The 72,089-nt window shown below is 38.7% G+C and overlaps 1 protein-coding gene across 7 annotated transcripts; it reads left to right on the forward strand.

Moving 5' to 3' along the window:
- The first annotated feature begins 23,524 nt into the window (after nt 1-23,524).
- On the forward strand, nt 23,525-58,531 carry CD36 (CD36 molecule). Of its 7 annotated transcripts, none has more exons than XM_058804575.1 (14): nt 23,525-23,666; nt 35,349-35,585; nt 43,095-43,255; nt 45,421-45,565; nt 46,703-46,885; nt 47,026-47,117; nt 47,548-47,594; nt 49,921-49,990; nt 51,803-51,990; nt 52,817-52,935; nt 54,208-54,281; nt 54,989-55,043; nt 55,245-55,409; nt 56,140-58,531. In XM_058804575.1, exons 2-13 carry the CDS (start codon nt 35,466-35,468, stop codon nt 55,407-55,409), a joined length of 1,419 nt encoding a protein of 472 aa, XP_058660558.1. In that variant the 5' UTR covers nt 23,525-23,666; nt 35,349-35,465; the 3' UTR covers nt 56,140-58,531. The 7 variants fall into 7 exon arrangements, with proteins under 7 accessions (XP_058660558.1, XP_058660562.1, XP_058660561.1 ...); XM_058804579.1 differs by having other exon boundaries at nt 23,646-23,666; nt 35,352-35,585; XM_058804578.1 differs by lacking the exon at nt 23,525-23,666 and adding an exon at nt 24,768-24,784.
- Nucleotides 58,532-72,089: the final 13,558 nt, after the last annotated feature.

Genomic DNA, 72,089 nt, shown 5'->3' on the forward strand with positions numbered 1-72,089 from the left:
CTTGCAACTAATACTGAATTTTGCTCCTTCAAGAAATGGACCAGGGAGAAGAGGTTGGCTGGGGCTGAGCAGCTTGCCCTGCAAGGAGGGAACAGGAAGGTGGTGGGAAAATGCGTCAAGCTGGGCTTGGTGCTGCTGCTGCTCAATCCCAGAAAACAGGGAAATAAAGGATGGTGTCTGATGCCTGGTGCTGGGGGGAGCTGCTCTTCCCCCTCTCCCCAGCACCACACACCAGCCCACTCACCAGAGAGAGACAAAGCACCTTTGTAAAGCTGCAGTTATTAGAAACCATGGCAGGGGAGAAGTACAGATGTTTGGGGTTTTTGTTTCTCTGTCTGCTTTTCTAAGCAGATGCCCACATTTCCCATGGGCAAATCAATCATCAAGAGGAGCAAGTTAATATCCTGTACAGCTGAAGTGTGATTTCTGACTCTGCCTGTTAGAAGAACAAGACAATCTGGTTTTTCAGAACAACATTGGCAGAAATGGCTGTGGGCAGCCTCTCAAGCTATCATTGATTTATCTCAAATACAATATATGTCTGGCAAGACAAGTCTCCATTTGAGCTGATTTAGCCTTTTTTACGTTGAGGTTTACTGGTATTAGTCCTATCTGTTGAGAGTTTCCTTTTGGGAAACTCATCAGGTATTTCTATAAAAACAGCAAATCATTGTGTTGTTCCATTTGGAACATTCTGTGCTGTGAATTTGTTCTACTGCCTAGAACTTGTTCCTGCTGCACCTCTTTTTAGCAACTGGCCCCCTAAATGTCAAGACACCTTCTCCTTTCTTGGCTGTGCAAATTATATTGTTTTCATTTTTTTCTCCATTTTTCTCCATTTTTTTTTTTTTTACTTTTTACTCTTTTTATCTTATTGGGCCTTAAGGTCCAGTACCTGAGTACCTGAGTACCTGAGATTTGTTTATGTTAGAAGAAAGGGGTGTAAGGATTAACAGAGATAAGATAAAAAGTTTATTGGTGTTTGCCCTTGAGCACAGGCACATGCTTCTGACTGCAGAAGCTGGTACCCAGGAATGGTCAGAAGGGCCCTATTCTATAGACTAATTTATGCCTGTGCTGATGGTTCATTCTGTCACTGAAATAAAACACCACTGCATATTTTTTCAGTCAGGATACACATCCACCCCACTCTTTTAAAACTTAATTGGATTTTAGCAAATCTGAGTAATGTAGTCATGGCCAGTGTCACGGACGTGGCTGGTGCCCATAGCCATTCTTTCAAGGCTGGCATCCACCCATGCTTTCAGAAATACTTAAAAGTCTTTATAATTACTGAAATCACTTTACATACTGACCTTGATTCTTGGAGGTTGTAAACAAAGTCAAGGACTTCCATTTCCCACAGATGATTATCTGCTGCCGCGGTGGCGATTCTCTTTATCAGCGAATGTTTCTTATAAAACTTTTTTGCTGGTAATGCTCAACTGTTGGAGATTTCTCTCTAAAGAGGAATGTATTGGAGGAATTTATTTTAATAGACTAACCAGCATCTCTGGCTATTCCTTTTTATTAGTATTTTCTAGTTAACATAGTGAATATTATTATGTACTTCCTGAGATACTTTGTGAAAGTCATAATTTGAAATGCTAATTGTCTTAATTTTTCATACTACTGCTTCACCTAAGCAGGTCTTTAAGTATTTTTGAGAGAGGCCACACAGCTTTTAGAAAAACACAGTTGCCCTGATGTTTTTATTTTGAGGAACTGCTGCATTATGTTACTAAAAACACCATAAAAGTGACAAAATAAATTAATGAACTCTGTTTAAATGATGTATATGTATCATTTCTAGCAAACTTTAATGTTCTAATTGTATAGAAACTGGATTTAAACTAATACAGGCTAATACATAGTATCAGCTTGCTTCTGATTTATTTGCATAGATTTGTACCATGAAAACCAGTGAAGTAATGTGAAGGTCCTGGAAAACATAGATACTTTCTGTGAGAATTTAATTTCTTATCAATATGCTTTTTTGAATGAAAAATGTATATTTGTGCCTGTCCTCCAAATAATTCTGTGACTTGGATGACATTGTAACTATTGACAGTCTTGTTCAACTGTCTCCTGTACATTTTACCTTTCATGTTTCAGGCAACAATTCCTGTATTTAGTCTTTTAATTCTCACTGGACCGAAGTTTTGAAATCTTCTTTAGGAGTAACAGATATTGGAGAGTGTAAGGTTATACTTTTTTACCCCCTTAAGTTTCTAATTTACCTTGAATGACTTTTCATTACTGTGCCTGGGAATTTTTCTTCTGCTGCATTGCATCACCAATGTAGATGCTATGATTTGGTGAGAAAAGAAAGAAAGCCCCCAAAAATCCACTTCAAAACACCAAACCCCCAAACACATTTCCAGCTGTAAAGGGACTTCCCAGTTTTGGTTTGCTGGTACTGTATGGGATGTCGACCTTCCAGTTTACAGAATGCTGCTTAGTGGAGCTGCTGCCCTCTGTAAATGTGGCAAGATGCGTGTGGTCGTGCCTCCTTCCACTCCCTCTGACTCAGCCTTTTGCTCCTCTGTCCAGCACAACCAGCAGCTTCTCTCGTCTCACTGATTTTTTGTCACTTGAACAATTTCCCTAATAAAGACCCAAACCAAATGGGTCAAAAAGACATCGAAAGATTTGGTTTTCTCCTTAGAAGGGGGGAATGTGGAACTTTTCCAGGGGAGCACAAAGCCTGGGGAAGGGGATATATTATTGTTATGGGTTTTTTGGATGCTTCCTCAGGACTGAGACAGAGGCTACTGTTGTTCTTAGGCTTTGCCATTTCATTGTAACCTCTGAAAGCAGTCCTATTAAAGAAAAAAAAAATTGAAAAATTTGAAAAGAAGAATTCCTGTGACGAAAACAAAAAAATCCAAGCTGGGAAAGCAAAGTCAGAAAAGATACAAAAGGAAAACATATTCTAAAAAAAAAAAAAAAAAAAAAGGGGGAGCCTGCTACACTTTATTATTCTACTCACTCCAGGGAATTTCTTCCAAATCTGCTCTGTATCAGTGTGGAATATCCTTCTGTGTCTGTAATTGTTAAGGAACAAGAATATCAGTGGGGATGCTTCCATGATGGAGCAGCAGGAGTAGCAGAAGGAATTTAATTATCCTTGACATGCTCATGTATATGTAATGAACACAGGCACGAAACACTCGGCTGTTTCCATTTTCTCCCTCATTCTCTGCAAATAAATGCAACAAGGAATTTGAGAAATTCATTTCACTGTAGGTGGATATAGGGGGGTTTAAGTTCTTTGTAGTTAATTCTTGCTATCACAGGTAGTGCTTCAGAGGAGCAGTTACCCTGGTGTTCCTTCATTTCCCACAGCTATGGCTCAGCAAACCTCGGGGACATTACTAGAGCACAGGTCCTTCCCCTGATTGCTCAGTGATTAGAAGCCACTTCCTGCTTACTTAACTCAAAAATGTGATTACTCTTCAAGATGCAGGAAGGCTCAAATTTAGACACAGTTGGAAAATGCACATTTTTTTTTCCCCCTCAGTAAAACAACAAGGACAAACTGTTTATACAAATATTGACACGCTGTTCTCAGCAGCGCTGCACAAAATGCAGCTGGTCACTGGCAGTTCTGTGCCACTCCCAGAGGCACAGCTAGAGATTTAGTAAAACCTGTTTCCACTAAGCCCTTCACAGACAGCCTGCTGCTTTAAAGGCCACAGCAGTCACCTCTCATGTTTGCTTGAAAATAATAACCACAGCTCCATTTTGTTGAGGATTTCAGTCAGCGTTCCTTTAAAAAATACTAATTTTAGAATAAGGGCTACTTGTGCAATTGCTGTGTTACACATTTCAAAATGTCTGACTCAGCAGTAAACCCATGTTACATCCCCACAGTTCTCTGCAAACAGTGCTCAGTGCAGTGACCCACCACAGCCACTGAAAAATCCATGGGCACATATCTGGATCTGTGAAAAGCCTTCATCAATGGCAGAAGGAAATTCACCATGCTTGGGGAACTGAAAATTGAGTTCTTTACCCTCACATATCTGATATTAAATAATTCACTTCAACTTTGGTTTAGAGTATTTCAGTGTATGTAGCAGAATATAATCTCTCTGCCCTCCTAAAAGCAAAGGGATCTTTCTGGCCATGTTCCAATCTGGCAAACAAGATATCTAAAATCAAACCTTTGCATACTCTAACTGTGTCACTCTGCAAAGAAAACAGCACGCTGGATTAATAATTTAAAGGACCTGTTAGAGCAGCTGATAATTTTCTGCTGTAGCAGAGAACTGGGAAAATGCTGATGCTAAAAAATGAAATGCTCTCCAGTGTGTTATCATGTAGGTGAACAGCTCCAGGCTGCTCATCTTGTTGTTGTCCTGCTCTCAGCCTGACATTTTCTGGCAGCACTTTGTGCTCATTTTTGCCATATGAAAATTTTCAGAATTTTACCATATAGATAGTTGAATTATATATATAAAATTGAATTCTATATATATTTAATCATTCACTTCAATAATGAAAAATGTATTATAAGTAGTTCTAAATACATGATTTTGACCAAAAGTTGTGTGCACATATTTTTTTATAGTAGCCTGTCAAAAAAATCTCAGACTTCCCTGCAACATGTGCAGTTATTGACCAAGAATAATAAACAATTATTTCTTTTTGGTTCTTGATTAACATAAACCAGAATTCACATTCCCTACATGGCAAATACGCAACCAATGAGATTTTCAGAAAATATTCAATAGTACAATGTAAATAGCTTTTTTCTTTATAAATGGTCTCACTTGTATATTCCAATTAGTTTTTTATTATTTTACTTAGATTTTTATTATTTTACTTAGATTGTATCTTATATTTATGTAATAAAAATATGTTTTACATTTATATACAGCTTTAGTGTGTTTATTTTTATTTTATATAATCAAAATATATTTTAAATTTACATATATCTTTAGATTTTCCATTTATCTTTGCCATTTATATGATAAAGTAATAAGGATTATGTAATAAAAACAGGCAATATTAGATGTGCACCTTATATCTTACCAGATCCACAATTCTTGATCGGCTTAGTTAAATATTAATAAATATTTATTTTAGATTCTCCTGGCTAGGTTCGTTTCTTCTGACCTGAGATAAAAGAAAGGCATAGACAGCATGTTCTCTGAGCCTCTGTAAAATTTAACAGTACTCACTTTTTCCTCATGTCACAATATATTTAGTGTTATCCTACTTGAAAAGGTGACTGCTGGTCAGACAGCAAAAAGGGAGGGAATTTGGAGATTTGCTGTCAGTTCTGGTACCAGAAGTTTGGGCTCTGGAGTAGGAAATCCTGGTTGGAGCTGTGAACACCCCAATGAGGCTGAGTTGTGAGTAACCAAACCACCCCTACCCACAGCACACTGCAAGATGCAGAATTCAATGTGACTATGTGACTGTTCTCAGGGACAGAACAATATTTTGGGCTTCACTAAAACATATCTGGTTTTCATTAAAATGTGTCTTCAAATGGGGGCTGCTGGATTAGCAGAGAAAGGAAAATCCAGTGGCATTTGGAGGTGACATGGTCTTGGCTGGATGACAGTTTTGAAGCAATCCAGTGCAAGGGCACTGGTGAGGGATAATCACTTTTTGCAGAGTCGCTCTAAGATAGGACAAATTCACAGCAGAGGGCTGAGGTGATACATGAAACAGAAAGGAATGAGGGGTGATGAGATTGTGACAACACATGGAGACAAATTTAGCCAGCAGCTATGTGCCACTCACGTGAACTGAAATAAAAGTGCAGCCACAGTTCACTGCCCATAAAGTGGCAAACATGCTGTAAGACATGGGAACTTCTCTCAAAACCCTGTGAGAAAGGGAGAGAATTAGGAACAGGAGATCTGGTTCTACAAAGCTCTGAATGGTTTTCATGTCTCTGTTGTAGCACAGTTGCACAGTCCGCGATGCTGGGCGCTCCCTAGCAAGAGCTTCTGTTGACGCAACACCAAACTGAAAGTTTTTAGTCTGTCTGTATGATCTATGCCCTTTCTAACACAATTCTGACCAAATTAGATGCTCCTAAGGTGAGATCCCCATAAACTTCAAGTCTGAAGTGAAATGTGGGCAAACAGAATCAAGATTAGTGCAGAAATCCTATCCTATCTATGATGTTGATCACAACCTCATGCTCATGCGTAGGAGGTTTTTAGTAGGAGGGGAAGTTAGTTTGTACACACAATCTAAGAAATCTCTAGATTCTGTTGGCCAAAATGTTCCAGTGCACTGTTTTCTTTGGAAAAAAAAAAAAAAAAGCTAGAGAATCCAAACAAGTCTATATAAAGAAAATCTCATTCCTTAAATGTTGAATCACTTAGTCTTTATACTATAAAATTGCATGAATTTCCTTGATAGTATGAAGTTGTATTAGATTTGATTTTCTGACCACAAAAATAAAACTGCTGGTAAATGTATTTTTAGAGACTAAGGGGAAATGTAACTGCAGTCTAAAATTACTTGAGAGGAAATTGTAAAGTGAAAACCAAAATCTTCTCAATAGTGTTGGATCTTTGAGAAGAGAGCCAGAGGCTTAACAGTTTTGAACAATAGAAAAAGCTTCTTTATTTACTGGGTGCAGGATAACGTAGCATTGGAAGACTATGGAGAATCTGTCCTTTGATAGTTTAAAAACATAGCTAATGAGAGCTGCAGCTAGTGAAACTCTTGGTTTAAGCAGGAAGTTGATCTGAGAGCTCTGGACATACCATTTTCTGTGCATAGTTTCTCTAGTGAATATTCATTCAGATCAAATTCAAATGAATGTCTATTTACTTGGTTCATCTAAAGATGGTACACTAAAGAAAAGGAGTAGGAATTCACTTCAGGTGTCATGAGATTGTCCTATGACATATCTGGCTTCAGCTTGCCACTGTTTTATGCACTTTGCAATGTGACCCAATAACACACTTGCACTTGTACATGCAAATGTAAGGCTCCAACAGCAGTGAGAAGGTACTACAAATTCACAGTGGCAACTCCTCCCTGCTCAAACCTAAGAAAGTTTCACATGCCTAAAGCTTGTGTGGAAGAAATCAAGTGAGTCATTATGAATTGCTTTTTTATATATTCTTACCAATTTCGCTTTAGGTTTGGGGTTTTTTTCTTTTTTTTTTTCCCATAAATGCTCTGATTTTCAGATAAGAGTTTTATGACTCTTGGGGACTCTCATTTTTACTAAATCAAACTTTGCCTCCATTATGCAGCTGTACTTCACCTAATTATTGCAGAGTCAGTTGAATCCTGAACTCCAGCATACTTGGACTGAGAAATTTGAGCTGGGAGATTAACCATGGCACCACGGGCAGGAGTCTGGCCTTGTGAAAATGATCCTTCAAACAGCCATCTATAACATATACAGGTATGGGTTTTTTGTTTGTTTGTTTGCTTGCTTGTTTTGTTTGGGTTTTTTGGTCCCTGAGTGGGATACTTTGGAATCAAATCTCTTTCTAGATCTCATACTAGCACAGCAATAAAATGCTGCCAGTTTTACGAGCTGTGATAAAAACTACATTTTAATCAACAGTGAGTCATGAAGCCATTAAACATGCATTTTTCGAGCATGGATTTCCTTCCAGGAGATTTCTAGGAACTCCTTATCAATTCTGTTTGACACTAAAGAAGCCCCACTAATGTTTGGATTATGTTGCAAACTGAACTATGAGGAGAGGGTTATGCCCTCCAGCTGCCATGTGCCGTGTTTAGATATTTGGCATAAATATGCATTTAAAATAATTGGGCAACTCCTATGCTTTCACCATTCTATTTAATCCATCTGTGTGTACTGCTTCAGGCCTGCTGTATTAGGGAACATATCCAGCTGGAAACTAATCAAGGAATAAAAAGGGGCTTGGTTGTAATGATTAAGGAGCAGATCAAGGGCTGAGATCAACAACCTGGTGTTTGATGAGGAATGCTTAAAATAACACAGCAAAAGAAGAAAGGAATGTTTAAGTCCTTTGTAGTGCTGAACTGCTTTTCTAGGAGATCTTCTGTTACAAAAGAGACAGCTCAAGGTTCTCCTTCCTGTGCAGAAACCCTTTCCTTCTCAGGTGCTCATTTTTCAGTTCTGACTTGCAGTGGTCAATAAGCTGTACATCTGCTGAAGGGACACTCTCATCAGGCAGGAATGGTGTCCAAGCTGACCATCTGACGTAAATTGTCTCACCACTTAATTGAAAAATGTGTGGCCATCACCATCTAAGTGCTTGTAACACACAATTATGTAATGTGTATTATCACTTGCTGATTAGACCAATCCTTTGTGCTGTGGCCTCTTTACATCTATCAGCCCTCAGACTTTATAATTAGAAGTTAACATTCTTATTTTATTCCCTTCAAAGAAACTGGTTGTTTTGAAAAGCACAAATTCTCCATTGAGCCTTCAGGACATTATGCTGACTGCAATGTGATCTACAAATGTGAATTTAGAGGTTTAGAAATGTTTGACCTTCTCTGCTGTCAGGACTGTATTGCAGAAAAAGATTTCTGTTTCTGCTTACACTTAAAGTACTCCTGAAGTGAGAAGACTTTTCTTTGGTTTAATCAGCTGTCATGCACAAGTACCAAGGTTTGTTCTTTGGTTCTAGAAATGTGATATACAACTATTAACCACCACTGTGGCCATTTGGGTACTTTCTGCCACGGCCCATCTGACTGGAAGCCATCATAGGTATACACCTTGATCCCTAAAAGCAATTTTTGCTTGGTTTAAGTTTATATGCTTTCAGTAGTTAAACCAAGAGATCTAATTTATCATCTCTGGGTGAAGGATTTCCTTGACTGGGTATGTAAGTAGATTTTTCATGTGACTCTACACTTGTGGCTTTCCTGTCATGACTCCTACTCATAACGAACAAGCTATTTTTGTATCTTTTCTGGTACTTCCTCTTGCAAATAGTTCTTTGTTCATTTACACTAGAGACTGTTTAACTGAACCAGTTTTCCTTATATGTGCTTCTAAAGATCAACCTCAAATCTGTCTCCTGAGGATCCCCATGATGTGTTTGGTATACCTTTTGTCCTGTGCTTCAAGTCTTTGTGATACTATAAATCAAATTTGGAAAGTCACAGGCTGTTGTGGTGACTTAGGAGAAAGTCCATGTGTCCTGAACACAGGATTTGAATGTAGCTTAAGCCATGCTGTATGCTTGCTGTACTCTCAATACTGGAATTATTATTTTTTAGCTTTGGAACTTAGGTCTCGTATTTGCTTATAGCACAGGTGAAACAGTCATGCTAGCAGTGCACAGGATTTAAATGTTTTATCTGTTTAACCTAGCAGAAACTCTGGGATGATCCATAAGCACTCAAAGTATATTTTAAAACAGGAAGAGCAAAATAATTTATATTGGTTATGACTTGAAGTTTTTTTGGGGATCAAAAATACTATAGTTTATGTATATGGGTAATAACAGATAACTAATTTTGAAACAGAATAATTTACCTAGTGTCTATGTCAAGCCAGTGAACTTTTCTGATTCTCCTAAAAATATGATGGCTTTGTTTATAAATATCAGTCAATTTTATGCAAAAATACTTTTGACTCTCAAAAGTCAAGACAAATTAGAATCATTGGCACTGTTTCTGGACATAGAAGATTTTCAGCCTCAGTGGTTAAATATTGGTCCTTGATTTATGCAACTTTCTGTTTTAAAACTGTGTCTGAATGACAAAATTCAAGAAACTTTATAGGAAAGTCCTTCTATATAAGAGGTCTTAGGGATGCCACCTCTTTGGAAACCATGACCCAGGTGATTACTGTGTTCTTCCAAGACTTCCAAGGCTTAAGCATTGCCTTAAAAAGTACCATCTTGCAGGCTGCCTTTTGTGTCTTTAGCTATAGGCATTGGCGTGGTTTATAAAACATGCAAAGGAAAAATCTCAGAAATTAAAAAAAAAAAAAAAACTCAACAAAGCAGTGGGGATTTTCACCACAGTCCTCCAAAGAGCTGAATCAGGATTGCAGATTCTGCACCATTTGCCAAGACAATGCTTTGAAGGTGGTGAAGGTGCAGAACATGCAGCCTGGGCAGTGTGGAATATTTGGTCCACACCTGGCAATTCTGGATTAGGGATCATTGTGCTAATTAAAGAATATTTTGTGCAAACATGATGCAACCAACATTTGTGCAAACTAGGAAGACTTAAGGGTTTTTTCTTAAGGAATAATTATAGTAAGTACTTATTTTTAATTAGTGGGATTACACTGCTTTTTCTTTTCTTTTAACTATTATTATTATATGTTGTAAGAACTGTTTAGGTCATGCACGCTTTAAGAGAAAAAAGAGGATCTTGTGTTCCAGCTCTGTGAAGGGAAAAAGATGGTTTCAGCATTGAAGTAAATGAAATGGAAGACTCTAAAAAGGAATATTATGATGAGGCTTTTCCCCTTGGTGAAGGCACAGAGCAAGAGCCCTGGCCTCACAACCAGCAGTTACAATATCTCATCCTTGCCTACACACACTGCACTCACTCTTTGCTCTGGCCCCAGTCACTCTGCATGTTATACCCACACATCCATTTATCCTCAGTGCTAGCTAGAAAATTACACCCAAGAGGATTTGGGGAACAAATCCAGTTATTTAGTAGATTAAGTGAGATTAGGAGGGTAGCCAGTTCAGCTTCCCACTGGACTATATAGAAAGTAGAAAAGGACTAATTTCCAAAGATCTGAATTGTTTCTCCTGACTTTCTTCAAAGAGAGAAGAGGGAGATAAATTTAGCTGACCTAGAGATATTTTAGGTACCTTTAACCAGTATTTAGACATTACAAGCATCCTAAAATATGCCATTCACCTGATTCTAGGACGCTGTTGATGCTGCAAAATAAAAAGGTACAATAACCAAGTGAGGAAAGTTGAGGCTGAGCAGCACTGATTCTCCTGTATCGAGTGCTAGAGTTGGTTGGAGTGGTTCAAAGTGGTCAAGGAACTGTGAAGTGTTACACATGAACAGTCAGTGCCCACACTCATGGCAACCCAGGTTACCCCTGCTTCTCTAAGTAGACACACAGGCTGTCAGTGAACATACTGAAAGCTGCTGAGATATAAGGTGGAGCCATGCTTGGTGGATCAGGTAGGAAAAAACTATCAGCACCTTGATCCTTTCAGTGTCCTCTGAGCAGCATTATGGCAAAAGATCTGTCATTCAGAGGCAGGTGGGGAGATGTGAATTGGCTCAAATATTGAAATCTGTCCAACAACCCCACTTAGGAGGAGTCCATCTCCTTAGCTGAGAGTTCATAGCTAAACATCCCGAGATGAATGAGGAATGTATCTGACATATAGACACTTACCTTGCTTTTCCTCTCTGGTAAGTTATGCAGCTGTTCCCTTGTTTGTGCTTTGTATGAAGAACACATAGTTCACACTAGGAACTATGTGAGATGTTAAAAATTATTTCAAAGTCTTGCAACACTTAGGGGAGTTATGAAGGTATGGAGTTAAGTAACTTGAAAGTGACAATTGAGAAATCAGTGGAAATCTGGAGCTTAGGGAAGCCTCTCCTAAAACTGAGCCAATTTTGTACCTTCTTGTGTACCTCACACTGTCACTCCCTTCTTTAGTGCTTCTTCCCCTCCTTGATCCTTCTGATGCTTATTTGACACTTCTGGGATCAGATTAAGAACCAGAGTATTGGGCAACAGGCAGCACAAAGGCAAGAGGATGACAAGTGGGAGATGTTCTAGTGGGAAAGGTCCAGAGGATTTTTACACAACCAGGGTCTGAAAGAGCTTCTGGTGATCCTGTCACCACACTGCACTTTTAATGTCACTTCTGTATTATCTGCACTCTTCATGCCAAGGCTTGATATCTCAGTCATTTATCTTGGTCAGAAATCCTGCAAGCTTTTTCTTTTTTTGGGGAGGGGGAGTTAAAACTAAGGGAAGCATGACTGTGGGAACTCAGTGATTTGCTGAGGTCAGCGCAAACAAGTAAAAAAATGCCATCAAGGAGACAAAGAGGACACGGGGACAAGTACTGCAATGCAAAAGAGGATATGGAAAATATTAGAAAAAACATGCTATTGAGCAGAAAACAAGATTTACCTTGGGGAAACACATATTTATTTGCAGAAAGAAATCTGAAATCTCAGGACTGATAGAAAAGGCAATACTAATGGTTATTAGTAAGAGAGAAAGCTAATAGTTGGGTACAGGAAGAGATCTATTAGATGCATAGAAGAGGGATCTATTTTAAATTAAAAATATTTTTACTCTTAAAGGGTAAAAATAGTAGTAGAAAATAGAAAAATAAATTGGAAAATAAATTACTGGGAATTGTTTATAAATCTTAATGGTTGTTGGAATGCTTCCAGAATATTTTCTGAATACTTCATTCTTTTTTGTATGATTTTTCTCTTCCCCTTCTAAGAAAGTCTAAATAGGAAATAAAATGTGAAATTCATCAAAAAAGCCACACTCTCAGAGCTTCAATATTGTTGACTAATTATAATTGTGTGTGCCTTTAAAAAAAAAAAACAAACTGTGGAAGTGAAAAAATTTATTCCACTATTAAGATACTCCTGTGGCTTGTTTTGTTATTCAAACTCAAATAGATATTCAAACAAGGAGGGTACTCAACTTTCATTCAACTGTGTTTATGAAGAAACTCTTTGTGACTCCTTAAATTAATGCACTCAGTCTGAATATCTCTGACACACTCTCTGGGGACAGAGATTCCTTATTCACTACATGCATTAAAAGATGTACACCTACACAACAAATCAACATCAGAGTGCCAAACAGCTAGCAGCAATAAGAACATCTGCATACAAGACCTATCCTGCCAAATGTTTGTATCTCACAACTTTGGCTAGTCAACCTACTCTTCAGACTGCCCCAAAGTGAAATGAGTTGAAATAACAAAAGAAAAAAAAATACCTGCAGAAGAAACAAATTGTCTGCAGTGGAACAAGTGAGCAAAAGGGACAAAGGATTCCTAAAGGTCATCTTTTGCAATTAACTGTCTCCTCTCTACCCCAAGAACCTGTTCCCCACAACCATGCCACTCAAAATAGCCAGAAGAGGAACATAACTGAGGAACAGAAAGTTCATTTTGTTCAGTTTAATTTCAGGGGCCAGAATCAGTCAGATTCCTTGGTATTACATAAAATTACTAATTTTCATAAAGACATAAAAATGAAAGAATGACATCAAACAAACAAAAAAACCTCCTGATTATTTTTTACTTCTACTTGAGGTCTGTTGCCCATCTTTTGTACAGTTCTTTGTTATTTAAGGATTTTCCTTCTTGTGCTTTTCCACTTTAGTTTCTTCAACAGTAGTTAGTGGATGGCTGATTTAAACAATTTGTTCAAATTGAAGTAACTGACATGCAGGTTTCCCACCTGCACTCTTGCTTGCTTCTTCAAAGAAAACTCTGAGGCGTGACTTTCCTTGACAAAAGGGAGGCATTTTTAATTTTTTCCCCGAGATTTACCTATTTCCTTGAGTTATGTCAGAACAGAGTTCATATCATCTCCCAGCTTCAAATTAACAAAGACATTTTCTGTGTGCTAAGACTGATTTCAGACTATGGGGGTAATGCTTGCATGTGGACCTGGAAGACTGGATATTTAAAAATAAGGTCATACTTCTAAAAAATTCAAACTATTTAACACTGAAAATACAGTTCTTCTCTACTTCAGCTACTTAAATCTTAGGTGAGAAATTAAGAAACATAAGTAGTCTGAGAAGCAGTTCCTCATATTCTCACATAGGACCAGATTTTTAAAAAATGTTGACATTTCCAGGCTGCAGAACAGGCTGTAGGAGTGGGATTCATTATGCTGGCATATACACCTTTAGTGAATAGGATGAACCTAAGCACAGGTGATGGGTGATGCACCCTTGGCAAAAGTACTTTCATTTTATGCTCAGATTCTGTCTCATCCAGTCTCATTTCACTCCTTTGCTGTTCAAAGCACCGCACAGAGGAACAGCAGAGAGGAAGGCAGGACATAACCATCAACTCAAATTGGATTGAAGACAAGCATCCAAGGTTTTAGAATAGCTGTGAAGAACTTCACCTTGGCAGAAGATGATGTGGTTACTAACAGATTACTGACTATTTTTACCATCTTATCAATCCTTTTCCACTTTCACATTGCTGTGAATTTCCTGCCCTCATTTTTTTTTGGGGAGCTCTTCCCTCCCAGATGTCTGCTCATAGCAGCCATCTTCTTTCACTGAAAAACCATTGAGCTCATGTGTAAAACTTGAGGATTCTTTTATTTTTTGTTTAGTGAAGGTTCTTTAAAGATCCATGCTTGTGTGTGCATATTACTCTAATAGTGCTGAAGTACAGTAGTTTCCCATTGAATTTGTTATATCTTGCTTTGTAGCTGGGCCTCTCCTCTGCGTGCTCCTCTCTTTTTTGCCGCCCTTCAACCTGTGGCCAGCAGCATTTAATTACTGATGAAATATGTCCTAGATTGTCAGTGCTGCTCATGCAATTTCCTTGATTGTTACTCATCTCCTCCAGGGAACCCAGCAGACAGCACAGCTAGAAGAGATCTGCTCAGTGATTCTAACTGCAGCTCTAATGTTATGATTTGCTTTCAGTTCCTGAAAAAATTACTATGTAATTTTTTTCTCACTTTTTAAAGTAGGACAATATTATATTAATCCTCTACCTGAATAATTTGGACTGAATTCTAAACAATGGATTAATCTTCTACTGTTCTGATTCATTTCTAAGACCAGATCTATAATAAAAAGGCAATTTCTGTGCTGCATTTTTAACACTCCATCTAAAGCAGAATAAGCTAAAAGCTCTTCATAATGATATGGAATATTATAGGATGGCATCTATGTGTCCTGCCTCTGATAAGGAATTTTTCATTTAATCATTTGTGATTATGTTTTTGCAGACTATGTTTCAATTTGGACAGACTTTGAACACTTTTTATTGTATCCTCTCTCAGATAAATTCCTGGCGCCAGAGAAGATTTTAGGACTTTGCCTTACAATTGATTTCTTTATGCAAATAAAGTGAGTATGTGTGCAAGTGTATTAATTTGGTATGCTGACTGAATTGGAAAATCCCAACCAGCTGCACTGAGTGCTGGACTTACTATTGTAAATTGAAACTTCTATCCCAGTCAAAAATTAAGATAATTTTCTACATGGAAGGCATATACTTCTCAAAAGATGATTGAATTTATTGTACTAGTTTGATCTATATAAACAGGGCTTGGATTTTGTTTTTTTATAATTTAGCATAGAAATTTCAACCTAAACACCCCAGATAAAAAAAATTAATTTCAGCAATTGCCCAAAGCTCTTGCTGAAGTTAAAAAAAAAAAAAAAAAACACCTCTGCTTCTCTTTACCAATAATATCTGAACAAAGAACAGAACTCTTCAACCATAGGTCATGTAACTGAGCTTCAGCTTTCTTCAAACATTAATAAGGTACACAGAATAGCAAAACAATCCTATTAAGTCAGCTTTCGTTCCCATCAGCTCAGCCTCACTTACTGCAGTGGTTTCTTCACAGCAGCCATCAGGAAATCACTGAAAGCAGGTGTGCTGAAGTGGGAGGCAAGGAAGGAAGGTCAGGCTCTGCTGTCATCAGTCAGTCAGTTCCGCCCAACTTTTCTGTTTAAATGAAGGCATGACTTGGGATAAGAGGGAAAATTACTGATGTGGTAACCTTGGAGCAGGGTAAGATATTTAATACCATTGAGCAATTCAGATAAGCCTTATTTTAATTAAACAAACACAATAGGAAGCCTGAAAAAAGTGATGATGACTGTGGCATGTCATGAAAACAGATGCTCTTGGAAGCTCTCATGATATGGCAAGATTTAAACTCAAAATCCTGTTGATTGCCTTGTTCCTCAGCAAAAAAATCCAGGATTTACAATGAAAACCTACATGAATGGATTCATTGTAAATCCAGGATTTACAATGAAAATCTAATCTATTTAGCCCACATGAATGCAACCTCACCTTTTCAAGAGCCTGCAATCCATTGCATTGTCAGAAAAATTATTATGAACTGCCTTGTGGTAATACATCTATGCTCTTGCTTAATAAAGTATAATTAAATACTTGTTGAAGGCAGTTTTACTATTAGAAGGGCTAATATACTACACTATACTACTCAACTGCCACTGGTGCACTTATAGATTTGTTTTTCCATCAAGCCTTCAGGTACTGTTGAATTATTCTTTTTAAATAGGCCAGTATTAAATCACCTGTGGGGTATGAAGTAATTACTGATTTAGGCTGAATTGTAAGTGACATAAATGGTAATTGCTAGATGGATGATGAGACACCAAAATAGCAATGCATGAAACAAAGCAATTGAGAAATCCTCTCTTGGACTTGACCTCGTCCTAACGAGGCATACGAGGTCAGGCCTGTCAGATTCATGATTAAGGGTTGTCTTCCTTGTTTTGTTCACATACTTTTCTGTGCAGAGATACCCTGAGACACTGGGGAATCACTACAGAACATTTTCTTTGTAAGCAATGGCAGTTTTTTCACTTAATTCACTTACTGTTTTATTCTGATTTGTTTAAAATAATAACTGGTTCCTTAGATGCTACTGGTACAGCTGCATATTCAAGAATATTTCCTTACTTTTTCTGTTAGATTATTGCCTGAAAATCAGTGCAGGGTTAGAAGAATCAGAAATGTTAATCCATTAAAACAATGCTGTTTATAGAACATGTCTTATAGCAATTTCCTGCATTTGTGTGTTTAGAAACTGTAGGAAAAGGAATTCATTTTCGAGGACATTCAGAAGTGGTGTCCAAATGTATTCTGAGTTTCAAAAAAAGAGTTGAAACACAGAACCCTCCTCTGAAATGTAACAGATCATTAACACAACCAAAGGAGGAAATCTGCCTCTCCAGGCACTTCTTGGTAGTCTGTAATAATGTATTTCAAGTAAAAATATATGCCTTATTTGAAAACTCCTGAGACAGCACTGACTCTTGTCATTTCCTTTTTTTATTTCTTTACAAAAAAGCTGTAAAGATTAGGTTCCTTTCTGAATATAGTTCTTAAATTATTACCAATGTGCCAGAATTAAGAAAAGAGAAAATATCTTTTAAAAATGCTATTTGCCCTCAAGAATGTTGTAGTAATGATGTATTCCAATATTTAAAAAGTAGCCATTAGAATTCTCACAAAATTATGATAAATTTTGGCAAAAATTGAAAAATTTCAACACACACAAGCCCTCTTGCAGAGGAAAGAGGTGGAGAGACAGAATGTGATGAGCTGATCCCATTCCATCCCCTTGTGCTACTCAGGAGGAGAAGGTAGAAGAGTTTGGAGTGGAGTCCAGAAGAAAGGTGTGTGTAGGAAGTCCATTTCAGATGTGTTAATTGTTTCTCATTATCCTACTCTGCCTAATTGGCAATAAAGCAAATTAATTTCCCTAAGATGAATCTATTTTGCCTGTGACAGTAACTGGTGAATGATCTTTCCCTGTCCTCACCTCAAAGCATGAGCTTTTCAATGCATTTTCTTTCCCTCTCCACTTGAGGAGGGGAGTGATAGAGCAACTCGGTGGGCACAGCACCAAGCTAGAGTCAACCTATCACACTTTTCTAGCTTTTTTTTTTTCTTAGTTATTTTAAGCATCTCTTTTGAACCTTTACTTTTCTCCTACTTTCACTCCACAGCACACTCATGCTTGAGAGTTGTTAGTCAATTTGCTGTCAAGTCCCTTGAGGCGGTTCAGATGGAACATCTTAAGTCTTGTTCTCCATTATTGACATCAGAGTTTCCTTTACCCTTTTACCTACTCCTTGGATATAGAAATTGCCTCCCAGCTTTCCTACAATTAGGTATTGTTTATATGTGTCTGGAACAGAACAATTAAAATTGAAAAGAGAAGCCAAGTATCTTTGGGCTACTGGCCTCTGAGTAGTCGTTCTTGGCACTCATCTAAAAATGACTTGTGCAATGTCAAGTTCTGTCTCACTCCCAGGATGTTTCTTGCTCTTGTGCTCTTTCTTTCTGGCATAGCTGCTATTCTTCCCACAATTGCTGCCAGAGCCATTAGAGACCCAAAGTGCATGTGTGATTCCAAGTCCTCACAAAGTGCAAGAAGAATTCTTGTGACATTTTGTTCAGTATCTTCCTAACTTAACAGCAATCAGTTTTTGTTACTGCTGCTCAGGAGATCCTTGAGCACAAGATACATTTTCAGTCTTCACGCCATATTCTGCATTCTGATCTTGATAATAATGCAAATATCAGTTGATTTTGAACACAAGTTTTTACTTAGGATCATTTCACTTATTAATTAAAAAGACTGCATATGGCATAGAAAACAAAGTTCAATTATCTGTTTAACTTCAAAAATGCTGAAAAAAAGAGAATGTTTATTCAAGATAGAAATAGATCAGATTCTTACCACTGCTCAATTCACAGGGGAATACTGCCTCAAGGAAGCAAGAGCAGTCCAGGCATTCAAGCACTTTAATAAAGGATCCTTTATCTCAGAAGTGTAACGACCAGATTGGTGAGGCTGACAGCCTTTGTATGAAAGATTAAGAGTTTGAAAAAGTAAATTCATGAATTAAGGTATTAATGTTAATAGTATCCTCCGATGATAGACCTGGACTGATTTTTAGGAAAAAAGCTGAAGGAAACTTGGGCTAAACTGGAAGACAATGCTTGGTCAAAAGACATAAGTCATGTTCAGTCTTACATTTTCATCAGAAGGTGTTCTGCAGACATAGCATTTTTGTTTGAAAAATACAAGCGAGAGGCCAAAGAAATGAAAGCTAATTGAAGTCTCCTGAGATGAAAAACAAATCTTAAGAATCTTTGTAGGTAGTAGGAAAGAAAGGAAGAGGGCACTGTGAATATTCCCTGGGAGCAATACTGCTGATTCTGGTGGAAAAAATATCTGAGTTATGTGACTGAAAACCAGAGAGAAAGGTTTCTTATTTATGTTTTAAGAGATAGCAGAGAACTATCCACCTGAGCAATCTAGATCAAAAGGGTTTGGAGTTTTGTTTGTTTTGGTTTTTTAAATGACTACAGCAATTGCTACTTGGCAAGACTAAAATAATCTAAAACAACTTTATTTTCCCTTGTGTGAACACTGTATAAACAAACACAGCATTCACATTATTTAAATAACCAGCAATTTCTTATTTTAAAAGTTTTTTGGCAAATCTAATTTCTCTGTTTTGAGGAACGTGGAAATTTCAATTGCAAGGTATCTGATTTTTCAAAGAACAAACACCAGTGTTCTTAAATCAACAATAAAAATTTCAAGGCATCCAGTACGATTTTTGACTTCTGAGAATAACAATTTTAGGATTTATGTACATTAACATATTGCAGTCTTTGGTTTTCAGAAATAGAGCAAAAACATTGTTTTCACACATGCTGAGACTAAAATAATGCATGGAAATAAACAGGCTTTATCTCTGAAAATTAAAAAAAAAAACAAAAAAACATGGAGGTTCTGCTCCTCCACTGCCTTAGATTTATGTAGCTTCACTTCTTCAATAATGTAAACACTTGTGGATTCCTGTGAACTGTCACTTGGTCTGGCTTCTACACCTGAATGGCTCTGGGCACATCCAGACTCAGGGAAAGGGACAAGGCTGTCACTGATTCCAGGTGTGTAGGCAGCAGGGCAGGCAAAGGATGAGCTCAAAATCCTCCTCTGACATTTGCTCTGTGCCACAGGGGTTTCCAGTCCCACCACCTCGACCTGGCACCGCTTCCCCCAGGCTCTGCAGGGACTGTGAGCACTCAATCATTTACCCAAGTAAATCCAGCAGGGACAGGCTGTCTTTAAACAAGGAAGAACCCCATCTGGCAGGTTCTAAGCTCAAACTAACTTTTAACTTTGGAACATGTATAAAAGGTGTAACAGTGCATACATTTCTTTTTACATTTTTATTCATTACTTCGTTAGTCTCTCTGTTGTTATTAAGCAGGTAGAACACTATTTCCAAGGGCTCCAAACTTGATAAACTCTATAAAAATCTATTTGTCATGTCAGAGACTGACCCACTGAAATTTTCGTGAACTATTTTGATTTTTCCCTTAAAAAAAAATCTTACTATCCCCCTGTTTTACCTGAAGTATCAATTACTCATGTTACATACAGCATAATGCTGTTGTAGTTTCTGAAAAGGAGTGTGACATACCCAGTATATCCCATTTTTTCATTTTATTAGAGACATGTTATGACTAATATAAATGTCAAATATTTGTTACTGTAATATTTCTCCATTAATATCCCTCATCATTGCATGGTCTGTCTAGGTTAGCATGTTCCTTAATAGTGAACTAATTTATATCTTAGTCACTAATTGATTTTGACTCATAAATGTTTAATTTATGTGATGGTTCCATTATGTGTCTCTAAAACCACATGACACAAACCACTGATTGGAATTCCATCTGCACTCTGTGCTGCACTCCATGAAGCTTAGGTTTCATGCACTGGAAGCACAGAATGTCTGAAAAGTTCTAATTTTTAATCAATTGTGTAGTGAATTAATTTTTACTAATTGCAACATGGTGGAATGAAGAACATAAAAATAAATTAGACTAAACACTTAATGAATTAGGTAGAATATGTCTATTTATGCTGTGATTATTTTATAAAGGGTCATATGAGCTCTTTGAGCTGTCATGAAATTCACCCTGAGTAAAACCCTGGGACAATGCTTATAGGCTGCTTAAATTCTGGTCATTGTATCAAATCTCCCTAACTACAGTCACTTTTTCAGGACTAAACTCTTCTCAGAGAAATAAATCCCCTAATCACATAAATCAGAATTACAAAATGAGGATTAGAACAAGTCAGACAAAGCTTAAACAATAATTTTGTTTCTGCTCCCTTCTAATCCTTGTGAGTTTGAGTAGGAGGTATTTCTGAAATCAAGAAATTCCTTCAAAAGCTTTGGATTCACTCCATACACACCTGGTATACAACGTGAATTAAACGTGAAGTATGGAAGTGGTATTTAGGGGAGGGAGAGCTGTAAAAGTGGGAGTCTGTTCATGGATGAGTTTGATCCCAAGACAGGGAAGATTACATAGAAATGCAGTAGCCACATCAAAAAGATCTGTAGCACTTCAGAAAGCACCTCACTTTAGTCAGTACACCAAGCGTGGCAGCATGCCAAAGAATTAGGTTTGTATTCCCTCCGTGTTCTTCCGGTGAGGAACCTGGATGGTATGAAAAGTATGGCTCTGCAAGGAATCACAACACAATTTCAAAAGTTGAAAGGCTGAGGCACAAGTCCTCCCAACCACATGCATTTCAGTGAGGCACACTTGGAATTTTCCAGGGAAAAAGGTAGTATTTTGCAGGGTGCTTGCATGGTGGAAAATGGCAATAGGCAAGGTTGCAAGAAGCAAAAAAAGCTCAGGTTGCCACTAAGATTCAGGTAGACTCTGAAATTGAAACAAGGCACCAGCATGTATGCTCATGTGAACACGAAAGCATGTATAATATACTTAGTCGGTCAAAAATGCAATATTATTGACCTCACAGAGGAGGGCCTCCACATTTTACTAGGTCAAAGGAAAGTAAATTATCCACAGGGAAATATGCCCTCACGTTTACTATTCAAGAAAATATCTTCTCACAAACCTCACCAGCTCATGAGTCAATATATGCCTGTCATGCCATGACAAAAATTCTTCCTATTACATGCAGATGACAAATCAAAATACCAGGATCTGCTGGGTCTAAGTGTCTTTTAGTAGGTTTTTCATAGAACCAATGGATGGAAGCTGTCTGCTATGAATGCTGTTGGGAAGCTGTGAAAAACCATCCCCACTGCAGTTGTTCCTGTCTCTTTTAAGGAGATCCATACATGTTACTGGAATGTGCACACTATTTAGGCATGTGTGCATTAGAACCCAGGGCACACTAAACTGTAGTCAGAGGCATCACAGATATCCTTACAGGTATCATCTGATAGGTGTCCAAGATACCAGAATGCTCCCTTGGGCACACAGACTTCAGAAAATACAATGCTCAGTAAGACCTGGAATGTGTAACTGCTGTTAAAACAATTTCACATGCAGAAGTACAGCAGAAAAAAAACTTCCTCACTGCATGAATGTTCAATGCTGAAACGAGCACACAAGACTTTTAGAGATACTGTTCTGATATGGAAAAGATTTATCCTCTGAGAAGAGGTGGGTAGACAGCCTGGTAGTGAGATTTGGGGAGAGGAGGAGAACTCTGAGCTAGAATTGCAGAGTTAGAAAATGAATTGTGAGAGATAGACTGGTGAAAAGCTAACCAGAAGAACACTAATAGAGCAGAGTGCAGCATGGATGAAATAGTTTCCAGAAAATGGAGGGACCAAGCATTTATGTGTCTGCAATCCTATGGCTGCTACTACCCAGAAAGTCTTGGGAGTGTCCTGCTGAATCCTCTCCAATACCATTTTGAGAATCTGATAAGTGACTATTGTTACTTTTTGCCTAAAACAGAGAAGCCTGAGTATAATTATACAGAGGGTGTGTGCTTTGCCACAAACACGCCTGGGGTGTTTCATGTTGTGACGACATGTTTACAATTCTGTAATCTTTATCCTATATAATTTTAAGGAATTTTTTTTTTTTATGCTAAACACTAACGAGTGCTCTGACTTCTCAAATCATAAGCAAGAGATGAATGATACGTCCCATTTCCTTTCTAGCTGTTGTGGGTTGGAAGGAAGGGCACAGCACTGGTTTTGGTAGCCCAGTATGCCTGCTTTGCCACTGAACATGCCTGGCACTGTATTCAGAAAACTCTGAGCTTTTCCCAGCCTCATGTCAGATCCTCTCCCAGTTCTCGTGCAGGTAAGAGGGGGAAAATTTTTCTTTTTCTTTTTTCTTTTTCTTTTTCTTTTTCTTTTTCTTTTTCTTTTTCTTTTTCTTTTTCTTTTTCTTTTTCTTTTTCTTTTCTCTTCTCTTTTTCTTTACTCTTTTTCGTCCTGTATGGCTGAAGCTGCTCAGTATTCATTTTCTTAGAAGTGGGAGGATTTCAAAATGAGTGTTGAACGGCAGCTGGGCAGAAAATAGATGATGGGTAGTGATACTGTGGGCTGTGCTCTTCTGAGGCTTTAGGAAGGAACACAAACAACAACACAGTGTTAAGTTACCAAACTTAAATTATTATTTCTAATTAGCCTTTTCAGGTAAGATTTTTCTGTGTACCAAAGAGCACTGATAAATATGGTTTTCATTTGCAACCAGCTTTTTGATTAACTGATGGTGTGAGAAGGTTATATACCTGAACTTCATACAGAGGAAGAAGAAGTGAAATAGAAAAAAGAAAAAAGTATCAAGGGAGATTGGGGAAATATAAATGTCAATGACAAGAAACAAGGACAGAATTTATGGAAAGCAGTAAATTCTGGAAGAGCAGGGAAAAAAACCTAGGGGACAATCCAAGGAGGGAGGAGACAAAGTAAGGGAGATGCTTGGTGGAGGAGTGACTGCTGAGATGATAGGGTGGAAGGTGAGAGACATACATAGAGCTGGAGGTGGGAGGAGATTCTCAGAGAAGAAAACAGGGCTGAAAGGAAGCACATGTAGGAAGGAAGGCAGAAGTCTGGCAACAAGCTGGAGGCTGCAGCTGTGAAAGGCACACAGGAAGCAATCAACAGGACTCCAAGAAGATCAAAGGTAGAACAACAGCATTTACAACATAAGAGGATAGGACAGAAAATATCCATATTATTGCAAATTTCACAATTTTTTTTTTTTTTAATTCTAAACTTTTCCTTGTCACTTGATTTTCTGTCTAACTTTAGAGAAGCAGAAATTTCTTCAGTTAAGAGGTTTATGCCACGGACTGTCCCTTGAGTTAGTACATACGGAGTTTTATAGCACCTGTCATAATGACTCACCTCCAGGTTCCTGATAATCCTCTGAGACAGCTATTATCTTAAATATGACTTGGCAGACAGGCTGATAACTGTTACTATTTGCTATAACTTTCTAGAAGGAGGTAATTTATAAGCTGTTCAAATTAAAAAATAATTCCAAGCTTAATTAATATTAATTTAATAATTGTAGAAAAGTAATAGCCCTGCTATGATAAAAGGATTTAGAAAAGATCCAAAAAGACAGGCAGAGGAGGCAACAACCCTGCCACTTGGCTCAGATCTTTATTTAGACAACTAAATTCTGAAGCAAAGCCTGTGGAAATATTATAGAGTCCCATGAATTTGAACAGCTGTACTCACAGCTGGGATCCCTCATCCTGACCTGTCTCTGTGCTTGGTGTAAATAAACATAATAAAGCCAAATCTGAAGAATTATCTCTAATATGACACGTATTATCCTGCTTCCAGTACTTTGTGGGGATTAAATGGGATTAGACCGTGTTTGCAAGGAGTTACTGCAAAGTCAATGAAATTTGTTCTGGGTTGGCAACAGGACCTGGTACCTTGCCTCCAAATTCAGGAGTACTGAAGGGAGGCTGAAGGGACCCCAGGCAAAGGCTGGTCCTGAAAGGATGTCTTAGAATGGTCTTGCCTGTGAAGCATAAGTGTTGAGAGACAGAGGTTTCGTAATTCCTTATCACTTGAGACAGCTTACCTACAAGGGAGTTTAAAAGGTCTGTGCAGGTTTTTGTCTGTGGCTGATGCAAGCTCAGCTGGGTGGTGGGGCTCTGGGCAGCAGGGTTGCTTGGGGTCACTGCAGCAACTCTAATTCTCTGTAAATAAGGAGGGGAGTCTGCAGGCTCCTCTGCAGTTCCCTGTGGCAAGAGTTGAGAGAGCAGCTCTCCCTCCACACAGGTATGTGACCCTGCTGCTGGGCTAGGGGCAGATTCTGAGCACACAGCTGGATATTGTATAAACTTCTTGTGAGTGTTATATTGCATCCTAAAACTTGCAAAATGCTCCTGACTGTTGGTTATTGAAAGCAAACAGAGATGTTATTCAGCCTCTATTTCTTCACTCTTTATAAATCCCAGAAAAGTCAATTCACTAAAATTTATAAAGACTAAATATACTGATAATCAAAATATTTCACTTGCATATCTTGAAAATATTGCATTTATTGCTAATATTTCATGTCAGAAAGAAACATAATGAAACTTTAACTGCAAAAAATGTATTAATAATTTGCCTGTTAATCATTATCTTGTATATGAAAGTCTATTATATAAGAAAATAAGTACATATGTTATGAAAAATATGAGCAGAGATATCAAGTTTGGGGCTGTATACATTTAATAATGTGATATAAAAGAATATATGAAAGAGTATTAATTATTACATGTATTAATTATTAATGAAAGATAACTAATCATTATTAATTATGGGGATGGTATAATTATTACTTAGAAGGGAAAAGCATATATATCTTTCTGTGTAGTTTTAAAACTATAATTTATGTGCATATATAAAAATATAAAATAATATATAATAAATATGCTGAAGTAATATTAGTTAATTTATATATGGAGGTACTGAGATCAACCCAATAAACGTAGCATAATCATGTGCTATTTTAGTGCTTTATTTTCTTGACAATTGACACAATAACTATAATTACCCAGTGATTTTTTTAACTTGGCAGAAATATCCTACTCATAAAAAATATGTAGTCTGTAGTTGCTTAGTTTGTTTGGGGCTTTTTGCTGTCCTCAAGTGAGACTTCAAAAGCATGTATATAATTGGCACAACCAGGAAAATGATCAGAAATGTAAGGGGTTTGGATTAAATTACTGTATTTTGCAACTACTTTTTTTTTTTTTTTTCCTGCAACTGATGGTTACATGCATATTTCTGTAACATGTTTTCATCTGAAAGGATACTGCCACGTCTTGGAACTGAAAATTACATGATCTGAGAAGCTCACGGTATCTGTTAGCTCCATCATTAATTTACTGCTAGTGCACAGAAATTACTGCCAGTACTTTCTCTACTGCTCTGCTCTTCATAGGGTTAATATTTCTCAATACACTGTGATATTACACAATTTTTCATAATCTCTTTAGATCTTCAGCTGCTGCCAAGGGATCTCCTGTGGCAAGGGTAATTTTATTTTTCAGTGTTGGGGTGTGAATTGTCATTGTAATTCACACACATTTGTCTGTGTGCGAATTACGTATGATTCTTTTATTGAGGTAATTAAATATCTTCTCAAGAATAATATGAAGAAAAGGAAAAAAAAAATCCTTTTTTCCATCAGAAAAAGTTTCTCTCAATTCCAGTCACCGATTCTGGTTCCTTAAGTGGAGTTGGCAGCTTCCTCAGGGGTAGCTTCAGTAAAACTTTCTTCTCCTGCTGGTCTGATGAGGAGCAGGGCTTGCCCCGGCAGTAGGCTGATGGTTTGGCTTTGGTGTTTGAGGCTTTGGTGTTTGAGGCCCAGGGAAGATCTTCTGTGTCTGGAACATGCAAACTGAAAGATAAGAGTATCAGTCATTTGACAGGTCTTCAGTACTTGAGAAGTCACCAAGAAGTTGACCTTAAATTTAGATATTCACAACTGGAAAAAATCTCCTGTACATATGTTGTTCCTAATTATTACAGAGACAAAATTACAGTGTAGCTGGTAGGCAAAATTAACATAAGGAGTACCCAGTCATTCTTCAAAACCACGGACACTGTCTGGGATGATTCACTATGGTAAGTATTTCTCAACCAGGTATTGCACAGTGAATGATTTTAGAATTACTCCATTATTCTCTAAGGAGAAGATTTTTGCAAGAAGTGGAATATATCCAAGTAGGGAGAGGATTTATTAAATTTCTCCTGACTTTCAGAAGATGTTTGCTTTAAAATTTTTGTCTCCTGCCATTGGAGCCTCTGCTCTGTGCCCTCCCTGTGATGTCTAAGACAAATATTTTTCTCAGTAGCATTACCTTATTACATTTCAGGGCCTCACCCACTTCAAATGTCATAGACCCAGGGGAATAACAAAGACTGGGAGGAAGAATCTGCTATTGCAGGATACCCCAGATAAGAAGAAATTAAGAAAGCCAGCCTGATAATAATAGAACTGTAAATTCTGCAACTGATGAGAAACATGTCATCCAAGATAAGAAGCCAGCTCAGCACAACTCAGAAATACGCAAATACTAAACACTGAATATATTAGATAAGAAGAACATATAAAAATTAATGGCATATAAAGAGTCCTTATCATTTTTAATTAGGGTGATAGTAGATTTACTTTATGGATTCACCACAAAATACCCATATTTGTGCAAATATGAAATAACAAAGCCCTTGGCTCTGTGTGTGATTTGTTCACTGCACATTGGGTAATGAATCATAATTTTTAGGGCAACACTTTGTTTTCACTAGCATTAATAGATCAACCCAACCCTTTCAGTAAGAGATCTCCATAGCCCTTTACTGTTCCAGACTCACAAGAAGTCTATGGTATAATATTAGAGTTTCTCTATTGGATTCTGTTTTGCTAATTTCCCTCCTATCTATACTCTGAGTTACTCTCACATGAACACACAGGACTGGAAGAATCAGAGTCTGGTCTATCCCTGCTGCTCTTGGGATTCCTTCACCTAATCCCCCTGCTAGAATCATTTGAAAACAAATTTTAAAAGTGATTTTGAGGACTGAGAAAGGCAGCAGCTTATGCATGCCACAATCAGTGAGGAAGAGCCCAAAAGCAATATATCTAGGGGAAAAACCAGAAGCAATTGCTGGGTTTTCCGTCACCCATTTTCCCCTTAAAGAACTTCATTACAGTTTGACAGAGGAACTCATCAGTGGCAGGAGCCAAATATATCCCACTGTTTCCACTGTACTGCTGCCAAGCTGGCTTGAGCCACTGGTATTTTAGGATGTTTTTCCATAATGTCAGGACACATTGGGAACCACAAGGGACAGCACCTTAGGACCTAACGCTTAACAGAGCTGGGAAAGCTACGGCTGGGAGTCTCTGGTGGGTAATGAAGGAGCTACACAGCACTTTGATTAGAGTCTTCCAAACTCTTGTGAGGAGAAATAAGGTATTAATGCATGTTGGGGAGGATATTTTTTTCAGGAGGTTGAATAATGCTGTGGTTGATATGAGTGGTTGGAGTATGAGCCAGGGCATGCCCTGGCAATCCTCGGAGGCCAACACACCTGTGCTAAAATCTGTGATGTGAGCTGAGCAAAAAAGTGTAATACCATGTCTGCAATCTTTGTCCGAACTTTCCATTAATGCCAGCTGGTAAATATTTTGAACTTTTCTTCTTGAATTTTCTATTATTTTCATAATCTGTATGCATTTACCAGAACCCTGTACAACTGTTTTGTTACCATGAGTGTGGTGCACTGATGTGGAGAGGAAATGAAAGACCTTTTTGGGGACTTTGAGTGGAATTGTTCTAACATTATCATTCTAATCATTAGGTGTCTAACTTAAGTGTGTTGTTTAGAGGCTTTGCAGTTAAAGGGGAAATATCAGTACCTCTAAAAGATATACACTCCCTGGAACTGTTCAAAAATAAGTAGCTGTAGCACTTTGTGGTATGGTTTAGTGAACATTGTGGTACTTGGTCAAAGGTTGGAGATCTTTTCCAACCCTAATATTTCTATGGTTCCATATAGTCTTGTCTAAGAAAAGATTTCAAGTACTTGAGAAGAGTTATGTTCACTCATCTCTAGTGAGAGGAAAAGAAATCAATTCATCTCCGGATGCCTACTTTTAGCTGGATGTTTATCGGTAACAAATATTTGTAACTAATTTAAAAAAGGAAAAACATAACATGAAACTATGCCTTTCTTTTATTTTAGAGCTGTATAGATAAGATAGTAAAAGGAAAACTGAAACAACTAAGATATCTTTGTTCTTCCTTCTTTTATGTGAGGTGACCTGACTTAGAAAACTCTGTTCTATCCTGTGGCTTTTGGAAAATCAGATCATACAAAATAGCAGTCACTGTGAGAACAGATGAGACAGAAATAGTGAATATGGAATTTGAGAATTATATTAGTTCTGTATTATTATTTCATCATTTATGTGTTGTATATTCATGTTCTTTATGTGCTGTACCTGAGGATAGGCCATGCTCACTCTGGGATGGCTCTTGTGAAGTGGAAGTGCAGTGAATTGTTGAAGCTGCTCTGAGTGGAAACTCATGTGCTGCTTCTCGTGCACTGTGTGATGATGTGATACACAGAAGGCTTTAATTTCCTTAGGAAATCAAATTATCTTTCATGACTACACAATATAAAGTAACCTATAAAGTAACACCTCATAGTATCTCCAGGACACAGAGAGAGGCACAAGTCTCACCCAGCTGTGGCATATTGCATATTTTCTTTTTTCTTCCCCAGATGATTCATTTCCATCACTCTCCTTCTCAGTAGAACTAAGGTGAACACGAGTGTGTTGAATCAGAAAGAGCATTTTTGGGGACAAAAGCCATAGGTTCTTTTTGTGTGTGTGTGTATGTGTATGCTTTGTTTTCTTTTGAGGGGGGAAGGTTTAATGATTTAATCATTCACTACTGAGCAAGGTACAACCCATCCTGTGGGACATTTCCACTTCCTGTGAAGAAGGCAGAGAGCCACTGAGTGGTCACAATAGGTTTTTCAGTAGAGACAATAGAAGCCACATAAAATGATGCTAACAGAATAACCTGGATAAACAATAAATGTGTGCATTAACTTACCATGGAAAGTGGGTTAATATAATTTGTCTCAAAAGCAGGGAGAGTGCCCAAAAGCTGATAGAAAATCATGTTTTAGATACTGAGAATATTAGTCTAATCTTTTGCCCCAGGGGTTGGCATTTTACCCAACAACTATAAAGTAGATTTTGTTGGGTGTTTTTTAACAGTTAACGTCCTTAAAAAGTTCAGGGGCTGCAAAAGTAGAGACAGAACTTTCCTGGAGCTTTCTAATTTGCTTCCCAATGTCATCTAACATATGCTAACATTTCCACATCTGAAAAAGAATTCATATTAACACTAGTTTTTATAAGCTTCATAATAGGCAGTTGAAGAAAAAAATCTGTGTTATAACTGGGAAACACAGGAATATAGGACTCACTATGAGATATGTATAAAAGCCATCAATAGCACTCATCTCTTCAGCCTTTTCTTGTCAGTAGTATGTTTACTCCAGAAAATGTATGCGGACTTCATTTGGAAATAACAACAGCACTTCCCATTTTCTGCTTCCTGCAGTTTTCTCTGTCTTCATGAGGCATGTGAGTGTCATTTACTCTGTTTCTCCTTTTCGACAACTTTTCCATGTGGGACAGTTTGTTGCACCACTGGGGACCCTCATGAAGTACACAACTGTTTGTTTTTGTCTCCTGCTTCTGTTGCTGTGTGTCTCTCTCCTCTGCAACCTCTGAACTCTGATATGAAAGTCAGAGGACGCAGGACCATTAAGTACTTATGGTTTGTTCTGGTTTGTTTTTAAGAAACAGAAATTACTGACATCCAAAGTTTACAGCTTCTCTCTCAGATTCCTGTCCTTTTTAGCTTGTTTCTGCAGGCTGTCCTCATTTCACTGCCAAGCACTGCTGCTGGGAGAGATTTTTCTTATGCAGGATGACCATAGGATATGTCAATCACGACATTAAGTGGTACAGCTCACATGCATATGTTGAAAACTGAAAATCTTTATGTTGAAAGTAGCAGATTCCAACAAAAAACCCCAGATGTTTTCCTCATGAAGGGTGCACACTGACTCCCACACAGTGCAAAAAGAGAAAATGGTGGGGAACCTCTCCACAGGCAGCCCTGAAGGAGGATCCAAACAAGAACATCCTCAGGAGACCATCCGAGGAGGACATGTACAATGGAAACAATTAATAACAATGAAAGTAACTCATGGCAAGCACAGTGTGGAGGACTGCCTAACTTTCAGCAGTAAAACATCCCTCTTTAATTAGAAAATAGAGGAAAACAAAATTTCTGCACTTTTCAAGGATGGGAAGCTGGAGTTATTCAGGGTCACGAGCTTGCCCTGGCAGTGAGCCTTGTGCTGAAAACTGCACAAAAAGTTGTTTTCAAATGACCAGACTTACTTTCAGCCTTGCCTTCACTACTAGGAGGTAAAAACCTCAAATTTATTAATTTTCATCCACCTGAGAGTTACCTAGCAGAAATTTGATTACAAAAAGGCAGATTTTCACATAAAAGCTAAGCTTCCAAGTAGAGCAATGTAAAATAACAGAATAGCAACCAGTCAAAACAGATAGAAAATACAAAACCTGTGACTTGCAAACTATGCAGTGCTGCACAAACTATTCAGTCTGGACCTAAGAATCTATTTTTAGGAATATTTTTTCTCTCCCATAATTAAACCAAATAAAAGTCACTTTTTCTTGCTACTGCTAGAAGAATCTTTTAAAACAATCATTCATTGAATTCACCTGAGATAGAGGCATTTATAAAATATTTCTGCAAAAGCTTGTCAAAATGTTATTATTTAGTAGTGGATGGAGTAACACATTGGTTGACAGAGAGGTCAGTGTAAAAATAAATGTATTTTTAGATACATTCAGAAAAAGAAGCCTTTGGGATGACGTCCATTGAGCTTCCAGTAAAATAGGAAGAGCCTTAGCACTTGGCAAGGAAACATTATATCTGATACCTGGAAAAAAATCCTATTCAAAATATTCTGAAATTGCCATATTTTTCTTCCTTGAAAATACACTATCATGATGAGTAAAATACAAATATGCAGATATGAAAGAAGAGGTGACCAAAAACCCAAGCTAGTAAGCTACCCTTTTGTCTCCTTGACCTTTGACTCACTTGGATCCAACTCGGATAAAGATTGCAGCCACTGAGTATCCTACCACGAGGTGTAGGTAGTGGCTTTTAGTCAGGCTGCAAAAATAACCCCTTCCCCCAGCAGCAGCACAACTTAACTTTTTCTTCTGGCCAAAAAAAAAAAAAAAAAGATAAAGAGGGAACTGACGTCTCTTGGAATACATAAACACTCCCCCCAGTTCACAGTCCGTGCTTGGTGGGGAGGTTGAGCTGCTGGTCTGTCTCCTGGTAACTTGATGCAGGTCATGTGCTGAGGACTTGTGTGCTCAGCTGAAAAATCAGCCGCCCTTACTCAAGGTGAGCCCAATGATACAACGTTTAGAATCAGAGGGTTTTCCTCAGGAGCACTTCTAAGGTCAGTCGGGTGGAAGGTCTTGAAAATATTGTTTCTTAATGCAAAATGAAATGGAAGGGTTTTACAAAGCTGCCTGCAAGAAAAAGTGGCATTTTACATGGATTAGTGGAATGCTTTGTTACTATGATAGCAGTGGTGGTTTATGTTCAGTATGGCTGGCTTTCCCAATTACATTCTGTGTTTTAATATTTAATATTCTTGAAAATAAAATTCTGGAGTCATATGAATTTATTTTAAAAAATGCATGTTTCAAAGAAAATTTTCTAGCGTTCACTATTTCAGTGAAAAGCTTGAAAGTATAATTTCAAAGAACATCAAATATATCATGAGATTATTTGTATTTTACAAGGGCTTGCTTTAAGTTGATATGTACAGAAGTCTAAGTTAAATAGTGAAGAAAGAATTTAATAAAATTTTTCATATTTCCTTTTATACAGTTGCTTGTAAATTGTCCTTAAGATATTTGAGTGGACCATTTTCATTGTTATTAATTAATATTCTGTTAAGGATCTTTGAAAAAATATTAAAAAGTATATACCCAACACCCTGGAATGGGGTGAATAATCTTATTGATCCTGCAGTCAAATCTGTGTCTAAATGATACAATAGCCTCATAGACCATGGCTAATTTTCTTATGGTACTTTCTATTCTGCTTAAGGTATATAATTTTCACTTGAATATAAATTCCCAGAAAGTGCATTCCTATTGAAAATTTCTACCTTAATCTTCATATTTTAAATTCAGTTCTGATAGATGAGAATAGTATGCTGACTTGTATATGAATTGAGTGTTGTGGTGTGAGTGCTCTTCACTCACAGTTGTGTAATTTATAATTTGAATTGCATAAATTGGGATGTCTAGACTGTTATTACATTGTTTTTGGTGGGAGAAGGGTGAATATTTTTCAGTTTGAAGAAGCTTGGAATAGACACAAGTTGTTATCAGTCACTTGCTTTCTAGCTGGTTATTGTTGGTGCTCATGAGACATGCCTAGTCTCCCAAAAAAAAAAAAAAAAAGAAAAATCACTGGAAAAGCTTGTAGAAACTTAGGTGGAAATGTATTTTGGTGAAAAGTGTATTACTGTGGTGTTTGAAAATCTTCAGTATGAGATATATAGTATAAGTCAAGAAAAAAAGTCTGATGATATCTAAAAGACCCCTTAAATGTATCTGAAAGAACAAATTTCATTTTAAATTTTAAAATGTTTGGGAAAAAAATCTTGTTGTACTGGGGAAAAAATCAAATGGAGTTAGGAACTTTTCAGAATTTGATTTAATTGAGTATGTCTGCTTTTCTTTACATTTGCTACAGTATGTAGCAGCAATCAGATTTTCAAATGCACACACCACCTACTCCATTAGTTGCCTTTTACCGTTCTGTCTTTGCCAGACTGAAGATCCTGATCTCAGCCTAGCTACAACCATGAGAGATTTGGTCCTGGTGGCTTTCACTTCAAAGTTCCTCAAGTCTAATAAATTTCTAACTTAAATAAGCTTTGAAATTTGCGGTTAAACACATCCACTACATCAAAAAGCCTTTAATGGTTTTGGAGTGGGAACCACATGGAATGATCTAGTGGCAGGTGGACAGACAGACTGACTTTTATAGTAAGGATAGAAGGGATATTTTCCCAAGACTGCAAAGAGTCTTTTGGTCATTCTGCTTGAAAATATCCAAGGATAAATTCTTAGCATGCCAAATGATCTCGAGGGTACAGAAATAGACATTGTTAAAGGCAAGGGAGCCATAACCTGCCCAAGAGCAGGCAGAGGGTGGGTTTCTGTGCAGTTAAAGGAGGGCTCTGGTGCCAGGTGGAGATGTGACATTGCTGTGAGTTTGGGATGACAAGGGAGGACACATCATGGTCAGGGGCCCGCTGACCATGGTACCAAATCTGTTAGGGCATGTTGTACATCCTTTATGTGATAAAAGGATCACATAACTGATAAAGGAAACAGAACATATGCTGTTCCTGTAGCTGCTCTACTATTTAGAAATTCATGAAGTCCTTCTAGTACTTTAGTCCTCATGAGCAAACTGGTTGAGTTGTTTTTCCACTTCATCTTTCTGTTTTCCTTCTCTCTATGTTTGACCTTGAATGTGTAATTAACTCTTGAAACTGAAACTGTAATTAACTATTGCCTGCTTTAATATTGATTTAGAGATGTTTGCAACACGTCAACAAACAGAAATTAGTAAGAATAAAAAGGACATGGACAGTGACATCTAAAACAGAAAAGGGCAGATATTCTGTTAACTGGAGGTCTAAAGCAAATAACCAACTTGCAAATTCTGTGTATTTGATTAATTCATAATCATAAAGAATAAATTGTAAATTTGGCAGCTCTTTGTCTCAATTATTCATAAACAATAAAAAATCTGAAAAAATATCACTGGGAGCTTATATTTTATCACTTCAGCATTACACAGAATCACACACAGAATTTCTAGGTTGGAAGAGACCTTTAAGATCATTGAGTCCAACCCATGTTCTAACACCTCAACTTGATCATGGCACCAAGTGCCACATCCAGTGTTATTCTGATTTTCTTTATACCCCCTTTCACTGGGGGCCAGCTTGTAAGACATATTAACATGTATGACTAGCAAATCTTATTTTCAAACGACTAACCACAGATATTTTTCTTCTGAGAATGAATAATCTTGAAATTACAGGTATTACCTCTTTCAGGGATCAAGCTCTAGTCTTGCTTTAAAAACTCAGATTGAGGACTTTGCTACGGGCACAAGGCAGGGAGAGCCAGGAGGGCTCATTCCAGGGCAGTGCAACTCCTGCTGCTGCCTGGTGTGGGAGCCGCGGGCTGAGATAAAAGCAGAGCTATCTATAGCCTCCTTCTTTGGCAGAGGGAGATTTAGAGATGTCTACATCAGGAAGAATGTCACAGGAATAATAACAATGTCAGCTTGCCCTGATGCAACAGAGCCAAAAAAAAAAAAAAAAAAAAAAAAAAAAAAAAGACTGATAAATAAAACTTACCAGTTGGTTTAGGCAACTGGAATGAAGATAATTATTCATTGTAATAAGCAGTTGGCAATAAGCAAAAAGTATCTGCAACTTTGTTTGTTTGTTTAGTCTGTTTTGGTTTGTTTGGGGTTATTTTTATTTTGTTTATTTTTTGCCAGGCTGGCTGGTTTTGTCTTGTTATCTTCCTACCTGCTTCATCTCGTGTACTTTGTACTTTGAGCTTTGGAATTTGATATTTTTGTTCACTCTCTACTTATATTAGCAGCTTCTCTGAGGAAGATCCGTGCGTTTGTCTGGACCAGGAAGAGAGGAAAAGCCACCAAGCCTTACAGCAAGAATATTTGTGCACTGTTTACCTGCATCCTAACAGAGGAGAGGAATGGGCTGTAACAGGAACTGTGGGCTCCTCGCTGGGGCCATCATCGGGGGTGTCCTGGCCATCTTGGGAGGAGTTCTAATACCACTTGGAGATAATCTTATAAGCAAAGCAGTAAAAAAGGTACTTTATTTCTTTTCACCTCCCCAGGACATATAATTTGTGGTTATTGAATACTCATATTTTTAAATCGTATGTTCTGCTTCTGTTTATTTTCTTTTTTTTTTTTATTTCTTTGTAAAACATAGTTTTTATAAATTAGGTGCTCCAAATTTCCCTGGAAATACATGCAATAGCAAAATTTTAAAAAATATATTATTTATATTTCCACATTCTCTTGTTTGCTCTCTCTTGTGCTTCACATTAGAAGCTAAAAATTACTGTGTTTTCAGAACACAATTTAGAAGTTAGCGGGTTTTATTTTATTGTGGTTATGATTTTTTCACGTTTCTTTATTTTTCCTTTTTTTAATTTTATTTTCATACTTTGGTACTCACTCTATGCAGTTATATTCATATACTGCAAATAATCTAAACAATCTTCTGCTGCAGAATCTAATCTTACACTTCATGTATTCACCTCACATTCTGTGATTGTATGATCCAAGTAGATGTTCTCCCCATGACTGGAGGACCTAATAAATGCATCTCTCCATATTGAGTGAAGATGGATTGAAATAGAATGTTTTAGACCTGGCAGACACCTTTTTTTTTCTGAGTTTTAGATTATTTTCTGTCCCTAAAATTTAGATTGTTATGCAAAGGAAACAGAAAAAATAATTGTTAGATCTTTGGTGAAAAGTATACATAACTGGGTTTTAAATCATGGAGTAATCTGGAATAGAATCCCTGGCATGTCCCTATGGTGACATAAAATCTCCTTAGGGTCACTGCTCCCAGAGTTGGTTCTCTGATGGTCAAAAATCTGAAGATCTTAAGATTTTTGGCTGTTGCTTAGTCCTGCTATTTATCTGCTGTGGTACTGAAGACTTTGGACATCTTGGAGACACTTATCCAAAGGCTCTTCTGGAAGAGTAGCCTTAGCCCAAGAGTTGTTGTAGTCAGTTGAGGAGGTGGATACATGAACTGTCAGGAAATGCTGAACTGTCTGTTGAGGGCCTGGATATATTATAGCATCATTAAAAAAAAAATATAGCTCCTATAAAACATCTTAATTTTTTCAGGTAATCCAATGAAAACCAACCTGTAGAGGGATTTTCCAATTGTTATTGTATTTTTCAAGAATTGAAAGAATTTTAAGGCTTATAGAGAATAAAAAAAACCCTCACTAGATCATGTCTCAACCACCTTGCAGCATTCTACAAAAAAGTCACAATTTTTATTGTTTGGAAATGGAAACATTTCCAAACAATTAAATGATGAGGAAATGATGGGTTTTCTAAAAAGCATGTAAATTTTAAAACGTTTCTCTCCTTATATTGAATACTTATTTATATTAATCCTGAGTGTTGTCTCATACTATTCAATATTTTGAAAGCAAATTACAAATTGTGGCAGTGTTGTGTGTTCATCCATTTACTAACAGTGGTGAACCAGTTGTACAGCATGGTTTGCAAATGTCTACATAGTCAATTATACCTGCATGAGTCTGCAGTGGTAGCATCAGAGGGAGTAATTTTCCCCTCAACCACTTTTTAATTTTCTTCATTGTGATCATGTTTCAGATGCTTGTACCTATTTCAAGGCAACTTGTTTGATATATATATATAAAATGTGCCAGTAATCACATAAAACATAAAATAGTACATTTGCAGAGGCTTTATTTACTTAAGTAAATGGATGTTTTTTCCTAAGCACAAGTCATACCAGACTATTGTCTTTCTGTTTATTGTGCTGACTATTCAGAAACACCATAAGACTTTAGGCAATTCTATTTCAGAGAAGATGGGCCCAGGTACAACGGCTGAAATATGTGATCAGTACAGCAGATGCTCTAGAGGGACTTGAATTTAATTAATTCTTATTTTGCCGTGTTGATGAAAGGTCTGTTAATAAAAACAAATTTGTTCTTCATTGCAGTTATATTTAAGACAAATATAGAGCTGACTGCAAAGGAAATAGATCTGCCAAGCAGAGAGTGCTCAAAATACTTTTTTTTTTCTGAACTATTTCACTTTTGGAAATGTAATTTTAATGGAAAATCTTGGTAGAAACAGACCAGCTTCCATGACAAATTTCTTTGGAATTTCTTAAGAATAGTGACCGTAGGACAGGAAAATAACAGAGTGAGATGTTCTTTCAGATATGGCCTGTAAGCATTTATGTGGAGCAGGTTGCCTAGGGAAGTGTTGTAGCCACCAGCCCTGGAGGGTTCAAAACATTAGTAGAGATGGCACTTCCAGATGTGGTTTAGTGAGCACTGGAGTCAAAGTTTGAACTGGATGATCTTGGAGGTCTTTTCCAGCCTCACTGAATCAATGTTATTTCCATTTGCACTCATATGAGGAAAAAATCTAAAAGATGTCCTCACCCAGTGGGTGCAAACTCAGTATGCCATATGTCTAATGAAAGTTAAAAAACTGTTTCAGACACAAACAGTAGAGACAAAATCTTGTCTTAAATTCTTCACAGTCAAAGTTTGAAAAAAGACCCCTAGTTTTTCCTCTGGCCATCCTATCTCAAAAAAGTTCTAGTCTATTGCACGGTAGTAGGACCAATTCTATATTTTTGGAAATGTAAGCTCGTATCAAATGTTATTGCTGGATTAGAATAACAAATGTTGAATACTTTTAGGACACTCTGTACTATAGCAAGATGAATTGTCCTAAATTAACTTGTTAGGAAGGTTTAGTCAAATAACATTGCAGTCAATTTACTCGAAAGCAAGATGAATTGAGTCCAGATGAATTTCTCTAGAATCTCCCAATGAATTGGAGGCACTTTAATTTCAAAAAGCAATACAATCAATAGGGTTTTTTGTCCTTTTCTGCTAGAAGCAGAAGTCTAACCATGTTTCTCTTAACCTTCCCTTAAGCACACATCTTTACACTTTAGCAGCCTCATTTCTCCTTTATTGCAGTCATTGAGAGATTAGCCAGCGTAAACACAGCAGGGTATATTGTGCTGAAAGGGCTGCAAACTGTTTTTGAAGCAAAATGAAAGCATCTGCAAGTGTACAGAAAATCTCAGGTGCCCTTAGGAACTGGACACTCTGTCAGCTGTTATCTCCTGCTGGGTGGGTGCTCATGAGCGGCCCATGAGTGGACAAACCAAACAAAGTTCATGTAACATAAAACACCCAGATGTCACATCTTCATTTGTTCCAATTCATTATCAGATATCTGTGCCTCAAATCAGAGCGCTCGGCTATGTTTGCTAGCCTCAGAATGCTTTACCTGTGTCTACAAAAATTTGGATAAGTTGTTTCAACTCTAACCTCCAGCAGAGGACAGAGTTTAAAAAAAATGGCATAGATATATATGTGTGTATATGCATAATATATATATATGTGTGGGTGTACATTTCTATATATATTTATATTCTGAATTGTTTTCAAGGCTCTTTAAAGAAACTGTCACTTGAAAAATGACACCAGCAGCAGCAGCAGCACCTTGGCAGGGATCTGCAAAAGGAGATTAGTGCTAAACTATTTCAGCCCTGGTACTATTCATGGAAAGGTGCCTTTGATTTCAGGAGCAAAGGGCAAAAGTCCTGTCCTAATTTCTACGAACACTGAATCAGTCCAGAGGGGAGAGAACTTTCCATTAAGGTCTTAGGGGTCTAGAAAATTGATTCTAGTAGAGTTATGAGTGAAACATGGAAGTTTCAGAGTTCTCTACTTGAGGTTATAAAATACACCTTTTTAATTGACTCTACACATTTCAGTTGAACATTATCATGTCTTTTGTCATTAATACTAGATATAATCATGTCTCAAATTAAAAAAAAAATAAAGGAAAGAAGTATTCAAAGCAACAAATCAGAAAGATTTTATCTGATATTGTTGGAAAAAAATATTTTGACATGGTTCAATTTCTACTTTTTGCCTTTCCCTCCGTAAAACAATATTATCTTTTTAGGCAAACATCCCATCACTTCCATTATGGGTTTTTTTCCCAGCTAGCCTTAACCACTCAAAGCTACTGGTAGTGGATTAATTTGCTAGAAAAACCTTTATCACCACTTCTCTAAGATCTGCTTTCCACCTGAGTGCATTTGCTCAGGAGCTGAACAGAAACCATAATAACACCTAATATATTGAACTCCTGATGAATTGATAATACAGAATGGAGAATGACTTGCCACAATGCCTCAGTGCTGTACTGGCTTAGTCTCAGTTATTTTTATGAATAAGGCCTTCAATTATAGCTATTATTATGTTTATTCATTTGTCTCTATATATCTGTGATTGGCCAGATTATATATAATTTAAAACTGTCTTTGTGACATTCATTTGCCTTCTTTACACAAACTAATGAAGCTAAAGCAACTGCTGGCTCTCAGCAGAACACAACACATATTCCCATATTATCAATTTTAAGCTTTATTTAGTCCCACAATTCTGTTACCAAGGACTGAAAAGAAATAAAAGTTATGATCAAAAAAATTCTGTGAAGAAAGGCTAGCAATAAGCTAATAATCATCATTTAACAAGTAATAGGAGTCATTCTTCCAGCTGCAAAATGGGGAAAGATTATTTGCTTTTCTTGAGCTTTACTTTTTCAGTTTTACAGAATTGTATTGTTTGTTTCCTCCAGTTTATGTTGGCAGGGCAACATACACAATTTTGTTACAGTCCAAAGTACTTGTGACACTTCACATTCCCTGAAAATGGTATCTTTTGCCATCTGGCCAGATTCTTTGTCAAGACAGAAACTTTTTCTTAAATTTTGTGTTTCTTCATCAGAAATCATGATGGCTTCATTTACTTTGAATCAGCAAAGTACAGCAAGTTTCTATTGCTGACTGCTCAGCATTTCTTCAATTTATGGATTACTATTTGACCCATCTCTAGTGGGGGAAATTGTCAGAAACAAAAGGGTCAAAGTTCCCACTGGTTTCACTCAGTCTTGCACAGCTGGGTCGTGGTATGAACTTGGCTGTGTGGCAATGGCATTTGAGCAGCTGCTTGTGCTGATAGAAGTTAATTATTGCATTAAATATTGAGATGTTAGAGCTGGTGCAGATGGATTAGGGAGCTGAGAAGTGTTCTCTACTATCTGTTGCATATTAGCTTCCAAAATTGCTCCTCCTCTCATAACATCCCAAAGCACATCAGTGCTATTAGGGAAATATATAAATGCCCAGCCAGAGAGGGGGGTAATATTAAGGATAGACCAGCCGTGATCAAACAGTAAAAACAAAGGGCTTGCTGGTGTGAGGGTATTAGTTTGAAGACATGAAAAAGAGCTCCAGATTTTTATTCCACTTTAACCTACCATTTGCACTCTCAAAGAATCATACACACCTCTTTTGTGGGAGAAATATTGTTAACAATAATGGCTAAATGCCACTGAAAATAATGGACTTATCTTCCTTCCCCCTCCTTCTTTTGTCCTGCTGCTTCCCATGTTCTAATGCTGATTCCCTCTACACAGACCCCTGAGCCAAATGGCTAATGGGTAGAAAGGTAACACAGAAAGCAAAAAAAAAATAAGGGAATTATGTTCCTCCTGTCTGGCAGGCAGAAACAGCTCTCTGAGGCATAAGAGCTGGTGCAATAGATAGATCAGGAGCTGTGGGCTGCCAGGGCCAGTTGCCCCTTTGACTGCCAGTTTAGATCAGTTGTACCCTTGAAGCGCTCCCCAAGGGTGTCCTCGGTGACATCAGTGTCACAGTGAAGGCTGGGCTGCAAATCCACACTTTGTGATCTGGCAGAGTGCACTGGCAGAGCTGGCAGATCATCTGCACTACTCCAGCCCCTGGCAGAGGGCTAAAAAGAGGAGGGGAATGGATGGAGGGGAAGAATTTTGAAATGTACGCAACACCACTTAAAGATCTGTAAAAAGATCTATTGTCACAAGGTTGAAACTTCTCTATTCTCTGTTCTTGAGTATTGTCTTCTAGAGAGATTAGTTTGTCTTCTTGACCATATTTGTGCTAGAAATGTAACAATTTGCCCGCTCCAGTTACACAGTTGGAGGTCAGATCCTGGCATCTGTCCCCATCTCAGGACCCTGCTGAGCACAGATCACAGGCAGACCCTGGGCAGACTGAGCTGCACTTTTCATATCATCCTGCTTCTCCCAGATTCTTGGGGCAATTCTCCGTGGAAACTGGGAAGGCGATTTCTGAGCCGTGTAAGCTTTTCCCTCTTCATTCAGGAGGTGATCTGCCCCATGCTGGGTCACAGGTCTTTGACCTTGTGAGGTTTGAGTGCGAGGCCTCAAGATGATATCACAATTGCTGCAGAAAGGTTTCCTTCCCTCTCACACAAATTCACATAAATTATAGCAGGCATTCAGGCAGCAAGCCCAGGGCTTTACATCACCAGCAAAGTGTTTGCAACTGCACCATACAAAGGCTTTTCACAGACAGAACCCTGGCTGTGTTATTCTCCAAGATAAGATATTTGTTTCTAGCTGCAGGAGGTGCTAACTGGCAGTAACTATTTTGTTTACCTGGTGATTGCCAAGTGAACTTTAGAGGCACAAACTTAAACTAGAAAAAAAATAGCAACTTTTGATTTAAAATATCTTCCCTTGCTCTCTAGAGAAATTAGAGGCTTTTAATTTCTGTACTTTATGAGTTGTGCAAATCAGCTAATCCATCTTCAATCACTCTAATAAAGAAAAGGCATCTTTTATGTTGGAGGCACGCAGTCTAGAGTTTTCTTCTTATTGAAAAACACTTCTATGAATCTTTACCACCAAGGGGAAAAATTATATTATCCCAAGGTTTGGGAAAATCCCATAGAAGAAGCCTGATACAGACCAGGCAAAGCAGGCATTTCCCTAATTACATATTTTAAAACTCTTCTTACTGTACAGTCCTGTGGCCTGAATTGCCATTTGCCATATGTGGCACTGACTTGAAGCTGATTATTCCTCTAGAGGGCTTCCAGGTGTACTGTTTTGTCCCTTCTTCCTTAGATCTGGGAAAATTTCCTAATAAAATGTTGTCAGAATTAGAGAGATTTATTAGAAAGTCTCAGTCTTGGTGACAAAAATTTTCTGTCAAAGAAAAAGTCCTTCAAGAGCACTGTGTGATTTCTCTGGGTGCAAAATTATCTAGAACCTGAAAAGTGCTCAGACAAAACTCTCATTTCCTCCCTTGAGCTATTTTCAGTATATGAGAAGCAGTTTATGGATTCTGTAACCTTCTGGGTATCATTCAGTCACCAAAGATTTATAAATGATCAGTGATTTTGGCAAGTGTTTGAGAACTGAGGGAGTGCCCCTCCACAGCAATAGGGAAGATTTGCTACTGGCTGCATCAGCAATTGTATCAGTTGTTGTGCTCATTTGTTTTTGGAGGACTCCCTTTTGCTCTGAGCAGGAATGTCAAGCTGCCTCCAGATGTTTGCCAACTGGACTCTACACCTCATATTGATGCTGAAATGGTGTTTTTGTTCTGTTTGCTTTGAAATCTTCAACAATCACCTAAAAAGCAAATGCAAATTCTCACTTGTTTCTTTTGTGGGTAATTTTAACTTTGATTTTTGTACTTTCAGGAAGCTGTCATTGTCAATGGTACCACTGCTTTTCAAAATTGGCTTGTGCCAGGAAGCACAGTTTACAGGGAATTTTGGATTTTCCATGTGGTAAATCCTTCAGAGGTTATTGAGGAGGGGGCTCAACCAAAACTTGAACAAAGAGGACCTTACACATACAGGTAAGAAAAGACCCTTTAATATGTGACATCATATCTACTCAGATAAAATTTATTTTTGAAATTCCAGCATCATACTTCAGCTAGACATGGCAAAAATGCCTAAATTTCAGCTACACACAGGAATCCCAAACTTTTTCTGGATTGTGTCTAACATAATGAAAACAAAAATAGAGATAGGTGACAGGATGTGAAGCTGCTTGCTCTTGAGAAAAACAATAATTCATTAGCCACAATATCACGGAGATGGTTGTGTTCCTTCCTGTTTCATTTTCACCAGTTTTATAACAGGAGAAAATGTGCCAGATGTCCCAAAACCAAGAGATTATCTTATCATCCATGCATTACTAATAACTTATTTTAATAATGTGGTTTGGTTTTGTTTTTTCACCGTTATGACTTTCTTAGTCAATAGCTTTTCTTTTTTTCAAATTTTGCTCAGAAAAGCATTCTTTTTTTTCTGAGTGGACTAGCTAGGACATAGATGCAGGAAGGTTTTATTATTTGTTTAATATTAAATGTGATGCTGACATAGAACTAGCTGAAACTCCCTGAGTTATGAAGCTCATAAGCTTATATTATATTAATTATATTATTATATTAATTATATATTATAATTAATAATTATATACACAATTATAATATATAATTAATTGTAATATATAATCATGTATTAATGATCATAGAATTAATTATATTATTATCTTAAGGTTATATTAAGCTTATATTTGCTATCACTGGCACCTGTGTTAGGAAATTGTTTTCCTATGATGATAAAATATTTCTTTTTTTGATAACTTTAGAGATGTATATGATATTCACAGGGTAGTTTTCCATTTCAGCATCTTCAGCCAAAGTGCCTTTATGCCTAAACACTTACTTATTTCTCAATGGAAAGAGATAAATTTTGTTTCACAGAGTACCTGGGAAGACAGAGGAAAGGGTTACATAGGAATGAGAAAAGAATGGTTAAGAAATACTGCAGAAGGTGAATTCCCACCAAACAGGAACATTTTACTCTGGTGCTGATGATGATGCCTTTTTTTCTCAGGGACAAATCTCAGCCAGAAGCTTAAGTCTGACTAAGTCAGAAATGATGGCTATGAAATGAAGGCTCCTCTCACTGCTGCCTTCCTAGGATATTTGGTCTACCTGAGTAACTGTGACATTGAGTCTCTCCCTCAATCTCCCTTTAAATAGTTAATAATTTATTACAGTGTAGGAAAATTCAAAAACACATTCGAAAAAAATTCTCCCAGCTTTTAGGTGGGTGCTCTACACATTAGGCCAATAATTAAAATTACATGTATGCAAACCAATTCTGAGAAGCCAAGATCCAGGTGCTCTTCAGGTGAGACCCACCTGCAGTGGCTACATCTGCACCATGGGGAAATGTTCTCTGTACCCTTTGTACCCCCCTGCACTCATGCTGGAAGATCAGATCCTGAAATATCTTAAAGATTCCTTCTGGGATGGAGCTGTGATAAGCTCTCTGGACCTACAGCACAGGCTGCTATTTGATCCCTGCTGGCTGCTGTCCCACAGAGGGGTCAGCAAGAGGGTGGGACTGGAGGAGTGGAGCTAAAGCTAGAACTGCAGCAGAAATTTGTACCTTAGAGATCTGCTGCCAGGGCATGACTGGCAGAACCTCAGTGGGACTGAAAGATTGCTTATAAACCTCTACATCATATTAAATATCATCAAAGTAACATTATGGGTTTAACCTGTTTCATCGCAAGACAAGTCTATCAGATTAAATATCTGAGTTTTTATGTCTGTGTCACCACCTTTTAATTACATGCACCACCTTCTAATTACATGCAACCAGCTTATGAAGTGTGACAAATCATAATTCATTTAAAAATTATAAACAATTATAAGGTCCATTCATGACATAAAAATATAAAGGAAATACTTGCTTTTATTTTAGTACCAAGAAAGACTATTCCATTTGCCAATAAGGAAGTATTTCCAAAAGAACAATATTTGCAGAAAATTGGATTTTACATGTAATCACATGAAAAGTTTATTAGTGTTAGTCAAATGTTCAACATTCATTTTACTAAAATATTCATCAACTTTTCAAAATCCTTCAGTCAGACATACTTATGTGTTTTCTCAAAATTCAAAGATAAAAAATATTCTCTGTTTGTGTTTTGTATTTCCAGGGTGAGATATTTACCCAAAGAAAATGTCACGGAAGGTGAGAATGGCACGATAACCTACATGTTGCCTAATATTGCTAGTTTTGAACCCGATTTGTCTGTTGGGACAGAAAATGACACCTTGACCGTCCTCAACCTCGCTGTTGTAGTAAGTAAAGAAAAAAAGCCATAATGCCCAGATACAAATGTTGAGGGAATAGGGGAGAAGTTCATGGAATCATAGAATTGTTTGGGTTGGAAGGGACCTCAAAGACCATCTAGTTCCAGCCCTCCTGTTGTGGGCAGGGACACCACAGTGTGTTCAAAGCTCAAAAAACATCCTCCTAATCAATTTTAATATGGGAATAAATCAAGAGTTTGTGGATGGGTTCCCTTTGTGTGAGAGCATCAACATGTTCATGTACAGCACGAAGAGTGCAGGGTGGATTTGCCGTGCTCTTTCCAAAATACCCTCAGGTCTGCCTGGCAGGGGAGGCTGCATTGATTCCCACACCCACCACAAATCTTGCCACCACAAATCCCGGGCCCCAAGGTGCAATCCTGGAGCTCTCCTGTCCTACTGAGCATTAGTTGTTCAAAGAACATAGGGCTCTTCACCGAGAATGGTGCTAGAGCCTTTTTAGTCCAGGTGTTTTTGTCTTATCACAGGCTGAGAATGTTTGCCTTTGACTAATATTTACAGTTTTGTTACTTATATTCAGCCCTGGTTGTGTTGCACCAACTTTCTGGTGTTTGCATGAGTGCTCAGGATTTTTGTGAGAAGGTGTCTGCAAGGGGCAGAGTATGAAGATTGTTGGTGCAAATACAAAATAGAACCACACCAGCAGTCACAGAATCACAGAGGAGCCCACGCTGGAGGGCACTTCAGAGGATCATCTGATCACAGATCTGATCACAGCTTCTTGGAAATCATTACTTGCAGCTATGCAGAAGCCCATCTGGCCATGGTCCTGGGCAACTGGCTCTCAATGGTGCTGCTTGAGCAGGGGTTGGAGCAGAGGGTCCCCAGGGCTCCCTGAGAACTTCAGCTGTTCTGTCATCCTGTGATTAGGGCTGATCTAGTGAACTCAAGTAATCAGTCAAGAAACATTTTCTGCTTTTGTGTAACTTATGGCCAGTAATTGTTTTGTTAAGAAGTGTCAGTTTTATGTAGAAACTTAACTTCAAGGGAGTTGTAAATCTGGGAACTGGCTTTGGCAGACATTTCTTGGACTTGGTCTCTGTGATTTTAATTCGAAGCACATGCAGAATTTTATACTAAACATTGATTTTTTTGCCATTGTAGGCTGTACCTTCCGTGTACCCAAACACTTTCATGCAATCAGTAATAAACTCTTGGGTTAAAAAATCCAATGCAGCCATACTGCAGAACAGAACAGTCAACGAAATACTGTGGGGATACACGGATCCCTTCCTAGACAGCATCCCCTTCCCTGGTGTGAAGTCTTTTGTGGGAGTCTTCTACCCGGTAAGTGAAACCAGTGAGGAGGCAATGCCTTCAGTTATCATTCTGTGAATAAAACTTAAGAAAGCTGCTCTGAGGAAGAGAATGCTCTAAATTTGTTCAATATTTCTGACTGTTATTCCTTCTTCTTGCATCTGTTACAGTATAATGGGACAACTGATGGACCGTACAGTGTGTATACTGGGACAGAAGATATTACAAAAACAGCAATAATTGAAAGCTATAAAAATCAAAGGTATCATAACATTGTAGAGTAAAAAAAAAATACATTTTCAATGTATGGCTTTAAATACTTGATTCACTAAGAGCTATAGATAAATAGAAAAAACTACAATGATTCAAATGAAACAGGATCAACCTTGGGCTTAGCAAAACCATCACTTTCTTTCAGTTTTCAGTAGTTCTGTTAGGAGCTTGGACGTAAGACAGTTATTGATTCTTTGATACAAGTATTTACTTCTGTTTTGTACTCTTAAGTAGATAGATTCCTTTTAACCTCTTCTAATGGATCCTGTAATTTATCTGAATTAATGAACATCTCTATCCTGTGCCTTTGCTAATGGGTCAGGATATCCAGGAACAGTTATAATTGGTAATACAGGTAATCAAAGTACTTACATGGCAAAATCTACTACATGCAGCATGATTCTTATTTTATCTTACAGGACTCTCTCATACTGGAAAGGCCACTGTGATATGGTAAATGGCACAGGTGAGCCTATTAAAGCTTTTTAAAATTTCAACACTTTTCTTGATATTTCAAGGGAATAATGAGATACAATATTTAAATTAACTACCCTGGGCTTTGCCAGTTCTGTATTCTGTATATTAAATGTCTCTATATATGCATACTACTACTATGGTATATGCATATTTGTGTATCTATTAAAATAGATGAATTATTTATTACTGCACATCATTTTATCTATGCATGCACACAGCCTCTACATCTAGAGTAAATGTGGAAGAGAAACAAAATTATCCAGTTCTCTTGTTTCTACTAATTATTTTCATATGACAATATAATTAAGAGTCTGTTTCTTTGCTATAGTAGTTGAAAATTATCTTGGCATTTTAATAATGGACATTCATTTACACTGTTGAAAATTTAATTAAATGCAGCAGAATGGATATCCTTATATATGAAAAGAAATTAAGGCAATAAAAGAGGAGGCTGTCAGATGAATGGCTTGTAGATCTCTAGAAAATGAAAAAGGATGAAGAAGAAAAGTAGTTTAGACTGGGATGAATAGACTACAGACACATATTTTTGAATTTTCCTTTGGAATGCATGGTTAAACAGCTGAGTTGTTTGAGATATATTTGTTCAAGGTGATATTTTTCTTTTTGGTTAGTGAAAGCATTGCTGTGAGGGCACCACAATCTGTAGAGCTGAGGCTGGCAGGTGTTTTGGTGAAGGCTTTTGCAGAAAGCTCCAGACCTTCAGTAAATGAAGGCTTTTGTGTTGGGTTGTTTTGTTTGGATTTTTTCCCCTCTATTTTCCATTCTGCATTACCTGGTGTAGATAAATTTCCTTTTAACCCAGACTGTGCAGCAAAGTATTTGAAGTATTTAAAATATATCACAAGATTCTGATTTCCCAAAACTCTATGAGCCACGAAGGATTAGTTCCTTTTTAAACCACATAATTAATTTTATAAGAAACAATATTATCTTACATTCTAGGACTTCCCCTCTTTCTTATGGGGTGTGGCATTTTATGTTTTTCTTAGTCAGGGTCAACTTTTTTGATTATTTTTCTTCTGTAACTGATGGAATAAACATATGCTATAACAAATTAAGTGCTCCAGTATAGTTAAAATGAGCTTTTACTTGTGAGCAAAGATTGCTGCACAGTTCACAAGGTCATTCAGTGTGACATTGCTGTATTTGAAGACGTAACAGGTTTAAAAATCTTGAAAGTGTGAGAATTCTACCTTATCTTGTAGGCTTTCACACAAAAGCTCAACAGGTATAGGAAAATATAAAAATAAAGATAATAAAGATAAAAATATAAAACAGTGTATTTGTATGGGGCTTGACAGGACTCCATGTTTGCCAACCTTACAAGAATGCCAAGATTTAGAAAGAGAGTGTGTGCTTAGGATGATTTTGAGTGTTTAAAAAGTGCTTCTGTCAGCAGTGGGCAAGTGGCAGTGTGTAATTTAGCCTTGGTGCTCTTGCCAACTGTGATTCAAAGACATCACAGATGGTTGCAATTGTTTGGTTATGGCTGCTGCCTAAGAAACTAAACAGAAATTGCTGCAAAAACTAACAAATGTACTCGTTAAAGGTTTGTTACAACACCTTAATTGGGAAAATGGCAGAGGCTCCTCTTACATAACTGTGGGTGCTTGCAATGCAGAAATACAAATCTGGGTGTCTGCACTCTTTTAGAGCAAGTGGAGAGAAACAACACCAAAGTGCTGCTCCTCTGACTTATTTTGCATTTCTACCATGGAGTGATGTGGATTTGTGCTCTAGAAGTGGCTTCCTCCTCTCCATTAGTTCTAGAAGGGCCTCAGCTTAGAGCCCTGCTTGAGCAATCTTTGATGGAAAAGGTTTAGCACTGATTATTAAATAGACAGTGTTGAAGTCTAAATGTGTGTTTCTTATGAGCACTGAGTGTCATGATTGCATTTGACTCAAGGATCTTTAGAAAGGTTTAGGTCTATAAACATAGGTGCATAAGCCTTGAAGCAATGGCAACAGGGTTTTGGCTTCATATTAAGCAGTTTTGTTTGTTTTTTTTTTTAATATCCTCTGTTTTAAATGGGTTTGATAATATAGCTTCAAATCTGGGGGCAAAAAAAAAAAAAGCTGCTATATCTTGGCTCACTTTCAAGAACAATTACATGTTATCTGTGAAGTGCCTGTCAATGTGCAATAACTTACATAAACGTTTTCCCACAAATGACTCACATTGTTTACTTTCATCACAGCTTTACAGGAAAGTAACAACTGAGTACTGAGCTAGGAATTAAACCATGTCTTCTAAGCAGAATTGCTTTCAAGCTCTTGTTTTCTTTTACCCACAGATGGAGCATCCTTCCCACCGTTTGTTAAGAAGGATCAGGTACTGCGCTTCTTCTCCTCTGACATTTGCAGGTAGGCTGCTCCCTCCCTGCAGTGTGTTCACACCAAAATGTGCCTCTGAGGGCTCACACCAAAATGTGCCTCTGAGTGCTCACACCCAGGTGTGCCTCTGAGGGCTCACACCAAAATGTGCCTCTGAGGGCTCTCACCCTGGTGTGCCTCTGAGGGCTGACACCAAAATGTGCCTCTGGGGGCTCACACCCAGGTGTGCCTCTGAGGGCTCTCACCCTGGTGTGCCTCTGGGGGCTCTTTGTTTTCAGAGGGTGGCTGCAGTGGCTGTGCTTGGGCTCAGGTCAACCAGGCAGTGCAGCATAAACTTTTCATCTAAAACCCAACTAAAGTTGCGTTGTGCATGTGATTCAGAGCCTGATTCTACCACTCTTATTTCAAGTAGCTAATAAAATAGACTTTATTTCAGCCAGTTGCAGATGTATATTCAGGAAAATATGACATTGAGCTGTTAGATGACTTTAAAAGGCACTGAGGGCCACAGGATTCAAAGTCATGAACAACTTCTTAGGTCAGGACCCGGCCTTGTTTGGTCTGAGAAAGCAACAGGTACAGCAGGGTCCGGTTAAGTCCATCTTAGGCATGTCTGGAAGAAATCATTTATGCAGAACAGTGTGTACTGTCATTCAATAGATACTCAAAATTGTTTTCTCACAGGATATTTTTACATATTTTATTTTTATGTATTTACAAACAAGCCTGCTTATTTCATCCCGTGCTGATGACTTTTAAGCCTGCTGCTTCTGCTGGGCCATCCAGTGTCCCCAGGTTCTCCAGTGGGATCACTGAAAGAAATATTACAGATTTAAAGTGCATCACAGTATATTTACTTTGGGAAGTTCAAACCCTTTATTTATTTTGCTGACTGGAAACAGATGCTTCCTTTTTACTAGGTTTAAAGTGGGTCATTTGCTTTGCAGAGTGGTGATTTTTTTTTTAAGATTAATGTTTTTATATGAAGATGTTTTTGTGAAGAAATTTTATCCACAAACTGGAAAACATTTCCCAATTCATAGAAAACAGAATTCTATGCAGAGGAGAAATGATAAAATTCTTTGGATTGATTGCACTCACAGTTTGAGAGATCCCTCCAGCCATGTAATTCTCACAATTCATGAACAGTAAAGGACAATAACAACTGTCCAAAGATCCTGCAGAAGCAGAGTCAGGAAAAATTGTTCTGTCCATGTTGCAAAACTCTTCTTCTGTTTGGCTGCAATACAAAGTGTTGGTGTCCTGGTTGCATTATTGTGTAGCAACCATACCTCTGCATCAGCTGATACTGAATTAGCAAAAAGAAGCTTAAGTAGTATTCTGATTCATATGCAACAGAATAAGGTTATATGCAAGATGTTATCTGCATCATAAAGCTTAGATTACCCTAAGGTCAGCAAAAAACTGTGTCAGAGATGCTTTGTATGGATAAGCATCTCTATTGTAGTCCAGAAACTTTCGAAAACCTCAGAATGACTGCGGATGTAGCTGTGTGTAGGGAAAAGAGATCTCAATTAATTTGTTAGTTTTGTCTATATTGTTTATCATGAGTATTTGAAATTTTGTTTGTTGTTTTGTGTATTGTCATGTTCACCTCTGAGATGGTACATCCTTTAGAGAAGGTGTGGAATATTCTCCATTACAGAGAAACACCCCCACAATTTGCTGAAGAGTGTGGCAGGACCCTGGACATTGGGTGTCCCTGGAGGGGGTTCTTTCTTTTAAGAGAGAGGCAGCTGGGGAGATCCTTCAGGAGCATTGCCACAAATTTAGACTTTTAATCCAAAACGCTGAAACGCATTTCTCCTGTTTTGTGTTCAGGTCAATCTATGGAGTTTTCCACAGCGAGCAGGTTGTGAAGGGGATCACGCTGAATCGTTTTGTGGTTCCTCGCGAAGCGTTTGCAGCGCCAACTGAAGTCCCAGACAATTATTGCTTCTGCACGGATGCAGAAATATCAAAGAACTGCACCATAGCTGGAGTCCTGGACATCAGTGCCTGCAAAGCAAGTATGGTGGTGACACAGTACTGCCACACAAGCCACTGAACTGGGGACAAGACACTTGGGCTGTAGCTGGGGTGTTACTCTGATATCCAGGGTGTTTGTCTGTGAATTCTTCCACAGGTTGCTTGTAGACCCCTCACATTTCCGCAACCTCGTTGCCCAAAATGAGCACTATGATTTTTCTGTATTTTAGATAGTGCAGTGCAAAGTTGGGGTACAGTGGATTGTGTACTGAAACTGCAGGGGTGCGTGTAGAGAAAGGAAAGGAGGGGCACTGTGTAAAAGCCAGAGATAGCTCAGCACCTTGTGTCTGAGGCAATTCACACACTCCGCAGGGTGGGTAATTCCGCAGCTGCATGTATGTACACAGACAATGCTGGCTCAGTGTGGTGCTGGTAAAATAAATACACACTGAGTCTGCATTTTGTGCACAGTGAACTGTGAGAGGTCCCTCCAGGCTAAAACAGGATCATGAAGGTGGGCAGGGACAGTGACAGTCATGTCCTCACCTCAGCATGAGAATGGGAGCACTGCCAGCTCCACAGTGTAGGCACAAGACAAGCAGCATTTGTAACTGCAGTTTATTTCACTATGCAAATTTTCCTCTTTACAGCAAAAAAATCACAAAAATTCTTGAATTTTGGAGTTTTTTTGGTTTGGGTTGGGGCTTTTGTTTCTGGGATTTTTTTGGATGGTGGGGCTAGACTACTAACATTATTATCAAGATTGTACATCTATATACATGACTATGTTTAGAAATGACATGTGAAGATGAATGCCAAAGCAAGGCTTAATGGTTCAAGAGTGCTTGTTTGTTTTTTTTTTAATAGAAAAACCAGTATATATCTCTCTTCCTCATTTTCTTCATGCAAGTGAATCTGTATTGAACGACGTGGAAGGCCTGAGCCCAAATGCAAAGGAGCATGAGACATATCTAGACATAGAGCCTGTAAGTCCAAGTATTTAATACTCGTACCTTGGGAAACATGCAATGTTTAAATTTAATAGTAGAAGAGTGTGCCTTTTACCAGAGGGACAAGCAGAAGATGCAATATTTTCATGCTTGTTTTTCTAAGGTCTGCTCTCAAAGTGGTATGGTTTCAGCAGGGGAAATTTAGAGCAAAACTTTACCTCACTCTGACCTTCAAAGTTTGGAAAATCTGTTTTGGTTTTTACTTTTTGGGAACATGGGATTGAACATGATAGGTTCTGCAAACTGTGAAGTATGTTGTAGCTTTTCTATGATCTTCAGGTGCTTTGAGAAAATTATATTCTATGAAAAAACTTCTGTTTCTTCTACACTTGGTTTTTTTATAAAAAATCTATAACTAGGAATTTTTTTGATAATTACTACCTCAATTGAAACTAAATAAACATAGATTGGTTTATTTCCTATTACTAGAACTCTGGAGAATCTGATTCAGATAGACCTAATTTAAGTCTTTGTGACTTGAATTGTCCAGCAGATCTCCCAAACAGAATGAATTTATTTTGACTTCTTAAAAATTTACCTGAATTTCTGTTTCAGTGATTCAGATCTTTAAGTGTACTTACCAAAGTTTTCTGAATTGTATGATGAACTCAAAGGTTCCAAAATTCTATTTTGCTCTTACTGTGAACGAAAAAATAAAATTAATAATTTCTCACTAAAATTAGGCAATTAAGCTATGTAACTTCAGTGAGGAGAAATGAAGTTAAATCTTTGTTTCACCTTATTTGAAATAGAGACATCAACCAGATTTTCCTAAATATTACACAAAATTTTCAAGAATCACAGCCATTTTTGTGAAAGACAGAGTAGAAGAAAGATATGAAGAAAAGATTTGACCTTTGTATACATCTGTTTGTCCAGATGTGAAAGGTTTGTTTTCAGCCCTATGCAAGTTAAATATCCTTCATTTCGAAAAAGAAAATTTAGCTTATTTTTGGTGGAAAAAACCCCTGAATCATATCTTTATATGAAATATGCCATGACTGATTTAACTTTGTCTTCATGTTTAAATGTAAATTACAAAAGTAACTATGGTAAAGCCACAAAATTAGAACTTCTGTGAGAAATGAGAAACCCTTAGAAACATTACCATTTCATAAAAATTAATCCTTCAAAACATAAGGATAAAATAATCCCAAAGTGCTTTTTGACACAGTCCATATATAGACTTTGGCATGTAATTAAGAAATTTAAATTAATGTGTTGTTTGATGTTTTTCATTGGTTTTAGGTGACTGGTTTTACACTACGATTTGCAAAAAGGCTGCAAGTAAACCTCCTTGTGAGGCCTTCAACCAGAATTGAGTAAGTGCTACTTCTTTATTTTATTTTTAAAGAATTTTTTAATTGGGCTGATTGGTGTATGAGAGCATCAGTAGAAATGTCTTGAAGAAGCAGGAATAAAAATACTTCCCCAAAGCTTGTTCATAGTAAATCTTCCTGAGCAGGACACTGCCCAGATATTTTAAAACACATTTGATTTCCCTACAGAAGCTTACAAGGCAAAATTTTCTTAAAAATAACGTTCTTATAATACCCAAATGGGGCCATGAGGATGAACAGAAAGACAAACTTGTATTATTTTCTGTAATAAATCCAATGAGAAAGAGAATTTATGTATTCCCTGTCACTAGATGGTTTATCACAAGGGTAAATGTGACTCTAGTTGGTTTTTTTTTCTCCTCTTCAATGGCCCAAATGCACATAGATAAAAATCTTGTACATATGGTGGACCAGCATCTTGTACATATGAACACCACTCAGATCTTTATCCCTCTCTGTGTCTGACTGCCCATATACAGAAGATTAGACAGGAAATTATGGTTGCCCAATATATAAAATGGCTGCTATTAATTGTAGTTTTGGTTTGGTTTTTTTTCACTCCAAAAGTATACTTAAAAGGTACATCTGAAAGACAGAAATATAGTTAGAGAAGAAAAAAATGTTTAAGTAGAGAGTGGGCTCATGTAGGAAACTGAAAGTAACATGCTGTATTTTTTTTCTCATTTCAGTCCTTTAAAAAAAGTTAAAAAACCCTATGTGTTCCCTATTCTTTGGCTAAATGAGGTTAGTATATTTTATTTCTATTAATATTCTCTCATTTGAAACAAAAAACCAAAAAATAAATACCTATCTTTTCCAGTCTTAGTGCTCTGAAACTGTGTGATTAAACCCACACTGTGATTTGCAGTGCACCAAGAATATATTCAGCAAGTGAGGTCTTGCATATGTACCCTTCAGTGATGTGTTTTTCTTGCACTGTTTCAGTCTGCTGTTATTGGGGATGAGAAAGCAGCAATGTTCAGATCTAAAATCTCCAGCCGGCTCCAGATGCTGAGCACGCTGCAGATGGCGCTGATGATCGGGGGCTCCGTGATCTTCCTGGCCTTCCTGGGCTCCTATTTCATATGCAGGTCAAAGAAATTAAAATAAGTAAGTAACCTTTAACAGCTCAGTCCTCAGCAGTGACTTCTCCTCAGGGTTTTAAGAGTTCAGAATCGTTACCTATTTCACTGTTGTTATTTTTGTTATTTTCACTGTTGTAGTTGTTCTGTAGGAAATCATCCAGATAATTGGCCTGATATTTTCAAATTCTCTTCCCATCCTAAATCTTTCAGGATGCTCTTAACTCAGGGGAGGTCATTGGGAACTTCATCAGAAGAGCAACATTTTTGTTTGCTGTGATTTTGTTTGTTGTGATTTCCTTAAGACTGACATTTAGTCCAAGGCTGTTAAACTGCTGAGAAGTGCCCTCCAGCACCTTTCTGAGACAGAGGCCACACAGCTGCAGATTGCTGTGTTCTCCCAGGACATCCCCCTGTCTGAGGTTCAGAGAACCCACTGTGAATGACACTTTCTATTCTTTCAGCACTAAACTGAGTGCTGGTTTCTCACTTATTTCTCTCAGTGGTGCATCCCTGTAATGTCAGTCTGAGCACCTGCTGGACATACCTAGCCCACAGAGGAAATATACTCCCATTAGTAGTATGGGGCAGACTGACCAAGTGGTGGATTAATGTGCTGATACCTGGGGAAGCAAACACATTATTGGAGTTATTTAAAAGAATTGCAGAGACATCAACATTATGGTGGAAAGTATGCTGTATTAAAGAGGTATTCTTAAGCTGAAGACTTGCTGAATTCTGATTTTATTTCACAACAGGTGAAAAGAACTTCAGAGGCAGTCAGTGTTTATTTGATATTTCAGCTAAGCAGCTTGTTAAAATTCAGAGACAAAAGGTATGATTCAAGGCACAGTCAACTCATGTGCTATGGAACTCAACATGTTTTTCCATTTTGAGAAGACCAGCTTACTAACCCAAATAAGCTGATGTTTCTGAAGTCCACACTTCTGACATCACCAAAGAGGCCACTGTGGAAACTACACTATCAAAAGACTTTATCTGAAACTTGTTATACATTTTAAATTGCAGTCATGCAGACTGAAGTCAAGGTGCAGTTGGATTTTAGTCCACCCTCTGCCATTTATGCAACTTGCTACTCATTTTCTTCTGGATTTGCAAGGAAACGAAAGCCGCTTGCTGATGTTCCGTCTTTGAGCACAGGCTGGGAATGACAACGACTTGGAGCTCACGCTGTGCTCTAGCTGCTCTCATTGCAATATTTCCCTCTGTTCCTTCAAGGAATGGAAGCTGCTGCCATAGTACTGCTCTCTGTCCTCTATTCAGGGATGTGAATTGCATTGAATGTGAAGTTTATTATGTAAAGTTACTAACTGTAATACATGAAGTTTATAAAAGACTTACTAAAACACGTGGTTCATGCATTTTATACGGACATGGCTCACAGACACACCACAGTCATCCATATGCTGATGGAGCTCATCAGCATTTGGCTCCACAGCTGTTTGTTAATCTGAACCACTCCCTAACTCCCATCCTGCTCCACTGCTCTTCCCATTGTCTCCTGTGAGCTTTTATTTCTGGCTCTTGTTTGAACAGCCTCTGTACTGCCCTAAGCCCACTTGGCCCGAGGCCTCCCTTGGAGAATGGTCTGATATGTCACCTGACAGGACAAGAGAAAATATTCCAAAATGCTGCAGAGACAGGAAGGACTGAGATAATGATTTTTGATCAAACATCAGAGGGTTCCACTTGCTATAGAAGCCCATAAATGAAAACAAGTAGCCCCAATTACTTATTGATAAACCATCTGCCACAAGGAAATTTGTACAACCATTTGTTTAATGAGGTGCATCAGCTTGTAGACAGGCAGCAAACACTGGCATCCCCATAAATAGTTGACTTTTTCATTTGATCTGAATGCTGTGTTTTATTTTGACAGTAAATGGGGCAAATGCAGAATGTTGCTGCGTCTCTTTCCATGGATTCAATAAATTCAGAAGAGTCTAAGTTTAGCATTTTCTAAGATTTTGTTTAGGATCTTTTATCCCCTTATTTAGGAGCTGGAAAGAAAAAGGGAAATCAAACAGGGCCAGCCTGTCACAACCTGCTGTTTGGAAACAATGCTACAATGGACTTTAAACCAGAAAGTTGCTAATAAAGTACAATGTCTTTGGCTGGATATCTTTAGTAAGGTGTTCTTATCTTTGGAAATAAAGGGAAAATCCAACTGACCATAATGCTGGTGTTTTATTGCATTGTTCTTTGTGGACAAAGTTTTGTAGCTATCAGTAGAGCTGATGAGTCACAGAAATCCCAAGACATTATTCTTGCAGGTGAGGTCTGTGAGGAGGTACGTGGCTGCACTCTCCTTCCAGCTGTGAGCAGCTGGTGTGACCCTAGAGGGAGGGGCTGCTCTCAGCCTGTGTATTTGATTACTCATGGTGCTGGCTAGTCAATGGAAAAAAACCTTTTTCTTATATTCACATTATTGCTGGTGGCATACGTGATGCTCTGTTCCCATGTTAGCCTGCGGACAATTTGACACAACTGAAGCAATCCCTAGAGTCCTATGGACTGGTCAAAAAGTATGGGGACAGCTGAAGTCCTTAAGCCACATCTCCTCTGAGATAAACACAGCTCTGCTGGGGTTCAGAATCTGAAACCAACTTTCTATAATAAACATCTTTTGTGTCAGGATCTAACATGAAAGAAACAACAGAAATGCTCCTGTAGTTTTTGATATGCTAACATTTCAATCTCATTTTATTTGACTTCAAGTACATTGTCAGTAAGTTAGTCTTTGCTTTACTAGTGTTATTTAGAGCTATGTGGTGCTCCAGCAGAAGTGATCCAGCAAGTCAGGCCATGATGTTAAATGTCTCAGGGCCAAATTTTATATGGTTTGTCCATATGCATAATCTCATTGATCTCAATGCAAGTTTTGGCTTTTAAGCTGTGTCCAGCACCTAGACTGCACTTGAATTGTAATTTTTAGTTACTTCATCCAAAGCATCAGTTACAGTTATTGTAAATTCATTATACTAAGGCTAATGTTAAGTATTTACATTTGTTCAAACAGTGCAGGGTAAACTTTCATTAGAAACATTAATGAAAATACAAATAAAGCTCAAATATTTTTTTCAGATATCCTTATGTTTAATTGTAAATAAAGCCTTCTGTGTTGAATAATTAAGCTCTTGTGTCTCTTTTCTTGGTATTTTGGGGTATGTTTTCTTTTTCTAGAAAACCACTTTTGGAAATTGATAAATAACTGAGGCTATTGTGGCATTCAGATTCTCTGAACAGAGAGAGATAATTTTCTCTCTCCGTTTTTTTCCTAGACAAAAGAAGAGAAAACAATTCTTATCTTTACTTGCTGCTCCTGTTGTTTTGCACATGTAGAATGTGTTGGGAAGATTGTTTACCTGAAGTAAGTCCTTAATGGGACTCTGGTAATGATTGTTTATATTAATTGGCCTATTGGGTCAAAGCTGCGTCCTGGCTGTGGGCAGACAGTCACGAGTTTTCTTTAGTATATAATATAGTAATAGTAATAGTAATAATAATAGTAATAGTATAGTATAGTATAGTATAGTATAGTATCTCTTTAATATAGTGTAGTATAATGTAATATAGTTTAATAAAGCAATTGTTCAGCCTTCTGAATCAATGGAGTCAGATGCCAATCATTCCCTGTGTCAGGGGCTCCCTGCATTTACTCTAGGCTATGGCTAACCTTGTTAAATCATTTTGCTCAGGCATGCTGCAGCTCCCTAGAAGGGCATGTTTCTGTGTGCTACATTAGAAATATCAGTGGCATACAGCATTCACTGTCTCTGTTGGTCAGAACCCAGTGCTAATAACAGCAGCGTTGTGCACTTGATACCTGTGTGGGCAATTCACTGAAGAGCTGGATTCAATGTTCCTTGTGGATTCCTTCCACCTCAGTACGCTTTGATTCTGTGATTTATGTTCTGGATCACGAAAAGGAGAAGACTTTGTGGAACAAGGTAAGCACCAGCATGTCTAAACTGAGGCAATTCTAAAACAAACCCAGGAATCCAAGCAGGGAGAGAGGCCTGTTTCCAAATGCCTTGAGCTGGATGTGTTGGCAGGATGCTGTTGGCACATCCAGTGCACATTACAACACCGTTTCCTGGCTCCGCTGGCCCAGCAGGTTGGGTGTCAGGCAAGACTGGCCATGCCCATTCCTCACGTTCCCCACCCACCCCAGGTCCTTAAGTGTGATAATTGCTTGTGAAAGTCGGCTCTGAACACCCAGAGCTGGTGTGCCAGCTCTTGATCTCTAACTGTAATTATGCATTCAAAGCATGTGTTAAAACCTGCTCTTCCCACCTCGCCTACCACGGTCTGTTAAGGTAATACAAACATTCTACTATACCCTGAAAAAGAAATACAATTAATGCCTTCTGTGTTCTTTTAACTGTGAAAGTAGGGGAGGGCTTGTTTTATTCACAGGTCTACACATCAGCATAATAAAACAATAAATTTAATAACTAATAAAATACACTTACAGCTTCTTTTCTTCTCATTAGTCATATAAAAACAGAAACCAGAAAGACAAATGACTTGCGCATACCAAATGCAAACTGCATTTATAAATAAATGCTATTTGTTTTCCATTCTGTGTTCCCTCCTTGCCTATCAGTTGGCCTTGATGCTCAGTGGTTTCACCCCCTCCCAGCAGTACCTGAAGCAGGAAGGGATTTGCAGCCCACCTGGACAACACCAGGCTGAGACCCTTTTTTACTTCTATTTTCTAAGAAGAGGAAACAAATGCTTTGCAGCAGGCGCCACCCAAAGGACATCCAGATTTTCACAAGTTCTCTTGTTTCGCCTCAGCACAGGCAGTGAAAAATTCTGCTGGCCATAATGAAGTTTTGCTACCCCTGTGAGTTAACATCACCAGATACAATTACAACACTTTTAAAGCAGTAAAACAAAAAGTCCATCATAAGTGTCTGCTAGATGAAAGATTGTTGAATGCAGCTCTAAGACAGATTTTGATCGCTTTTAATATTCTGTAGTGTTTTACTAAGACCAGGGTTTCCTTTAAGTTATACAAACTGGCATTTTTACAAAATACATCGTTGATATAAGTAAACCCACCCAAAGTTTCCAGGGCTCTACTTCTTGCTCAGCATCCTTTGTGTAGCACCAAGGATGTGTGGATGAATCAGGAATTACACAGAGCTCTGAGTAATTTCATGCGACTTAGATTTGCAATTTTAACTTTACCAGATCTGTGTGTAGGATTGGGAAAGTCACATTTTTGCCCTTACTTTGCCCTCATAATTTTTCTGAAAGCTGAAAAGCCCCCATGTGAATGCTTCTGAAGTTAAATGTCTTGATTGATACTTTCATGATAGGAGCTAAACCCAGCAGCAGAAGGTAAAAGCCTGCTGGAGTGCCTGCTAGAGGTGCAGGTACTCTTGGGTACAGACATTTCCTGTGTTTTTGCTAGAAACATGGAAGCATTTCCTTTTCCATGCATTAACTCCACAGGTGTAACTGTCTTTATGCTGCTCAAATACTGGGTCTGTTTTGTGAAATCATAAGTTATCACTACAATGAAAGCACCCCCTCCACAAACACAGACTGTGTTGCAGTGGGAGCTGCATTTTATTCTGCAGCCTTGACAAGCTCAGCCTGGTTGTCTTCAGCAGGAGAAAATGAAGAACACTATTGACATTCACAGAGTCACTCTGACAGAAAACAAGGAGAAAAAGGTTACCAGAAGCCACTAATTATTTCCATCTTTCCTATGAGTAGTGGGAATGCATTAAGAAAGCACTTCTGGCAAAGCATAGACTTTAATTCTATGACAAGTCAGTGCAGTTAAGAGTTTAATTCAGGAAATCTATTCCAGTAGACATCAAATCTTCCAGGCAGCAGACAAAGACTTCCCTGGCATCCAGGAGCATCACCTGCTTTGCTGAATGGATGTACATGCATGTCACCTTGGTACAGATGACCTGAACAAGTCTAGCAGACTTACACCAATTACACAATTTTTCTAGCAGTAAGAATAAGTTAATGGCCAGAGATATCAGCCAGAATGTGTAATATGTGCATTCCAAAATCTTCTATTTTAATGTGAATCTATTTGGATTACACTAACTGATGAAAACTATTCTAGGGTTGAGGTTATTCCTTCACATGAAGCTAAAGTCCTAGAGGAAGATGATTTTTAATCCACAAAGATGAAGGGGATTTTAGCTCTGTTTGGACACTGATTGAGAATAGAGGATTCTTTCTCCTAGTTTTAATTCTTACTGGGTTAGAATCAGAACTAGCCAAAAACCTAGACCCAGAAACTCTCTATCTCCCTTTCTATCCTGGTGCAGAACCTCAACACAAATGCTAAATGCATCTTCTCCTCAAGGAAGGAGAAAGGTGGATCAGTTTTTGGAGTTTAGATGATTTTGGAACACCAGATTTTATGAAACCAGATGAAAACCCAGATTTTACCCTGTGTTTCACCTGAATTCCTTTTTGGAGCCAAGCACTCCCTAGGCATTGGAGAACCAACTATCAAAATATTTAAGTATTTCTGTTACAGGCTGCTTTCACCCCAAAGGGGGTGTTCTGTCTGGAATTCCTGAGTGAAGAGGCTGGTGGTCCCTGAAATTTTACACAAAAATAAAGGCAAATATACACAGGTGGTTTAGCGTGGCAATGCCTCATGCTACTGTGAAAACTTTGAAGAGTGTATTAAACTCATCTGGTAAGAGAGTCCTGCAAGTCTTACTTCACAGCTTCAGGAACATGAATGGTCAGCAGCCCTAGCTATGGTGGTAGAGGCTAAATCACACCACATGAAACCTTCCAGATAGAAATGAAAGCCATTATTCCATAATGTCTAATATCTCATTATTCACTAAAAGCTTGTGGAGGAATTGAGTGTAAGAAAGTGCAGAAGGCAGTCTCACGCCTGAGGAGTTGCAGCTGTGCGGATCACCAAAGATCAGGAACAGGCCTGCCCTTAACAGGCCACAGCTGTGTCCAGTAAGAAAAGAGTGCTACAAAAGAGTGGCTTAGCTGGGTGAGGAGAGAGTTGGGGTTTGTTGGCTGTGCTGTGGAGAAGGAGGAGTCAGTGCTGTGAGGAACTGCCCATGAGAAATCACTGAGAAGGTATGGGACCTTTTGCTATAAGATGACCACAAAAGTTGAAATTTGGATCTTATTAGCATTCTCCCAAAGGATTGAGAAACAATAAGTCAAACAGACATCTGAATTTAAACCATTTATGAGTGGTTCTACCTTGAATTAGTACATTTGACTTTGTGTTTCAATCTCTCTAATGCAGCACACAGAGGAGATCATTTAGGCACCTACCTCTGATCAATCAGATCTGACTGAGACCTGTTACATAGTTTTATGAGGGCTTACATTTTTGACAAGGGGTTAAAGTCACCTATTTGGTTGTTAACCCTAGAAGACCAGAAGTTCTCAGTATTGCACAAAGGATGATGTAATTTGTTCACAGGCAACATGTATTTATTTTCATGTATTACATGAAATATGTATTTGTGGTGTCCATAGCTCGTGGTATACAGAAAGTGTAACAGCAACTCTTCCAAAATAAAACCCAAAGTGGTGGGACTACAAGAAATGACAGAGCTCCCTTTAGATGAATATCCTTTTTGGGACATTTTTTCCAGTAAAGCATTGCCTGTAAATACTATTTTCCAAGTATCTGCTGTTACATGTTATCTTGCTGTTGTGCCACTATGCTAAAAGATCTGGCTGAGATGTGCTTCAGTCTGGAACAGATTTTGCAGCTCTAATTGATTGCTGAGCCTTGTGTATGTACATTACTGGGAAATGCTAATTGTCTATTTCAGCAACTCATCCACTGTGCTCTACCTTCTCCCTAATACATAGCTTTAAAGTAAAGACTGCAAACTAGGAATGAAATGCAGAGGTAGGGAAGAATGAAGGGCATCTCAAATGGTGATGGGAATGACTTTTGACAAAACCCAACTGCACAGCCATATCAGCAATTCTTGAGTACCCCCTTGCAAAGCAAAGAGGATAGCAGCACTCTGGAAGAGTAGGATAGGGAGAATGGCTGCAGATGTAGGTAGGGATAGGGACCTGTAGGCTGATAACTACAAAGTGAAAGGCAAGGTGAAGAGCTTCACAAGAAGAACTAAAAATCTGATCACAGAAAGCCTTGGGCACTGCACAGGTTGGGACACCACGAACCTTGTATCTCTGGTGAGTTTGCAACCCACCAGCCCCAAACTGCTCACTACTGATACTCTGCCAAGGAAAGCAGGAATGCTCAGAACAGTCTAAATTGCCTATCAATATAAATGCAATCTATCTCATGACATATAATTTTTTATTAGTATCTGGTTTAGAAAGTCACTGAGTTCATATCATACCACCTGTCACTCATGGAAGCCTCAAATATCCTGGAGAATATCCTGTGAGAAGTCTTGCTGGGTAATTTTACAGTCATCTTCTATACCTGCATGTTTCAGGACTGGGCTTTTTAACACAGTTGTTGAGCTGAGAACCAGGCAGAAATAGAGGTCATGAGTGCAAGAGGCCACAAAAGTCATGCAGGAGGTCAGTCACTGATATGTCTAGCTTTGGCAGAGTCCCTCTGAAAAACCTGGCCCAGTCCTCCCTTGATGAGCAGCTAAGTTACATTATTCACTGGTATGGGACCATGCATTAAAAGTTTAAATTTTTTCCTGTTCTTTATTCACACCTTAGCCCTTTTATGGTACCTCCTATAAACCTCTTTCTACACAGAAAAATGAATTTGAAGAATACCTAACTAAATAACTCAGGAGAAGTTTTCTATTAACTTTTCCTGCTAATCTCTTCTAAGTTTTTTTTTGTTTTATTTTTCACAGTCACTTCTTGGATATTCTAAAACAGTGTTTTGGAAGAAATGCTATCTTTCAGCCTGAAACCCAAAATGTCATGGTTAGATAGGAAAAGACGCATTTTACTGTTTTGAAATTATTATTTTTGTCCCTCATGCCAGACAGAGCCAGATGGCCACAAGATGGACCTACTGCTGGCCAAGGCCCAAGCCATCAATGATAGTGGTAGTGCCCCTAGGATAACATAGCAAAGAAGGGGGGAAAGTTCTGAGAAATTGCAGCTGGAGAGAGGAGTGAGGATATCAGAAAGGGCCCTGCAGGCTCCCAGGTCAGGGCAGAAGGAGGGCAGGAGGTGCTCCAGGTGCCGGAGCAGATTCCCCTGCAGCCCCTGGGGCAGCTCCTGCTGGGGCAGCTGTGCCCCTGCAGCCCAGGGAGGCCCATGGGGGTGCAGAGATCCACCTGCAGGGTAGAAGAGCCCTTGCCAGAGCACATGGATGCCCGAAGGAGGCTGTGGCACTGTCCAAGCCCACAGTGGAGCAGGTTTGTGACCCTGTGCTGCCCTGCAGCATTGTGCTCCTGAAGGAATTCAGCCCATGGAGGGACACATGCTGGAGCAGTTCATGAAGAACTGCAGCCTGGGGGAAGGACCCACACTGGACAACTTCATGGAGGGCTGTCTGCCATGGGATGGAGCCCAGCCTGGGGCAGGAGAAGATTCTGTGGAGTCCTTCCCCCAAGGAGGAAGAGGCAGCAGAGGCAATGTGTGAGGAGCTGACCACATCCTCCCCTCCCTGTCCCCCTGTGCCACTTGCAGGGTGGAAGTAAAGAATTGTGAATAAAGATATGGTCAGCAAGAGGGGAGGGGTGGGGGAACAGGTATTTTTAAGATTTGGGTTTATTTCTCATTTCCCTACTCTGATTTAATTGGTAATACATTAAACAAGTTTCCCCAAGCTGGGTTTGTTTTGCACAGGACAGTAACTGGTGACTGATCTCTCCCTGCCCTTACCTTCACCCTCGAGCCTTTCATTTCCCATATTTCCTCTCCCCAGCCCAGCTGGGCAGGGTAGGGCTAGACTGGCTTTGGTAGGCATCTGATGTCCAGCCAGGATGGTCCACATGCATCCAGGCAGCAAAGCCTGGGAATGCCACAGAGGCAGCAGAAAGTGGCACAGACCAAGGCTTTACAACTCTGTGTCACAGTGTGGGAGTAATGTGCAAATTGTGGAGCACTCCAAAGGCAAACAGTGAAAAATTTTGAATGAGAAATGAGAATTCCATATTTGCATTCTGTGTTCAAGGAAATACTGAGCTGAAAGAGGAAACACTGTGCAAGTGTGCAACACCTGCAGCTTGTCCTTGCTGCATTTACAGGGAGGGAGTACCAAGGACTCTTCCCTGAATTCTCCTACATCCAGGAAAGGAAAATGAAAGAGCTGAGGGTTTCAAATTTCTCCTACTGTGCCTTCACAAAATTAATTCGTCCTCCTCCAGAAAAGGAAGGAAGGAGCCTGGGCAGCTCTAATAATACTTTCTTTCTGCCATTGCATAATTATCGTCCAACCGTGCATTTCTGAAGCCTCTGCCTCTTTGTCCATTTGTCCAGCGCTGGGAATCTCAACTTCCCGGCCTCACCATGCAGTTTCAGCGATGTTCACTAGATGGCAATGCAATATCTAGGCAGCCCCAAATCCTCCAGATGTCCTGGAATATCCTGCCCAGAACGGCTCACCCTGCGCCGAGTTTTGGGTGGATACCCTTGGCTGTGCTGAGCCTTGAGCTGTGGAGCCTTTTATTTCACATTAATCCAGAGCATAAAAAATATGCATCAGACCACTGCCTCACACAGTGTGGATGGTTGCAACTTTTCCAGGAGACAGATAATATAAAGTTATTACCATACCATCAGAGCATCAGCTCTCACTTTTCCTTCTTTTCTCCAGCCAAAAACCCCACCTGCTCTGATTTTCCCTGTTTCCTGGGGCTATAAGGACACCTGACAATGATCACAAACATTTTATCTCAGTTTTGCAGAAATGCTGTTGAGTCTAGAAATGGCTCTGTATGGATTTATGTAATTTTGTATTTCAGATATTTGCCTAAATATGGAACCAATATCCCTCTCAGATATTCTACTGTAAATCAAAGCTCTAACCATTAAAGGATATATTGCCTTTACTGCAGGACATGTTTGGTTGCAGAGAAAGGAGGTTGTATTTCTATTTTTTGTATATGGGAAGAACAAATATATTTACAAAAAAAAAAAAAAAAATGGCTAGAGAGTTATAGGTTGGGAAAATGCATGATAACAATATCCAGTTAACAGGATGCCCATGATAGCAGTCATGACTGGAATAAAAAAACCCATGTAAATTGCAAACTTTACTTTTAGTCTGGCTTCAAAAATGCATCTGGAGAATGTTCTGTAGGGTTTTCAGAGTAAGCAGTCTATGAGCCATTTCTGACCCTTGTTGTCAAAGCAACAGTTAAAGCCCTGGTGAGAAACAACACCTCAGCAAGCTGTACTGTGCAGGTCTAGTTGAAATCATGACTACTGTTCACCTGTGTCCATTTTTTATGGAATTAATGTATTTATCCATCCCTCTTTGTGTATTTTTAAGACCTAACATTTATGTACTTCACAGAGTTATGGAGGTAGGATACCAGTCTCCTTTATTTAGAAAATTAGTTTTTTTCACTGAAGAAAAATGAATTTTAAATATCTTTACCCATATGAGCAGAACTTGGCACAGAGACAATCCTGTGGGGAACCTGGTACCAACCATAGTGAAGGCTTTTGTGTTGTTGTGCATTAAATGATTTAGAAACTTGTATCCATTACCCAAATTAGCTCCACAAATGAGCTTTGCAGCAAGTCTTCCCTGGTGGAAGCTCAGCACATGGTAGTTTATCTCCCTGATGGAGACTGAGCCTTCATGCTGGGTGTGTGGAGGGCAGGGAGAGCATTCCCAGGTCTGAGGAGGTGGTGGAAGTGTTTTAAAATGACAAATTTACAATGTGCATTAAACTTTCTCCATTATTGGCTTTGCCAAAGGAGATTTCATGGGCAGCTGCCATCGTGTGGATTCATCTCCAGCTGCTGGATCCCGAGGGAGCTCACACAGCTGCTGATGTACAAAATCCTCTTTTGGGGCTTCTGTCCCATTACTCTGCTTCCTCCAGCCCTCAGCAGTGGCTGCCATGGGATCCTCCAACCAGGCATTGACAACCAGCAAAAAAAGAGATATTGTGAAGCAGGAGTCACTGCACACATGACATCATTACTGCATACCCACATAAACAAAACCAAAGAGTAAAATTGCGTCACCTTGTACAAGGCTGGAACTCTCCATTTCACCATCTGCAAACACACCCATGACATCCTGGGCTGCATCACACTCTCCTCACCCATTTCTTTGAATTGACAACCACCCATTGCTTTGATAATGACTCCAGCTCCCTGCACAACCTTATCTGGAACCCCCAGTTAATCAGGATTGGACTTTCAAAGTCAGATGGCAGTGAGATAACAGAAACACATTTGGAAAGAAAACATGTATTATGTCCTTTTAGTTAGGTGTGGCCTCACACTCTTGAGCAACTTTACAGTCATAAATAAACAAAATTAAACTGAATTCAGTATAGGAAAATGTGCACAAACTTGCTTTTGGACATGATCTATATTTTCCCTGCATAATGCAGCCCCATACACAAGGCTGATGAAGTCTTTAAGTTCTCACCAGTCTCTCTGCTTAAAGAAACCTTGGTTTCAGTGAAAATATGTGTGTCCAGGGCTTTTCCACACGGAGTATCAGGGATTTATTCAGTGTGAGCCAACAGTGTGGCTAGAGCAAGGGGCTGCAGAGTCTGAGATGGGCAGCCTCGTGCTGGCAGTCTGACTGCAAAAAGCACAGCCATTTCCTGGTGTCATCAATTCCTGAACATTACAGGATTGGGGAAAGGATTGGAAAAGAGTCACAGGTTTCCTGGCAGGACTGAGGTGTTTTATAACTGTGCTGCCAAAGGATAAAACCCCTTTACACCTTTTCCAGGCCATAGTCCCTGCTCTTGGTGGCTGCAGGTGGGGCTCAGACAGGGACTCCCTCAGGCAGCAGTTCTGCCTTCTGCAGCTCAAACCTCCATGGGCAGGGTGTTCACACCCAAATGTTCCCAGAGATCCCAGCTCTGCTGACATTTATGACTCCTCACAATTTCAGGGCACTTTGAACAACAGTTAAGTCAGCTACCCTGGACCTCAGGCCCAAGGCTCAGGTTGGCCTGGTTGTAATGAGCCATGAAAATGTGAGCCCAGGGCAATAGCTCATGATGCCAGCAGACACCCAGCCAACCCAAAGAGCAGCTGAGCAGCAGAACCCAAACCTAACTGCAACGGATCCATTTAAACAGCACAGGCTTGGATGGCAAACCAGACATGAATGTGTGTGACCTACTCTGCACATGATGGCCTACTCTGCCTTCAAGCAGATGGCCCACCCCAGCTCCCAAAAACCCAATGGAAATTCTTCCTTTAGTGCAGCCAGTGCCAGTTCAAGACATTTGGCCTTACTGGTAGGTTTCTTGCAAATGAAAACTCATCCACTCAGTCTTGTTTCTATGTCCAGAGATTTTGCTGAGATTTTACTGCAAATGAGAAGCAGCAAGAATTTAGCAAAGTTTTAAATAATGCCTCCCAGTAAAAGATTTTGCTCTTTCTTTTATGCATTTTTCCACTGAAAATCAGTGGTTTGTAGTCAACAGTTAATAAATGTACCAGCTTTGAGCATCTGGAGAAATCATAGTCCGGAATAAATTGTAAGCTTTATGTATTGTTTAGCTCTGGTGTGGTCACTTGATTCCTGAGGAATGAACACATTCTGTGTGTGTAGGACAAACTCTTCACCCTAAGAATGCAATCCAGCAAACACCAGCTGTCTAGGGTTTTAGCCAACAGAACAGGAGAACAAATAATGATTAAAAAAAAAAGCTAGAAAGCTGTATTTACAGCTGCATTAACACTTAATAACATGAATTTCTATCAGATCCGAGAACAAAACTGACCTTTAAGAGTAGCAAACTTGGAATATAAATGCAAAACACGGCCCAATTCTGAAAGCTCTGATAGAAAGCAGGTTTTATTCTTACAGTGCTTGTCGAGCCTTGGACTTGGAACCACAAAGCTCTTTGCTTGCAGACAATAAATCTGGCTGGTTTGCGCAGTTTGATATGACAGCATGGCTCGTGCAATTCTTTTAAGCAATGAAAATACGCCCTGTGCTGCAAGATTGTGTCACAGATAAAGGAGATCCCTCTTGCATTGTTTTTCTTTTTCACAAGGGTGCTAAGGGTATTGAAATGCTCCAGGCTCATGCACATATGGTCACTTATTGATTGACTCTGTAGATCCAGTTACAGCAAATGACATTATATGCTCTCCTCCCTAATTACTTAATGAAATCCCCTTGGGCAGCAACAATTTCCATATCAAAGTGGGTGGTTCATGCATAAATATAATGACTGGTGCTGGAGCAATTCTTTTAAAAGCAGTGGCATAAGGCCAAAGGCCATTTCCTACAATTAAATTAGGTAATTTAAAATCAAGTTTGATCAGGTGCTGTGGTCACAGAGGTGTGCTGGGTAGTCTGAGTTACTTTTCAGAAAGAACATTAAGTTTGTGTATCTCTTCTGCAGCAGAAGGTGGATAAGGTGGAGGAAGCAGCTCCTGGGAGCAGATCCCCAGGAACAGAGAGGTCAATGATCATTCCTGTGTTATCTGCTGAGGAACTCAGTTATTGCTGCAGCCTTTCAGCTGTCCTGCCTGTGACTGCTGCTGCTTCCCTGCCCTGCTGAGCCTGAAGGAGCCCATCACTTGTGTTATCGGACCAGGGCCAAGAGCAGAGGCCTGGCCTGGGCCTGTCACAGTGCAATATGATGGAAGTAGCTCCATTCCCAATATTTGCTGAGTTTAGGGCTGCCCAGCACCTGAGAGAAAGTTTTGGGGTTTATCTTGAAATTAATCTTTTGCATCATGGGACCTGTCTTCAGGAAGAACTGTTTCTTCAATATGTTGCATTTCTCTGGATGCCTAAATCAAAACTCCCACTTAACCTGCTTTCTGGCCACAATTAGATAAGTGTCATCTGCCCACAGGTGAGCACAGCAGTCACTTGAGCTCTTAGAAGTTTTGAGGCTTTCCACAGCAGATATTATTCTGATTAAACAGTATAAGTCTCCAGCTGTTCTCAGATTATGTACAAGCCCAGATGAACACATCCAGAGGAAGGATCTTCTCTTCTTCCCATTTCAATCACAGGTCATGGCCTAACTCAAATGCCAATTGTTCCCCAACCAGAAGAGATTGTATATTTACTTCTCTCAGCCAGTTTGGGATAAACTCTCTTGGTGCATCTTTAGCAGAGTATCTAGGTATCTTGTGCTGCTGTTGTTTGACTTTGCATGGGAAAAAAAAAAGAAAAAAGAAACATCACAAGCCTCAGTAGCAAATAATTCAAGACTATCATCTGACAGACAAACCAACACTCAGTTCTCTTTGAGCATTTAAACCTCCCTCTTGCTCTGATTGCACTGAAATCCAGCCCAGAGCTTTCTCCTCGTTCACACTGCACGGAGCAGCCCAGTGCTGTGGCCTGAGGCTTGCTCAACACCTCTTGCTTAGGAAGGAGGACTGACAAAAGCAAATCCTGAATGAATGAATCAATGAGATCTGAATTCATGTCACACATCCTTCTGCAATAATTTGAAACTTACTCCTGCAGAAAGTGTGTTAATGTTTATTTGAAAGCCCTTTGACCTCGTTGAGGTATTGTTTCCCTCAGTGTGCTGGGCACTAAACAGCTGTATCAATATTACCTTAACAGAAAAGTGTTTTCTCTGTGTCAATTCTTTTTCTGTGTGTTTTCTCCAGTACATGGGTTGCAAAAAAAATCTCTTTGCAAATTCAGATTTAAAACTGGAGGTGAAAAGGATCCTGCTGCTATTTTACAAACCTGGAGCTGCATCCATGGCAGTGGCTGAGCTGTGGTCAGCTTGCCCATGTGCCTGGAAATCACTGGGCAGGGTAGGATGCTCCTGCAGGCTTTACAGCACTCTGCTAGCACACACCAGCAAGTCCAAATCATCCTCCCAAAGCTAGTTATAAAATATCAGCAGTTGTTTGCTTACAACCAGAATATGAGGGCTGTATAGATATACATTGTGTTTATTTGCTTAAACTCCTTTTTCATCAGCTTGAACCTGTTTTTATCTTTGTGGAAAGGCCAGTATGTAATGTGGGGTCAGTGGTGATAAGAGAAGCTGAAAATATTGGAGGTTAAATGTCTTTTGAGACTTGCATTTTCATTTTAGCTGTTGCTTTGTGTGTGTAGCTGTCCATAGACCAGAGTGTGAGATCTGGAATGACATACTCCTTTTGAATTGCAACCAATTTTCTGACCAGCCAAATGAAAATATAAATTCAGGCTATGCTCAACTGTGTCTGCAGCTTTGCCATATTAATTAAATTACATATGGACCCAAGTGAGTTATAGGAAAACAAGCAAAAACAAAAAACCACAGAACCACCCTGCAAAGACAGTTAGAGAGATCAAGGGTCAAGATTTGTGGCAGCAAGAAAAATTAAACTGCACAAGTGGTAGAAATGCCTTTATTAGGAAGACAAACTTCAGAGGTACAAAGCCCTGTTACATGGCCAAGCAGCTGTTACCTACGGCAATGGAAGGGATTTTTAAATTTAAATTTCAAAAAATTTCATCCCTAAAACCAAAACACTGTTTAGTGAGCAGTGCACTGTTAATAGTTTCTAGTCCAGGAGTGAACTGTGGAACTGGCTCATTTTACAATAGTTAAGTGTGGAGGCACATTGT

The sequence above is a fragment of the Ammospiza caudacuta genome, chromosome 5 (genome assembly GCF_027887145.1).
Source record: "Ammospiza caudacuta isolate bAmmCau1 chromosome 5, bAmmCau1.pri, whole genome shotgun sequence".
Classification (NCBI taxonomy): Eukaryota; Metazoa; Chordata; class Aves; order Passeriformes; family Passerellidae; genus Ammospiza; species Ammospiza caudacuta.

Bases quoted from the DNA above. Each gene is read 5' to 3' on its own strand.
- CD36 (XM_058804575.1), top strand. From the start codon at position 35,466: ATGGGCTGTAACAGGAACTGTGGGCTCCTCGCTGGGGCCATCATCGGG. The intron at 43,256-45,420 runs GTAAGAAAAGAC...TTGTATTTCCAG, and splicing joins AGAGGACCTTACACATACAG to GGTGAGATATTTACCCAAAG. The intron at 45,566-46,702 runs GTAAGTAAAGAA...TTGCCATTGTAG, and splicing joins TCCTCAACCTCGCTGTTGTA to GCTGTACCTTCCGTGTACCC.